General features: G+C 38.8%; 3 protein-coding genes across 3 annotated transcripts; 1 reads left to right on the forward strand and 2 right to left on the reverse strand.

Annotated features, from left to right (window-relative positions):
• Positions 1–352: 352 nt before the first annotated feature.
• CAPS2 (calcyphosine 2) lies at positions 353–34,593 on the reverse strand (the record flags this gene model as incomplete). Its single annotated transcript, XM_082014138.1, has 18 exons — positions 353–528; positions 1,812–1,908; positions 2,969–3,088; positions 3,595–3,749; positions 6,390–6,466; positions 9,426–9,541; positions 11,463–11,556; positions 11,662–11,757; positions 12,648–12,722; positions 13,780–13,899; positions 16,213–16,280; positions 19,920–20,042; positions 22,405–22,578; positions 24,631–24,672; positions 26,748–26,867; positions 27,000–27,045; positions 28,251–28,297; positions 34,516–34,593. The coding sequence occupies 18 exons, from the start codon at positions 34,591–34,593 to the stop codon at positions 353–355; spliced, it is 1,824 nt and encodes a 607-aa protein (XP_081870264.1).
• A 3,292-nt stretch (positions 34,594–37,885) lies between these two features.
• Positions 37,886–46,014, reverse strand: CCDC107 (coiled-coil domain containing 107; the record flags this gene model as incomplete). The annotated part of the gene is made up of 6 exons (XM_081997459.1): positions 37,886–38,236; positions 38,847–38,956; positions 40,050–40,140; positions 41,408–41,474; positions 42,687–42,892; positions 45,849–46,014. The coding sequence occupies 6 exons, from the start codon at positions 46,012–46,014 to the stop codon at positions 37,968–37,970; spliced, it is 909 nt and encodes a 302-aa protein (XP_081853585.1). The 3' UTR covers positions 37,886–37,967.
• Positions 46,015–46,238: 224 nt separating this feature from the next.
• On the forward strand, positions 46,239–50,830 carry LOC309404269 (glioma pathogenesis-related protein 1-like; the record flags this gene model as incomplete). Its single annotated transcript, XM_081998664.1, has 3 exons — positions 46,239–46,409; positions 48,016–48,261; positions 50,686–50,830. The coding sequence occupies 3 exons, from the start codon at positions 46,239–46,241 to the stop codon at positions 50,791–50,793; spliced, it is 525 nt and encodes a 174-aa protein (XP_081854790.1). The 3' UTR covers positions 50,794–50,830.
• Between the last annotated feature and the right edge of the window lie 13,895 nt (positions 50,831–64,725).

The following is a 64,725-nucleotide window of genomic DNA, read 5'->3' on the forward strand; positions in this document are numbered from 1 at the left end:
TCCTGCATATACTCCTTCATGCATTTTAGTATTCTAATTCCCTCTAATTTTAAAATAGGCCACTTCATTCTAATATCTAGTAAATGACACCTGTTGGTATGGGGAACAGCCTTTATTATTTCCAATGAAAAGGAATGAACAGCATTTATATTAAAAAAGTGGTTAGCATAGTTCAACAGACAATAAGAAATTTGCCATGTATTATTCTGAAAGCATCTAAAATTTTCAGTCCCTGAAATCAGTTTAAGACGCTAATTATGAAGTAATGCACATCAAGACTAAATCCTCCCTTATTTAATAGCTCACTCCTTGTTTAGAAAATGTCTCTTCTTCATTTTTGTCATCTTCCACTCTAAATTCCCCAAGAGTTCCTTAAGATATTAACAAAATCATCATCATCCATGATTCCAATACTTAATCCTTCATAGTAATCTTCGAACTCAGAATAGGACACTTCATTGGGGTTGCTGCAGGACTCTCCTAATGTTTCTAGAAATGATGATTTAATTTCTTCTTCTGTAGCTTTGCCTGTGAAAGTATATTTTCCATTAAATACATTTTCAAGAACATTGAATATATAGCATTTAATATAATGCAGGCAAGAAACTTTCAAATTTTAGCTAGCAAATTTTCTTTCTTGAAAAAATTAAATATTCTGATTTCAGAATGAAGTCATTGGCTCACTTAATACCACCTGCAGAAATCATTCTACTTTATTAGCAGATGATAGCATTAAATATCAATGGAAGGCACGGTCAATTCAATGAACTTTGAGATCAGGAAGATTTTTTTCTTCAAATGACTGAAAAAAATGAATAATGCATTCGTAAACTAAAATTGGGGTAATTCAGAAGTAATCTTGTAATAAAGCGTATGTTTAATGTAACACAAGTTCAAAGCTCTAGGAAAACCTTAAAATGCAAGTTTGCATTTGAAAAACGTTCTGCAATTGACATTGTGTTTTAGTGACTCAGGAAAGATTATACTCAAGATAATTTCATAGCATTGAGGAAAAAAAATGGAAAAAATACAGCATTATAGCATTGGGAAAAAAATTTCCATGTGTAACATCCCTGTACCACCATGCGTTACCATTAAAATCACTGGCAATACAAAAAACATCCTCTACTCTGCAGGTAAAACAGGAAGGGTTGGGATGCTAGGGAGACTTCACAATGACTAGTTTTGTACATGGAGATGTTATTTTAGAAACTGACATACAAATATTTAATTTCCTGTTTTTTCAATGTCAGAATTTAAACATTTTTGAGAATTCTGAAAAAATAATGAAGATACCAACACTTTCTCTGTAAAGGATGACAACCCTGTCCCAGAAATAAATGAATAATTTATTCAGAAGGAACTTCACGTGCTGAGTACATTCAGTGTCGGTTGGAAACCTTGCATATTTGATGGAAAACAGTAATATGAAAATTAGATCATCCTCCTAAGTGAAAATTACTAATATCATATATGTGACTGGTAACTTGCACACCAAAGCTGAGAACTAACTACTTCAATGTCGTCCTGCACAGGTAGGGAAAGGAACTGCTCTGCATATATGCAGTATTTGCAGCTTGATAAAAAGCAAGCATTAAAATTGCATATGTGAACTCCATTACTATTTATAGTCATGTTCCAGATAGGCACATTATAGGTCATAAGAGGAAATAAAGTTCTCCTTAACAGCTCAAGTCTAAGCCAGTATGAAAACAGTTTGTATTTGCAAGTAGTTTCTGGATTTGGTATCTCTACTAAGAAGATGAATTCAGTAGTTACAAATTCTGATTTTTTTTGTTCATGTGAATTACCTGCCAATACTAGAGGATGTTTCTTTGCACAGTAACATTTTGTGATGTCTACCATAGGCACACTCCCGGTTTTGTTGAAATCTAGTTTCATATAAGCCTATAAAGGGAAAAAAAAATCATATAAGTATATAAGGAAAAAAACCCAAAACAAGTGGAAAGAACATCAAATATACTTAACAACAATAGCACATATTTTTAGATCTCATGCAATAGATTATGGCAACTTACTTATTTTATGTAAGGCACCAGATACCACAAAATTTTTCTAGATTATGGAATTTCATTACTATTCTATCTCAACAGCTTTCAACATCAAATGTGGTCCCCTCACCAACTAAAAAAAATTTGCCTTGTCTCCGAAATTTCTAGCTCATCTTTAGAATCAGAAATTAAGCTGTTGCCTTCTGCCTCCTCCAATTACTAAGATTCCTGCATCATTCTTGACAGGCCATTCTTGACACAGCCTCTTCAGCACTGCCAACAGCAGCTTCATTTTCACGTCAGTTTACTCAAATACACATGCTCAATACATAATTCTAGGAGAGTCAGATCCTCCATGATTAGAAGTATGAATGTATGTGTCATTTTTCTTGATTTTGATATCCAGTGGCTACTCTATTGGCTGATTTGTAATCAGTGTTTCATACTGCAAACAGCTCCACATTGCATTATAGAAATATAACAAATGGCATTTCAAATATAAGAAATCTCACAGATATAATGACTCTAACTGTAGGTCTCAAAGGAGGCAAGTGTTACTGCCTCTATTCCAGACACTGAGGGGAAAAAAAAATATGCACACAGATACAGTGATCTGACAAAATAAGGAAACAGACTTCTGGAGGAGATAATTTCAGGGTGCTAGATGCTTTATACACTGGACTGAACTGTAAGAATAGCACACATGCACATAAACTCAAAATAATAAAGGAATTAATTCTAGACTTCAAAATTAACTAATTCAACAATGGAACAGCATGCAGTCATCTAATTTATATCTTTTTAATAAACTTTAATAAACTGATCTGAAAGTTTAAACAGTCAATTATGAGATGCACAGTTTAACAACAAAAAAAACAACCAGAACATGCCAAATAAGAAACTTCAAAGTTAGACTCCAAAATATCTACACATAGAATATCTGCAACAAAACTTACTTTTCTTACAAATGCTTTCCGATATTCATTCATTTCTCCAAATACAGCACGAGTAAATTCTCCACAGTCAACCTTATCACTCTTGCTGTCATCAAGAATAAGCCATAAGGATTCAAAGTCCTGCAATTTAAAAATATTTTGCCAAAGTTCTTCACTAGGTCCTAGAATGAAACAATTGCTATAATAGGAAATTACAGTATTCTCACAAAAAAACAACTTCCAAATCAAAACTGACTCAAAGATTCATCAAAATCGGTCACTGATTACCGTAATTCACATTATCTGCAGTTTTGATAGCTGTGGGCTGTATTTAAAACATAATATAAAAAATCAAGGAAAAAGATAAGTAAATAGCATCATATAAATTACTTTTAAAAGGCCAAAAAAAAAAAAAAAAGATTGCAATCCCACTTGCTTCTTCACCATGTAAAAAGATTGCACTTTTTTTTTTTTTTTTAATTTTTAAGAATTCCACATAGGACTGAATGGAGAAATGCCAATATACCACAAGGGGAAAAAAAACTTGCAAAAAAAATAGCTATTAAAACTATAGACTGAAGAAAAGGAAGTGATTCCATAAATTAAATTAAGATAATAACCATGACTACAGTTTCAGCTAGACTTACCCCTTCAGGTATTTCCAAATGGAATACTTTTAGAGCTTCTTTAAAGTCTGCCTGAGAGAGAAAACCATTTCTGTTCTTGTCTATGTGTCGGAAATACTTTCCTAAGCCTGTTATAACCCGAACTCCTCTTTTACTTAGTGTGTCTCCGAGTGTACCTAAGGATTTAGAGAAATAAAAGACACAATGTTTACCTGAAGTTGGCCACATGCTATGGAGCCAATATAAATGTAAACCACAACTACTTATGATACTGCTGGTGAAAATGACATATCCACACATCCAGGCTCCCTTATCTTTGATGAGCGAATGTCAGTTCAAAATGAAACTATCAGTTACTCAACATTTGAGTAGAAATCATATAAAGCAGCAGCCAACATCTAACAAAACATTTAAAGAGATCACAGAAGGAAGGAAAGAACAGCTATCACCCTTTACGTGCTCAGATTATAAAACTGTTTACTTCCGATAGAATTGATGACATACCACGATTCAACATACAACGCAATTTAGGAGCAGTACTTTGGTAATATAAACATTCCTTTATGGGACACACAGTTGCTCCTTCATTGTACAAACATGTTAAATACATGTGGAAACAAGAACAAATATAAGTAATTCTGCAAAATTGTTCCAAAACTATAGAGAGAGAACTATTTCTATGGTAAAAATGACAGCCCTATGTACTGGGTTTGTGTGGCAAGGTTTTGGTAATGGTGGGGGTTGCAGGGCTGGCTTCTGTGAGAAGTTGCCAGACCCGCTGCTGGCCAAGGCCGAGCCCATCAGCGATGGTGGTAGCACCACTAGTGTAACATAGTGAAGAAGGGGAAAAAAACCAGCACACAGCATTTGCAGCCGGAGAGAGGAGTGAGAATATGTGAGAGGAACAGCCCTGCAGACCCCCAGGTCAGAGCAGCAGGAGGGGCAGGAGGGGCTCCAGGTGCCGGAGCAGAGGTTCCCCGGCAGCCCCTGGGGAAGCCCGTGGTGAGGTCGGCTGTGCCCCTGCGGCCATGGAGCTCCACGGGGGAGCAGAGCTCCACCTGCAGCCCGGGGAGGACCCCATGCCAGAGCAGGTGGATGCCTGAAGGAGGCTGTGACCCCGTGGGAAGCCCACGCTGGAGCAGGGTCCTGGCAGGACCTGTGGACTCATGCAGAGAGAAGCCCAGGCTGGAGCAGGGTTGCTGGCAGGACTTGTGACCCTGCAGGGGACCCACGCTGGAGCAGTCTGTTCCTGAAGGTTGGCACCCCATGGAGCAGACCCAGGCTGGAGCAGTCTGTTCCTGAAGGTCGGCACCCCATGGAGCAGACCCAGGCTGGAGCAGTTCATGAAGAACTGCAGCCTGTGGGAAGGACTCACATGGGAGAAGTTCATGAAAGACTGTCTCCAGCAGGAGGGACCCCATGCTGGAGCAGGGGCAGAGTGTGAGGAGTCCTCCCCATGAGGAGGAATGAGCGGCTTTTGATTTTATTTCTCATTATCCAACACTGATTTGCTTCACAATAAATTAAATTAATTTCCCCAAGTCAAGTCTGTTTTGCCTGTGATGGTACTTGCTGAGTAATCTCTCCCTGTCCTTATCTCGACCCACGAGCCTTTCGTTATAGTTTCTCTCCCCTGCCCAGCTGAGGAGGGGAGTGATACAGAAGCTTTGGTGGGCATCCAGCCAGGGTCAAACCACTACACCCTATCAAAATCTCTAGGTAGCAGGTTTACTTTAGGGATGTCTGAGTTTCTCAGCACTCTCTGTTAACAGAAGTCATCTGCTATTATCATACTGTATCTTCAGATTACTTGTATTTACAATTATAAAGCAAAACAGGGGGGACAGTAAAAGAAGGAAGTTTTTTCCAGTAAAGTTCAAATTCATATGTATGTTAAAAGATGTCTTGAAGTATATACACATAACCTTCTTCCAAGCCAGACCAGAAAACCTTAAATGTAGTCAGATAATTGAAAAATCAGTGTGTCTATTATGCGAAGGAAAACATGGAATAACTAGAAAATTTAAAAATATCCCTAATTTATTATTCAAACAATTTTTCTAAAAGTAAACATCCAAGCAGATTTTAGTGACCAAAGAATGCCTATTTAAAACAGGTTCAGCTAATGGCAGTAAGTAATAGAGATTCTATGACCTGGAAGCTGTTCAGTTCAATGGTTTTCATTGACCACAGGTTACAAAGATAACACACAGCACTGCATAAACATCTTTCCATAATTTTAAACACAAAGCTATGCCTGTGTCCTAAAGACTGTAGGTAGGAACATGGTAAAATTTAATTACATATTCCAGAATATACTACTCAATTGTACTCATGTATTTTAATAATCATAATATTAAACACTATCAAAAAACAATGGTCAAAAGAACTATCTAGCAGAAGATTAACTGAAGAAGTGAGATTGTGTTTGTATGTTTTTCTAGTAACTTTTTTTAATGCCAGTTTAACATAGGATCAGCATTATGCTTCAGCATTTTTTCAGAGATTATGTCGACACAGAGATTAACATGTTATTCACAGATTCATACAATGGCTTGGGTTGGAGGGGACCTTTAAAGGTCATTGCTTGCATTCACAATTACTCTGTACTGTCTCCACGATCTTTAGCCAGCCTGTTTATTTAAAGAAAGAAAGTATTCTTATGATTGATTTATGGTGGCATCAAATTCTAAGAATATTCTGAAAAATATCTAGCTTTTGTTTAATTTCATTTATAATGTTACTATTGTTCTTTGCATTGAGCTGTAAAGGTAGATACAAAAATTAAAATTAAATGGGTTCTGGTACACACTAACCTTGAATCTTCTTGAAAACTTTGCTGTCATCAACCACTTGTTTGGAACACTCTTGCTTGAATTCCATAGAAGAAGCTCTAAAATAATAAAAATTAATCTTGATTGGTGAAATTACATGTACTATTACTAAATTTAAAACAGCAGCAGTAAAAAAAATTGAACTTCATATTCAATTCTTATACTACCTTTATAGGCATAGTATCCAACTGCTTGAGTTTGAGATGGCACGTACAATAACCTTTGCTGAACAGCTGCAGATACGCAGAAATTCCTTTCTGACAATATTCCATTAGCACTTACTCTACTAGTGCTTTAATCACAGATAATTCCTCCTGTGCATGAATTTATTTCAAGACAGTCCTAACCTTTAGATCAGGCCACTGGAAGAGTTTATTAAAGCAACTACATTCAGTTACCAATAGGAAAATAACATGAAGAAGTTACAAATCTCTCTTTAGAAGAGAAATAGCAAGGCTGTAGACCAAAAATCTGCATCAGCATATCTTATGTATGATCTAGGAATTATGGTTAAATTTTCTGTTTTTTCTGGTAAGTGATTCCCTTCTGAGAAAGGCTTCCCAGAAAACCCCATCAGAAATTATTACTGAGGTTGATAAAAAGGACTATGGAAGAACCTACTGGAAGGAAGAAAAAAAAAAAAAGAAAAAAAAAGTCGTCCAGTAATTCTTTTAATCAGAATAGGAAGGCAAATGCAAAAGCACTATTGACAACTTTGAGTTGCTTGCTCACAAGTGCTTTGCCATGGAGTACTCCTCCTTCTGCCTTCGGAGGCCAAAGACTTCTCAACTCCCCTTCGGGTATCTCCCATTATGAAGTCCCTAAAAGCTTTTCTATATCAAACCACCTAAACTGGAAAGTCAACAACCACCTCCACCTACTCTCTCTAAAACACATGTAAAACAAAAGATTTATGGCTTGTGACAGCACGGCATAGCTGCTCCTGAAAACCTGCAATAGAGTTTTTGGACTGTACTTGAGCAGGATTCTCCGAGTACAGTAATGGAGGTAAAAGGACTCAGTTCAAGAGTTTTGCACCAGAGAATACCGAGCTCAATAACACCCCCATTCAGAAGAAAAAGACAGACTTCACAGTCTGAAATTTAGTCACTAACGGAAAGAAAACAGAGAGAGAGTATAAAAAAGAAATTATCTGTTCCACCACAGGTAGCAGAAAATACAAAATTATAACTCAGTGAGCAGGTTTTTCTGGAGCCTTCAGAGATAACATTGGATCAACTCCAGATTTCACAGGTATAAGATTAGCAACAAATGAGAGAAAAAGCTGTTTACCTGAATGATAGGCTTCTGAGATGTAAAATGTCTTACATAAACTATCTGAAATTAAACTATGTGTTTTATTTCATGGAAACCTTGCAGAAAGGGAACAATTAGCACTAAACATCACACAACTGTATATTTCTATAATGAGTTACATTTGAATTTACTGGTTTATGTACTGTTAGCTCACTATAGTTCCTTTGCAAAGCTTTCAGTGTAAAGGGACTTTAATGTGAATATTACGGTAACTGAGAACAACCTGCATGTGTCTAAACACTTGCAAAAATAAAAATAATAGTCAGTTAAGTTGTGCTAACAAAAGTAGTCTTTAGATCATGAGTATATTTAATTGAGATTCTCTTACTGCTGTTCCAAGTCAAGAAGGGATTGAAGCATCTGATACATGAGGAGAGGCCAGGATTGCTGGAACTGTTTAGCCTGGAGAACAGAAGGCTTGAGGGATCTTACCAGTGTGTATAAATACGCAACAGAAGGGAGTAAAGAAGACTGAGACATGGTCCGCTCCGTGGAGCCCAGTGACACGACAAGAGGCTGTGGGCACAAACTGAAACACAGGAGGTTCCCCTGAACCTCAGGAAACACTTTTGTACTGTGAGGGTGATCGAACACTGGAATAGGTTGCCCGCAGAGGTGGCAGAGTCTCCATCCTTGGAGATATTAAAAAACCCAACTGGATGCAGCCCTCAGCAACCTGCTGTAGTAAAGCCTGCTCTGAGCAGGGAGGTTGGACTAGAGACCCTCTTGAGGTTCCTTTCTATGACTCCACGATTTTATGAAAAATTCTACCTTGTAACATCTGCTATCAGCTAACACTCCTCACCAAAACTTGAGTAATCACACTCTGACTAAATTTCCAATACTGATAAGTAACTTCCATGTTCAAGCAACACAGCAGTGCAATAGATTTTATACCAAGATTTTATTTGTGCTAAGAACCAGTATACTCACAATAAAAGCCAGAAATCCCAGAGAAAGATGCTTCATTCCCTAGACAGTTTACTTCTGTATAGATACTGAGATGAGACTATTATCTTCAAAAATAACACATATTCAAAGATTAACCACTCACCTTACCATTTGAAAAAGTTCTAAGAAATTCCCATCTTTCAAACTATGGAACAACATAATTTACTAAAACCTATTTTGAAAAAGTAAGTGCAGAAATCCTGTTCCAGTGCCTGAAATCTTCAACAGATGGCAATATCTGGAAGACTGAAGAATGAAGGGATAGGAAGAGGAAGGAAAAAGAAAATGGAAACGAAAAAGCAGAGAGAGAAACCTCCAATCCTTCCCCTGCCATGTTCAAACACTTGTGTTATCATGACTGATACAAGCTTTAACATCGCTTCAGAAAAGATTCAATAACAATAATGTTGATCACCAAAAAAAGCACTTTTCACCAAATACAGTGTTTTAGTTCATTACATAGAAAAGTTTTACTGTATGATTTGTATATAAAAACATCTGACTTCAAACAATGCAGACAGTTGCATAATTTAACTAATTCTTATTTTAAAATGATTCTTTATCATTCTAGAAAGTTACTGAATTACACTACATCCACTAACATCTATTACTAATTTCTCCTAACAACAGCCTAAATACAGGTATTTTTTTTTTAGCAGTATAAGGAGTAAGATGTTAAAACCTTTTATTAAAAAATCTTTTTTGCTTAAGGAAGGAAAGGTAATTTGAAAAACAGTTAGCTCCACTTACTTCAGAAAATCCATAGCTGCTTCATCAATACTTATCACACGAAGGGTGAGAACTGGGTTCTGCTTAACACTTTCTGGAAGGTTATGATCAGCGCTTTGGAAAGTTAGGTTAGCTCCCTGTTGGTAAAGCATACAATGATTTACAAATAGGTCGTTTACTTCAAAAGTAAAATACATTCTGCAAGACAATAAGTATGACTGTTAAAAGCCTTGGTATGAAATGATGAAAAGGTGTAGCTAAGGTCAGTTAACCTTCTTAACAGAGCCTTTCTAGTACTAAATAAAAACATCTGTGGACACATTATCCTCTGCATAGAGGTTTGTCTAGTAAGAGGGCCTATTCTTGCCTAATATACAGCTGAGAAACACGAGACTAGAGATTGTTGTTCCCTCAGCCAGGCTCTACTTTTCAATTTTCCTTCTCCATTCTCATGGAATCCAAAACTCACTGGACCACAGAAGAGAGTCACAGAAGATGCCACATTGATTCCATGAGAGAGGTTCTGTCAGACTAGAAGAAACCCTCCACAGTTATTTTCAATAGCCTAAAATTATACTTGAGATGAGCAAACAACTAAAAAGCAGCCTTTCCAAAGTTCAAATTATTCCTGCAATGTTTAACTATGAAGTTATTCTTTAAAATTGCTAGATTTCACTAAGAAATAGTGAATAAAATCATGTTATTAGTAACATAGAGTTCTAATAGTCAGAAGAGACTAAGAAGAGACTATACTGGGTAATACAAATTTCCCTTCACTCCAAGTTAGCGACACAGAGGACACACTTCACATATTCTCAAAAATTAAAGATGCTTTTTGGTTTGGGAGAAGAGGGAAGGGGAGAGAAAGAAAAGCAGCAAATTAAAAGCAAAGAATGCTGAGAAGAATCAAAAAAAGCAGTTGCTCTAACAGTTATAACCCAAGCCTGAGTGGATATTAAGCCTCCAAAACTCATAAATTAGGAAGGAGACAGAGACACTGTTATTGTGCAACCATTTAGACTTAGCAAGAGGTTTGTGTATCTTAATGTCAGCCCAGAAACTCAGTTTGCAGATACGCAAATTCACAGATACGACATCATTCCAGAGAGCTATCGAACTCGGTAGCAGTACATTTTCTGGACAGCTTTAAGACACACCTTTATTCAGAACACATTTCCATCTCCAGGTTGCAAAGACACATATGACAATAAAAACAAATTCTCTAAAAAGTAGTTTCAATGTCCATATCATAAAGAAAGTAATCTATTTCATCTTGGAAACTCTTATATCATAGCCTCAAGCAAACAATTAGGATTAGGCAGGTGTTTAGACAAAACACTCTAAAAACTAATGTTGTCTTCTTTTACTTTCAATACTTCATTCAAACACGGTTTTTGTTCTGAACTTAGTTTTGCAGGAGGATGTGAAGAATTCAGTGAACACACTATGTACTTCAAAAATTGCTCAAATATTTATAAACCAGGAACACTTAACCCACTACAGAAGTACAGCAGTACAGAAGATGCAACATGATTTGTAGGTGCTCATCAGATTAGCTGGTAGGCGAAGTTTACCATTGTTTCAGAAGCTCTCTCTAAACAGGGTGGTGAACATTTTCAAACTTTAGGTTAAAACCAATTAACTTGCAATTTCCTCACGTTTAAAAAAACATTCAATCATTGCTTCGTGTCAAAAATGCCAGCAGATCTAGCAAAGATTATTCATTTTTAACAAGTACTTTGGTCTACTTCATCTTCAGGACTCTCCTTCCGGAGTTGTTCATTCTGCCTACAAAAAGGTCTACACTGTCTGCAGTCTTGTGCCCTCTAGTGGGAAAATTAGAAACTACAGCTTAATCTGAAACCAAAAATTGACTCTCTAATACGTGGGACAGCAAAATCATCCAGGCTCCTGAAAACCTCTAATATGAAAACATTGCTGAAGCAAAAGACTTTTGGTCCTCCCTGAAAGCTAGATCATAATTTTCAACTCATGTATCTAAATATTACTTCCAAATCACCAACAAAACTGATTTATATTCAACCAAAGAGTACTTACAATATAGAAGTCACTAAGATTGTATGCTTTTCCCTTCTTTTGTCCACGTTGATGTTTATAAACTCCCTTCTGAATGAAAGGCAAGGCATTTTTTCTGTGAAATAATTTAAAACTAATATTAAAACAATTAAATGTATTTAAGTTTCTTACATACAGCAGAAGATTTTCTAAAATCTTTTTAAAAAGTAATTTATCCTACCTATTTTTTCCAAAGTGGCGAAATTCATACACAGTAAGGGATCTGTCACATGCAAAAAAAAATCCAATCAACTCTCTACAAGCATCGCGTCCATTTCTAGAAAGAAAATTGAAAAGCACCTTTATGTTTTTGCATCTATATAAATCCAATTCAACCCAAACGTAAATAACATTTCTATTTTGGAATATGCATTTTATTTCCAATGTTGCATATTGTACAATCTTTTGTTGAAAGAAGTATCTGACTTTTTTCTCTAAACCACCATGGAATTCAGCTTCTGGATTTGGACACATACCTTTATGAAGTATTGCATTCTCCATAATGTTGAGAACACCTTTCAAAGCTTCATGTTTTAGTGTACCAATGTAATTTTCACTCATTAACCAAAGGTTTACATACACCAGGACTACTGCATTCTTTATGGTATATGAAGCTATGGGACTGAATCTTCAGCTATGCCTAACAAGTATACAGCTCACCACTTCAGAAAAGCACTGCTTTCAGACATGAAGAATATGTTTATGTCACCGCTACTCAGTTCACAGCAGTTTCAAAGATGCCCTAAACCTACATGTTTAATACATAAGGAGCTACAAACCAGACACCAAGCTATCCTTTCCATCCACAGTGTTTGCCACATAGTAAGACAAGGCTAAAATAATTTTTAATCAGCTGAGGTGCAGCAGCTAAGAGCACTATTTTACACAGACCCTGTGCTAACTGTCCTGCACAGAGCTACAGGTATGATGGTAACGTAATGTTACGTATGCATCTTAACACTGTACAATGGGACTGTAAAGCCACTATCCATCAGCCATGTCAAAATTTGGATTATACATGTATGCATATATATATATCCAGACAGCACATACTTTTTTCTAAACATAGGGAGCAGAAAGGTTCAGTGCAGTTAATTATTTCAAGAGGGTAAAGACCATCATTCATAAATTCATAGACTTGAAAAGCTTCAAAAAACTTGTGATTACCTTGATATAATCCTACTATCAAAGCGTAGCTTGTTAGAGAGCATGTTTTCAGTTAATCCTGATTTGGTCCTTATTCTGTGAAAATAATGCAGCATGTTAATGATACCTATATGCTCACAGAGAAATGTTACATAAAAATCAACTGTTTCAAAACAGCAAAAAATGTGAAATACGGTATCCTTGGCAACTGGCTGAGGAGATGATCCCTCGTAGTTGAATTAGAAAGCAACTCAGAGTTGTAATGTGGAAGGTGTTCTGTAATTATACAATGGTACATTCACAGTAGGCATAGATATGAATGGGATATTTTGTTTACGTACACTTATATCAAGAATTAAAGCTCTACCACTCACCATACGTCCACCAATCAATGCATTTTCTTGCCAAAATACTAAGGTTGGTGCTTCTTTACACATCTAGATATTTTATATTGGCCATATTACTAGTTCCCAAAATGGATTTGTCCATGTGATGGGTGTAAGAGATTGAGACTGGTTTTGTTGCCCTTTTTTTTAAGAATATAAAGGTGACATTTGTTGAGAAAGATTAACAGAACAATACTCAGACCTGCAGATTCATTTAATTTTAAGGATCACAGTATTTTTTCAGGTTTTTTAAAGCCCTTGGAGTTACTATTTCAATACTCACAGGCCAGGAATGACACTTAAATGCCAATATAATTAATTATTCCAGCAGAAATCAAAACATGAAATAAAAGTATGATTATATGAAGATCTACATTAGCATTTACGGATGCATATTTATGCAATTTTATGCACCTCAGGATAAGAATCTCTAAAGGGATATGACAGGATTGCAAGCATTCAACAACTGAGAAAAGGCTGGCAAAACCCTGTGATGAACAACATCAATATAAGCTTAAGAATGTTCTCCCAGGTTTTATAAATTCTATGAATCAGTCATTATACACAGAGAATCCACATAAAAAGGTCCCACTAGGCAATTATAAGCATGAGGAAGCTACAAAAAAGGGCTCAGACAAAGCTGGTGGAGCCAAGACAGAAATAAAACATCTGAAAAGGCAAGTAGCCTTGACAGAGCCCAAAATAATAACAAAATACAGCAGAAAATTTATTTTTTAAAAAAATAAAGACTGCTAGAGAAAACTTACTTTGTTTCATGCAGCGTTCTTTTTCTAAAACGCATTGGTGCTGCACCAAGTCCCAGAAGTCCATGAGTTTCCTTGTAAACATCAGCACGTGTGGATTGCTCTGGGTCACTTATAACAGCTCTGACAAGAAAGAGCAGGGAAAAGCCCTCTGGCTATTATTAAGTTTGAATTTCAGCTCTTACATATTCTTACTCAGGAAGGAAAACACCCAAGAATAACACAGCAATAAAATCTTTGAATGATCCATTAAGCTTGCATAAATTTGTGGGCTTATTTTTTTGCTTTTAAAAATTTGATTACTCAAACTCATATATATGCAATAATATTCTGACAGTGCACTACTATGTAGTAACTTTACATGTATATACTTATTATTTCAACTATACTTTATACATGTATATATAAAATAAATCTTAGGATTACAAAGGGGTTTTTTTCTTCATTTCCACTATGTCTGTAAATAGTCCACCAGTGATATTCTTTACCGATGGCTCCCTCCAAAATCAGTGACAGCAGTTACTTGTACTGGCCAGTGACGCCACCCAGCAAAAACATTGTCACTTCCTCTCCCAAAGCACTGACTATACAGCCCACAGGATCTCGAAGTCCCATCAGGCAGACAAGAAACAGATGAACTGGTTTCTGAATATTTTGATATTCTCAGTTTAACAAGTAAACAAAAGAAGAGACCCTGTAAAAACACAATAGATTCTTTTTATGTTACTGAAATGGTTCATAATCAGAAGGAAAAAATAATTTTGCACGGCTAGTATAATTTTATAAACTTGCTCTCTGATCTGTGCAGATCCATCTTTGCACACATCAGTTACACTGCTTTAACTGTAAGATTGGCTCTACCAAAGAAAAAAAAAAAAAATCAAAACACCTTTGTGTTTCCTTTAATAGATTTTTTTCATGCAACAGTTTTGAACTAATCTTCCCCCATTAACATCCTGCTCTCTGATAGCCATTTGTTTGGTGGTACCGGCACAGTTATATTTGGAACATAAACAGAGAGATTTTTTAAATTAAATGTTCAATCTGATGCAGGTGCAGCACTACTGAATATTGTTTTGACATTGTCAACAGAAGAGTTCAAAGCAAGAGAGGAATACACGGCAAAAATAAGGCAAAGCAGCTGAAGGAGATTAAACACAGAATGAACGTCCGTGATCCAAGATGCACAAACCTGTATGTTTAATTCAACATCAGTAGGATTGAAACACTTCAACACAACCAGCGTATTTTTAAGATAATCTCTGTAGTCATCTCCTTTACCTAAATCTTTGTAGAGATATGACATGGGACAAGCAGTTCCTTGAAAACGGGAGATTCCCGCACTGAACACTTCTGTATTTTTAATCCTGCTACAATGATACTTGGAATTTGACGTTGTGTTTCAATACAATCTTGTTTGCTTCATGCAACTTTCTTTATAACTCAGCTTTTAAATAGTGTAAAAGCATTAACAGACTTTAAAACAATATAGATCATTTAAACTGCAGTTTAAAAAACTGAAACCAAGAAAAAATAAAATGGTGAGGTGCGACAATATTGCAAACGTAAAGATCTGATGGGCTATAATATCACTACAGATGACTACAGAGACTGTAAACTAAGCACAGAATGCAACATACTGTAGAGCTACCCACAGATAATTTTTAGCAAGTGTAAGGTAGCATGAAACTGTATTAAATTAGCTTGCAGCATCCTATATTGCCATAACGAGGCAATTTGCATAAATCCCTGAATTATTAAAGCATGCTTAAAAATGAGAACAAGTTTATGGGAATAATAATGAGGAAAGATGTTTTTACTATACTTATTTTACCTGTAAATAACTTTTTTTTCCCCCTTAACATACAAAGCGATCTTTCTACATAGAAGCAATGTTTTCTCAGAGCTAAAAGGATAGCAATGAAGCTAGCAGAGCCTTCCTGTACAACCTTGATCAACTTGATTCATCATTGTGCCTTTTTTCCTACCTGCCCAACATTGGTATAATACTTCTTTACTCCAGAGGGATGTTGTGTCAATATTAATAAGGGAATATTAATAAAACTAAGATTCTTAGAAAAGAAAATAAATACCGAAGAACTGTAATTTGTAACAGCAGGCATACATATATTTTGCTGAGGTGCAAGATGGTTATTTTTAATGCTATTGTAAAGCTCTTAAATTAGATCCAATATAAAATTAAAAATTATTTTCAGAAAAAAAAAATCTTACACATAGCACTTTAAGCTGATCCTTTAATTTAAATTAAAAAGATTTTTCATTTAAATATTTTTTGCAAATAACAATATGACATAAGACTGCATAAGACTTGGAACAACATGATCAAAACACCTCTTAAGCAAGGAAAGCCACACACTCACAGATCTAAATTCTTCTTCAGAGAAAACTGAAATTTTACGTTATAAATTCATTTACCTAGATAACTGATCCACCATCACTTGTTCTACCACAGACTGTTTTCTCCTCTCTGCAGCAACATCCTCCTGCAATGAAAAACTGACTGAGAGAAAATGAAATATATAACAGCGGACACTTTAAATAATAAATTACACTTTAAGAGGTCACAACATCACAATTCATCTTTTTGAATAGAGTTCTATTTGCATAACAAATGGACAAATAATAGTCTCTGCTACACACTCAAACTGTCTCTGTTGTCAGTAAATGTGAGAATTCTAGTATTTCTGTTGACAGACAGCATCCTTATCTCTGTGTTGTTTCCAATAAATTCTGTAAGTACAATAGAGCCTGAGGGAACTCACACTATTCCAGGTTTCATTGCTGACACAGATTCCAAGCCAGAGAATGAAACTTCACCTCCAGCAATATTTAATCAAAAAAAATATTTTAAGACTTAGTCTCAATGCACAGTTTTTATTTGCATGTCACAATAATTTTCTGCTGAGACAGGCCAACCTGAAAAACATTTCAGAAAGATCATCCTAAGGGGGAAGGGGATTTAACAAGATATTATTATTATTTTTATTAGAGTAACACCGAACCATAACCTTGTGTGTGCCATTCACTGTAACGTGCTCAGGCATTCATCACCTTTGTTTCACAGAATGAGAAACCAAAGCAGAAGAGGATGCCCCAGGACATCATGGAGGCTTACTGGCAACAACCAGCCCTCAGCACCTCCCTTCGTTTTACCTTCCAGATTTCTGAACTTTCTCCCTGCACTTAAATTTGCCTCCCCCCCGCAAAAAAATTTCTATATGAGAAAACACAGATTATTGTTGCTGAGGGGTTTATGAAACCTTTTTGACAACTCTGTAGGTGTTCTGAAACTGAAGAATTAAGAACTTTTTCTAATTGGTTATTTTTTCCACGTAATTTTTGTGTGGAATCACAATTTGTGAATCAAATTCTAGAGAGATCAAGCCTTCCCACAGCTGAAGAAGAACGAAAGTTGTTCCCAGATACCAGGTAACTATAAGGGATAATCCCTAATTTCATGGAGATGTTATGGGTATAATTCACAACCTTCAAGTAAATATTGATTGGCACTAGCCAAATAAAAAAAAACCCAAAAGCAAAAAAACACCAATCAAAAAACCCAAATAAACAATGTAGTATCAGACCAGTTGATGTTTATTCCAAACTAATTTTAAGCCTTAAAATCTTTCTGAATTATAGGAGATAGGGGACTTTTTAGTTTGCTTTCGTATTTCGTTTTTGCCCCTATCAGAACTACAGGTGCTTTTTTCCAAGTTACTGAATCTTTGCCCATTAACTGTCACAACAGAGGCATTAAAAAGCATTATGTAAAGGAGGACACAGTAATAATACAGAGCAGTGTTTGTTAAAACACAATATATTCCATGGATCCCATCTTACAGAGACAAACCAGCTAGCATACTGAAAAGAACCTGATTTTAAAAAAAGAAACCTCACACCTTGAATTTCAATTGAATACTAGGTCACTGAATGTACTCTTCCACGGAACATCTTCCATTCAGCCCTTAGACAAAAGCTCTACTATGAGTTTACAAAATTGCTGAGGAAAACACTGAACTTGCAGCAGCTCTCACTGTTTAAAAAGTAGTAACTCTTGTTCACAAAACATGATTATTCAGAGAAAAAACAAACTTATTCCAAAAAAACTTCGTTTTATTATATATAGCATCTATTGGCAATCACACATGTACTATAATCTGTCTTGAATAAGGGAATTTTCACCCCAAACTACAGAAAAATTAAGAAAAATTCTACTTCAACATTAGAGCTTTTGCTAATGATTACAGTAAAAAGCAATTTTAACATTGTCTATTCTTAAGCCAATTTTTAAAACACCTTAAAATCAAACGCGTACAATTGAGGCAACGTATACTCAATGGAATTAATATGTATGCAGTTACTACTTCAAATTTTTTCCATTATTCCTACCACTATCACAAGCTTGAACCTGAGAGAACCTAAGAGATATTCCTAGAAAGAGACAGTCAGCCTGTACAACCATGAGTGCTAATCAATAACAAAAGTGCTTCTAAAGGTCCCCATGACACCTTGCTCAGATGCCTGCTGGCTTCCTTTTAAAGCATAACAGCTGCAGTGTACCTGTTATTTTGTAGTCCTGCACTACCTCCTAACTCAGTGTTTTCAGCTTATTTGATTTAGCATTAAGCAGTTACTGTAATGATACTTCAAAATTTTTTCCATTATCTTCACCCTATAGCATAGATTTTTAAATTTATTCTAAAAATAACAGACAGGAAGTTCTTCAAGTTCTTCATAAAAGTACTTTCTGAAAAGATTTTCTTATCATGAAAATGAATAGTAACCTCAGTGGTACAACATCCACATTCACTTTGATGAGACTAGAAATCAAATAAATGTTTGCAATGATGCAAAATTCAGTGCATAATGATGAGCAAACAAAATAAATTAAAATTATTATCTACTTTCACAATCTCATAAAATTTCTCATGGCTTAGTATTCCATGAGAAAGTTAGAATGCTAACTCTGCTCAACAATGACTTCAAAAACCAGTTATGAAAGCCACCATTCTGAATTTGCAATTACTGAATCATGCACTATCAAATCTAACGGTTCTTCACCATTGTAAATTAACCTAAATTCAAGGCTTAGCTTTAGATGGGCAAGATTCCTATTGTTCAGTTCTAACAAGAGTAAAAATCATGTCTATGTAAGAAGTTAAAGAAACATATTGTGTGTGTCCATATAAGAAAAGTTTTAATTCCCCTCTAGGCATGCTAGTGAGGCCATACTTGTTTCCAGTTTTTGGGGCTCCCTCCTTCCTAAGATCAATAGGGATGAGAGGAATCTGTAAAAGATCTAACAGAGGATTGGAGCCAAAGCAACTGAGAGGAGAGGCCAAAGAAGCATGTGTTTCTTTAGTTTGCAGAAGCAGTGGCTATGAGGCATTCTGAAAACATCCTACAACCAAAGGGAAGCTACAAAGATGACAGAACTTTTTTTGACAGTGGCCAACAATATAACAGGAAACCAAGGCTACAAACTGAGCCCTGGAAGGTTTGGTATGGATAAAAGGAAGAACTTCTTCATGAGGAGAGTAGTGTATCACAGGAAGATGTTGCCTAGAGATGTTGTAGAAGCTCCATCCTTGGAGTCTTCAAGACAGCCAAAGCCATGGCTGACCTGATGTAATACCTGCAGCAGAACCCACACAGCTTATAAAGCCAGTTCTCATCACATACCCCATTTCAGGAGTTAATAAGGGAAAACAGTCTGTATACTCTAGAAACAAGTCAAAGAGCTGATGGAATCATGGATCATGGAATACAGTCTCAGGTAGAAGCTAGAGACCAGAGGAAATATAAGACTATACTCAGGTTCACAAAAGCCACCCAGTTAATCTTAGTTGTATGTATATATTTGTATTTATTATTCATAATTTGCATTCTCATTTATATATATTACTGCATAAAATACAAGCATTGGAGATAACATTTAAAAAACGTTCACTGGATTGTTCAGTTCAGCTATCCTTAAAACAAATATTTAAACTTCCATGACTTCAATGAGTGCAATTACATACTAGGACCAAATCATCAAAGGCCTAATTTCTGCTGAACATCTGGGAAGTCATTCTACAAGTCTAGACAGTTAAGAGCGTAACATCAGCCCAAATACTTACAGCTTCCGATTTCCTTATACTGTGCCACGTGTTATAGGGCTTGCTTGTGTAGCATTGTTGCAGGAGAGCTTTCTCATCAAGAGGTGTAAAATCATCATTATGTCCATCTGCAAGCTGTGTATCCTATACAAAGATACATTCTTTCAATAAATAAAATTTAATTGTAAGAAAAATAAACAAAAAACCCCACACGTAACACATTTTGTTCAAAAATTTATTCAGACGTAATTTTCTTTCTTATTTTTTAAAGTGTCCACTTTTTCCACCTCATGCTAATTAGAAAAAGTAAAGAATTTTTTAAGCCTAACTTTCCACAGAAACGGAACTTACAAATCTTGCTCCTTAGTCTTTCCTTATAGTTTTTAAATACTTACCAGCTTTAAACCATATTGAAATTAAAAAAATCTCAAAAATGCCGCATTCCTACAAGCTTTGTGAAATATCAGCAGCAAGTCAGGGAAGGCAAACTGTTAGTACCTCTCTGAAGAAGACAAGAGCTCCTCCTTTCTCTGTTCTGCTCCAGAACGCAAAGGGAAAGCAGCAGATTTGCCATTAGGCATATTGCTCAAAGTTCACCATTGCAGAGATGATGCTTTTTGACAGCAAAGAAGATAAATACAGTCTAGACAGGGAAAAGCCAAGGCATACTCCTGAACTGGGTCTAACAGACTTGTAAGTCAGTCTGAGGGTATTGCGGAAATATCTCCTACATGGAGGACATGAAGAAAATGGACAAAGGAGACTATGTTTACAGAAGTGAGGAAAGAAGGAACATGGGAAAGAAATCAAAAGAGTAGGTTTTGTTAGCTATGCTTCTCTAGGAGCAGCTTCTTTTCATAAAAGAAAAGTTATTACAAGTTCCACTAATCAGATAAAATAATAAGTATCTTGACATCTAAAGAGGTTTTGATTTATTAATTTAATCAGGTAGCGATAATATCTAACACAGAAGATTGTTCTGCTAGACATTGTATTAAAATCTGTCATAATAACTGACACACATGGCTTCTAGTGCTTAACAAGTATATTTCTGGAACCCGAAATTATCAGAATAAACCAGTCCTGCTTTTTCTCTTCCAGTATACACTTGCCACTTATTTCTTCAGTTTCAGATTAACTTGGTTGCTCCTGTAAAATACCCTTTTGATGGGCTTGCAGTACAGCATATAAAGGAGTCACTTCTTGGAAAACATATGACATGATGATGTCAGACTGGTATATGAGTGGAATCATTTAAAAAAAAAAAAGTAATACTACAACAAATCCCCAGAACTGACAATCTTAACTGCCAGAAAGCATAAAACTAAACTTAGCAAAATAACAGAATTGGGTTTTTTTCACTCAACTCTTTTACTCACAGAATGTTTACTTATCGATACTTGAAGGTTCTCCAAGTTTTATCTGAACACTAGAAGTGTGACTATAAGAGGAGAGAGACCCTGTAAAACTATCAACAATATGTGTAAAACAACAACAACAATACATGAAACATAATCTCTGTCTTATGTAAGACCTTCCCTTTTCATTCTACTGAACATCAAGCAAGTAAAATCAGTAAACTCATTGTTATTCATCACAAAGCTTTTCTCGTAAAAGCAATGAGCACAACAAGGTCCCTCAACATCTGCATACTTAACTTTCATTAAGATTCTTAAATGGCCATCTACCCTCAGCACAGTCTAGCATTCAACCAGTCCTCACAGCTGTTGCTTACTGTTGTTTCCTGTTTCCTTACACCTACAGTGATGTATCTTGCTCTCTGCAACTACCATTCTCCACTATCTCCTCCAGAAGAAGAGGAAAGTTGGGGTTTTTTTCAGCCCCTTGTTTTCCGGTTTCTTTCCACTGATCTTCCCTTGTTTGCACCTTATTTTTCATTTAAAAACACAATAGAAACCTGGAGGAATTAATACAGCTTGCAGTCCAACTACTGGATCTTATACAACATCAAACCAAAAAGTACAGATAGTATCTTTCATTATTTTATCCCCATGTTCCCTTCCATTTTCAGCGTTAATAGTTCTCTAAGCTACAGATTACATCTTTCATTTATCCTTTTTTAAGTCCTATATACAGTCATAATTGAATATAATAAACATTAATGTACTTCTATATTTAAAAAATAAAAAAGCTTGAATGCATTTCTATATATGGACACTGTCTCCCATCTTCTTAGGCTGCTAACTCTTCCTTATCAATCATGCTAATTGCATGCTCAAGCTAGAGGTGCACTATGAGGGCAAATGTTACATTTCTCACCAGAGAATACAAGGATACTCAGATTCTCAGAGCACCTCACTTTCTCGCTCTGGAACAACTGAAACAAGCTTCCTACATTTTATTTCCTACTCAACATTAGATGCTTTTATTTCTTTACGATAAAAACATGGAAGAAATTAATTACAAGCACCTGCAGACCTCTCCTGTAACGAAATACCAGCATACATTTGCTATTTAAAAATGCAATTACTTCTTTGCCAGCTACCTTTATTGAAGCTTCTGGACACTGGGGGTGGTCTTTGTCCTTTTTGGCAATTCTTTGAGAATACTGCTTATATTCTTCCTTCATATCTGCTTCATACTGACGATATTTCAGTTTATATTTGTCTGTTGGGGATGGCAGATTTTCTGGTATTGTCTTCTGCTCCAAAACAGAATGCTAAAGTAAAGAGCAATCAATATAAAAGCCTCTGGTTGATCTACTGAATGACAACAGCATTATTATAATTCCCATCCAGTATAACTTCTGAAACTTCTTGACACTATGCTTCACATTAAGAAAAAAATGCAAATATGACTACATATTCAGGCTTAATTTTCATTAAGTTCTTCATATTCTGCCATTTTTTAATCTAAAAAGTACACAGCCAAATGGTTTTACATCACTTTTAAAGAGAGAAGCCAAGGTTCCGTCCTACAAGATAATGTTACAGATCACTAAAATGGGAATTCTGACATTTTGCATGGCTGAAAATGGGCTGATGGATTTTTTCAATCAGAAGTTCTAATATTCTTGGATGGCAGAGTATTAATACTGGGACTTCCTCCTCTAGAACAACATCAGCTGAAAAGACTGAGAAGCCAGCTAAGCACCTTCCTGACTTTACATCCATTTCAGTGCTATACACAATGGAGGCTGGATCAGTAGAAACAGCAGCAATGACAGAAGGCCAAGACTCCATTCTTATGAACAACTCCCTGAACAACTAAGGGATCCACATCCCTTCACTGGTTAATTCCTGAATGGTAAGACTATATTTCTTCCAAAAGTGACCTATTTTGGGAAGACTTACTTACACAGTCTGTTATTGAAGAAGCTGGAATGTAGCTTGCTAAAGGAATGCTCAGTCAGGGCCCCAGAAGCAAGCAGTGCAGAAATAAAAGCCACTCAGAGGAATACATTAATATATTTTAGAACTGCTTGAAAATCTTCTCCACAAAAAAAAAGGGGGGGGGGATGTAAGTCAGGCAAAAGGAGAGAGAGGGAGAGGGAGAGGGAGAGCAAAAGGGGGTAAGTGAACAGTAGATACATTCCTGCACATTCAGCACTTCAGTACTTAAGACATAATGAAAGCAGAAAGGAAGCAACAAGAGGTAAATGAAAGGAGAGAAGAAAAGGAGAAAGATTCTGAGAAACAGACAAAGCCATACCAACCTTCCATTAGCCTTCCTGCAGCTAGACAGAATTATATGTATGAACTTGACTTTTTTTTTTTTTAAAGGGTAAAGCAAGTGGTGAAATTATAAGCATCCAGACCTAAAAAAAGAGTATAGCAACTCAAGTGTGTTTGTACTGCACTTACAATGCAGCACAGAGGAAAATAACCTATCTGTAGTTACATGTTTACAGTTACATCTTAAGAGATGCATAAATACCTATGGTACACATAGATATTCTGAGAACCATTACATTCTTAGTCCATAATTTAAAAAAAAAAGAACAAACAAACAAATCAGAAAAACCATCACCATTTCAGTTTTTATTTAAATGCAATTTCTTTCCCAAGTTGAGAAACCATTTGGTTATATAGGGAAACATAAAAAATGGTGATCTCAGCAGATTCACCTTGAGCTCCAGCCAATTTGCAATCCTGCCATACAAGTCGCTATATTATTTGTTTCAAGGGGCATAGGTAACACACAAATTAAATAATAATTGTTCTTCCCTCTAGCTATACTTCTGTTTTAAACACACTCAGACTATTTCTTAGTTTTACATAAGTTAAATATTTTTGAAATAATGGATTTTTAAACAATGTATTTTTCATTTCTTCCAATAAGAGATAACATTGATAGTTGGGGTATTTCCTTACCCTAACCAAATAAAAACATACTACTAGTAGGAAGATTTTTACCACGATTACGTATGGTGCACAATTATCACAGAAAGTAACCATGTAGGTAGCATTCTTGAATTACTTTAAAGCGCTAGATATCTAATCTCTATCTAATAGATATCTAATATATAGGGACTACAAACAGAAGACCACTGTTTACAGTACTTCAGCATTTTCCCCTTAATTATGACTTTTGAAATGCTCAAAATAATGATGAAATGACAGCAGAATAAAAATATTCTCCCCAGTAAGCTAGTTCCTGTCACATAAAAGAAGTTAAAACATATTACATTTTCAGATCATATACTGAAAAATACTAGTACTCTAGTACTGAATTGTTTTTTTGTCAGCATATATTTTTTCAGCTACTTTACCTCTACTTTCTTCTGACAAGGTTTTCTAGACACCTGTTTAAACTAAAGGAAAAGAGAAATTAAATACTTATCATGATCAAATGAAAAATTGTCACATTGATTTGTTCAAATTTAATTCAGATACAGGAGTTTAAAGGAAAACTCTCCTTGCATTCAGGGAACCGTAATAACTGAGTAATTAAATTAATTCTTAAAATTTTTATAGTGGGTATTGATACTGAACAGTGTTGCACTGTACTATAAACCAGAATGTTAGCATCTGGACTACTGACTCCCCTTATAAGGCATCTAAGATTAGTGGTGATTAGGTTTCCTAGTCATCCAGGGAAAAAAAATGCTGATAAGTGATCAGGAAATTTTAACAATAAAAGTGCTCTGGAAAATTGAACATAATTTCAAATTTAAGGTCACAGATCTGTTTTAAAGACAAGAGACTGAAGAAAAACTCTACAAAATGGCTGCACATAAACCAAAAGTTTCCTTTTCACGGAAAGTAACTAGTCTTCCATAGAAATAATACTTACTGTTTGTAAACTTGGGGTTTATCTTCAATCACACACTTATTTACTACTACCGATCTTATCTTTATTATTTTTCTAAGTTCCACTTTGTTTAGAAAGATAAACCAAAGTTACATGCTACCTCAGAAGCATTACATTTTTCAGATGCTTTGACAAATTGTTAATAAAGCTAGCTATTAATATATCTCTTCAAAAAAAGGTACAATAAAAAGGATGAGTGTATCAACCAACACAGAAGAGCTAACGTAGATAAGAAAATAGGATTTTTTAAATATTCTAGAGGCTTCCCAGTAAAAAAGTCTAATGGGTTGACCCTGGCTGGATACCAGGTGCCTACTAAAGCCACTCTATCACTTCCCTCCTCAGCTAGGCAGGGGAGAGAAAATATAACGAAAGGCTCATGGGTTGAGATAAGGACAGGGAGAGATCACTCAGCAAGTACCGCCACAGGCAAAACAGACTCAACTTGGGGAAATCAGTTTATTACCAATCAAAACAGAGTAGGATAATGAGAAAATAATAAAAAAAAAAAAAGTCTTAAAACAGCTTCCCTGCACCCCTCCCTTCTTCTCAGGCTTAACTTCACTCCCAATTTCTCTACCTTCTCACCCCGAGCGGCACAGGGGGACAGGGAATGGGGGTTGTGGTCAGTTCATCACACCTTGTCTCTGCCGCTCCCTCCTCCTCAGGGGAAGGACTCCTACACTCTGCCCTTGCTCCAGAGTGTGGTCCCTCCCATAGGAGACAGTCCTCCACCAACTTCTCCCACGTGAGTTCTTCCCACGAGCTACAGTTCTTCACGAACTGCTCCAGCCTGGGTCCACTCTGTGGGGTGCCATCCTTCAGGAACAGACTGCTCCAGCGGGGGTACCCCCCAGGGCCACAAGTCCTGCCAGCAAACCTCCTCCAGCATGGGCTACTCTCCCTCCGTGGGTCCACAAGTCCTGCCAGGAGCCTGCTCCAGTGTGGGCTTCCCATGGGGTCACAGCCTCCTTCAGGCATCCCCCTGCTCTGGCATGGGGTCCTCCATGGGCTGCAGGTGGAGATCTGCTCCACTGTGGACCTCCATGGGCTGCAGGGGCACAGCTGGCCTCACCATGATGTTCACTATGGGCTGCACGGGAATCTCTGCTCTGGCACCTGGAGCACCTCCTGCCCCTCCTTCACTGATCTGGGTGTCTGCAGAGTTGTTTCCCTCACATATTCTCACTCCTCTCTCCACTGCTGTTGCTCTGCTACAGGGTTTCCCCCCCACCTTCTTAACTCTGTTCCCCCAGAGGAGCTACCACCATCACTCATGGGCTTGGCCTTGGCCAGCGGCGGGCCCATCTTGGAGCTGGTTGGCATTGACTCTATCTGACATGGAGGAAGCTTCTAGCAGCTTCTCACAGGAGCCACCCCTGTAGCCCCCCACTACCGAAACCTTGCCACACAAAGCCAGTACAAAAGTACTTTGCCAGAAATATTTTTGACCAATAGCACTTGGAGATATGAGTTTAACCAAAAGAAAAGAACTTGTATAATGAAGCTAAGTATGCTTTTCTAAATCAATGCTAAAGGGGCATATTTTAAAGATATTTGTAGTGAGACACTGACCTGTTGAGCCTGATGATGCTGTGCATATGGTGTTTTTAATGACGTTCTCCAATATGAAGATGAATCTAGAGGGCATGTATGATGAGAACTTCCACTGTATGGTATGTAAGAGTCCCCATCCTAAAATTACAGGGCAGCGGAGGGCAAAGGACAAGCAATCATAATTGTTTTATATTCGGAGTGATATTTTTGTAAACTCCTGCAACACATGAATTCTAAAAACTATTCAGAACAGAATGAATTTATAATTACCTCTTCATCAGAATCTCCCAGGCTCCCTAGATCTAGGCATGGCACCCTGCAGGAAGTTAAAACAATTTTAATAGCAATGCATTCTCTTATTTTTCAATTACAGCAAAAGCAAATTCCCTATTAGTTGTTTTTATTAGCTCCTTCACAAAAAATTCCCTGCTATGAACATTTTCACTACAACTGGAGACAGCCTACTTGGGAAATCCCTATTAGTCCCTCTTCCTTCAGCTCAGGAACTAGCCAGAGGGCTTGTCCTCTTCCCCACTTGCAAAGTACACTCTCAGCATGGCCATCCTGACTTCTCTTCATTCCCCAATAGGAGCTGCTGCAACAAGATCATAAATCAGGGATTACTTATTCCTGTCTTCCACAGCAGATCTGTGTCAACATCCCTTGATAATCAGGCACCAGAGAGGCAAAAGGGAAGCAACAGCTCCTCGGCATGCAAACATTCCAAACGTTTTGCAAGACATTAAGCAGAATGAAATACTGAAGTATAGTTGGCTGCCACTGTGCTAAAGAAATTGAAACATCTCCCAATTCATCAAAGCATCTCTGTGTCTTCTGCCTTTACTCCAGGTATACTCTGCTATAACAAGATTACTTCCTGGAATAAGAGAGCTCCTTAATTTCCAGTCTTTTTTTTTATTAGTGAATGACTGACAGTAGACAGAAATTGAAGTTCTTTGACTTCAATGTGAACAATCCAAGGCCACGGTCACACATATTTGTAAAATAATGTAAAGAGATACATTGGCTGTAAGGCATTTCAGTAAAAAAACAAACGTAAACTATCAGATATGATCCTTGGAATAGCAGATGTTACTTATCTGCTGAAGTCACTATAAGGCTTTAAATTTTATAGGCACTGTACAAAATTTCCTGTTTCTTGTAAAAACCCTTCACCACAGTTTCTCTGCAATTTTTACTGTAAATCCTGCAAAGAAGGCCAATAGTTAAAAAAAGTTTTTCTCTTTTTGCAGACTATTATATTAAAATTATTCAAGAAAGACTAGATATAAATATGAAACCTCTGAGTACCACTCTACCGTTAAGCTCAACCAAATGTAAATCAACTTAATTTCAATGTAAATAATGCATCAAATATTCTACTCTAAATATAAATCATAGAAAACAAACCTCTGATGATAAATTTCATGGAGCACTGAGTTGCACATCAATACAAATGCAAAGGCATTGTGTTAATAACACACAATTAAACAAACTGATCAGAAATAGAAGCAGACTTACTCTGGTGGGCGAATACCATGAGTAGCCCGTGTATCCGGTCTCCAGCCCTAGAAGAATGACACATTATTACATATCTACAGGGATCAGTATAAAATCCATAGTATTCTCTTCCAACTTCCCCTGGAATATTTAAGATCAATACGTCAAAATATCTGACATATTTGAGATGCTACTAACAAAAGGAAAAACCAAAAGCTTTTCATTGAAAGTTGATTCTTACAGATCATGAGACTAAAAGATTGAATATTCATCACGACAGAAAGCTTCCACCCATTACGAATTCAGAATCCAGATAGTATCCATATCAGCTATTAATAATGCATTGAAAATAATCCATGTTTCTGAGACTGTAGAATCACTGCTTAAAAGGTTTTAGGTCACATTGCCCTTGTTGGTTTGGGAACAAACCCCCTCAGGCAACCCTTAAACCAAAACCATAATAGCAACAGCCAGCTGGACCACATGGAGCTAGCTCAGATCCCAAAGCAGCCCTGATATTTGCTGCAACTGTATCATCTCAGCTTTAGTATAGCAGCATGTGATGATGACTGGGCAGCTTGTGAAACCACACTATTTTGCACAGCCGTGTACCACACAGCTCAAACTCCAAACTCACCACTCCAAACTCACCTGAGCAAGAACACAGCCAGAAGACTTGAGCCAAAGCTCCATACACCTATGGCTTTCTGAAAACAGCCAACAGCAAATCCCTAGGGAAGACTGTACAACTGGGGCAAGCAAATAGTAAGTTTCCCCAACTGGGCTCCCAGTTTGAAAAAAATGTGGATGCTCTGAACCAGGGCCATCTTTGTTTTCACACTTTTCAACTTAGAGATCTCAGCATCACAGTCTGAGTTGAGCAGACATCCTATTTCTAGCAGTGGCCTAACACCTTTCATGATTTCCAGCCTCCCCTTTCTAAAATAGGCAGGAGGGAATGGGAATATGGGGAAGGAAAAGTGGGAGGGGTATCTTTGTTAGAGGCCCACCACAGACAGACTGCACAAACTGCAAGAAAATGGAGGCATCCTGCTAGTTTCAGACTCATCTTCTAGAGCCACACCCTACCATCCCTGAGGCAAACACAGCAGATGGAGGCTCCACGAGAAGCAGAGGATACCCTTCCCTCTTGCCGCTGGGCAAAAGGAGAGGACCTAAGAGATGAGGGAGAATGGAAACAGGTCACTGCTCAGAGAGGCAGGCAAATCCCCTCCTGGCCTCCCTCACCGTCCCAGCTGCCCTTACAACAGATATGGGGCTCTGGAATTTGAGGGCCAGGCAAAGCAGAGTACAGATGAAAGTCCATCCAGGGGGTTGCCTAGGGTGAGTCAGCCAGCCCCATGCATTAAGACTGCCTCTGTTAAGAAAAAAAGGAGAGTAATTGTCATAGGTGACTCCCTTCAGAGGGGTACAGCACACCCAATATGCCGACCAGACCCAACCCACAGGGAAGTCTGCTGCCTCCCTGGGGCCCGGGTGAGAGATGTCACCAGGAAACTCCCTGGTCTGGTACAGCCCACCGATTACTACCCACTGTTGGTCATGCAGGTTGGCAGTGACAAGGTTGCGCTAAGAAGTCTAAAAGCGATTAAAAGGGACTTCAGAGCGCTGGGGCGACTGGGTGATGGGGCGGGAGCACAGGTAGTGTTTTCGTCAATCCCTTCACTGGCAAGGAGGAATGCTGAAAGGAACAGCAAAGCACACCTGGTTAACACATGGCTCAGGGGCTGGTGTCACTGGCAGAATTTGGGGTTTTATTACCATAGGGCAGTTTATGAGGCTGCCAGCAGATGGAGTGCAACTGTCTCCATGGGGGAAAAGGATTCTTCCTTATTTGTTGGTGGGCCTCATCGAGAAGGCTTTAAACTAGATTTGAAGGGGGAAGGGGATAAAACCAGGCTCACTAGAGATGAGCCTAGGGGTGGAATGCCGATGTTGGAGGCAAAATCGATAGCCCGGCTCAAGTGCATCTACAACAATGGACACAGCACGGGCAGCAAACAGGAGGAGCTGGAAGGCATTGTGCAGCAGGACAGCTATGACTTAGTCGCCATCACAGAAACATGGTGGGATGCTTCTCATGACTGGAGTGCTGCAATGGATGGCTATAAGCTCTTCAGAAGGGATAGGCATGGAAGGAGAGGCAGTGGGGTGGCTCTGTATGGTAGGGAGTGTTTTGATTGTATAAGAGCTCAATGATTGTGATGACAAAGTCAAGTGTTTGTGGGTAAGGATGAGGGGAGAAGTAAACAAGGCAGATACCCTACTGGGAGTCTGTTATAGACCACCCAGCCAGGACAAAGAGGCAGACGAAGCATTCTACAAGCAACTGGCAGAAGTCTCACAATCAAGCCCTTGTTTTTGTGGGGGACTTCTACTTACCGGACATCTGCTGGAAGTGTAACACAGCAGAAAGGAAACAGTCTAGGAGGTTCCTGGAGTGTGTGGAGGATAACTTCCTGACACAGCTGGTAAGTGAGCCCACCAGCGGAGGTGCCCCGCTTGACCTGCTGTTTACGAACAGAGAAGGACTGGTGGGAGATGTGGTGGTTGGAGGCCGTCTTGGGCTTGGCAACCATGAAATGATAGAATGCTCAATTCTTGGTGAAGTAAGGAGGGAGATCAGCAAAATCACTACCATGGACTTCAGGAGGGCAGACTTTGGCCTGTTCAGGCCACTGGTCAAGAGAGTCCCTTGGGAGACAGTCCTGAAGGACAAAGGGGTCCAGGAAGGCTGGACATTCTTCAAGAAGGAAATCTTAAAGGCACAGGAGCAGGCGGTCCCCATGTGCTGTAAGAAGAGCTGGTGGGGAAGACAATCAGCCTGGCTGAACAGGGAGATTTTGCTGGGACTCAGGGAAAAAGGAGAGTTTATCACCTCTGGAAGAAGGGGCAGGCAACTCAAGAAGAGTACAAGGATCTCGTTAGGTCATGTAGAGACAAAATTAGAAAGGCAAAAGCCCAGCTAGAACTCAATCTGGTCACAAGGGATACCAAAAATGTTTTTACAAATACATTAACAAGAAAAAGAGAGTCAAGGAGAATCTCCATCCTTTACTGGATGTGGAGGGGAACATTGTCACCAAAGACGAGGAAAAGGCTGAGGTACTTAATGCCTTCTTTGCCTCAGTCTTTAATAGCCAGTCCAGGTATCCACAGGGTATTCATCTCCCTGAGCTGGAAGACAGGGATGGAGAGCACAATAAACTCCTCAATATCCAGCAGGAAACAGTTAAGGACCTGTTACACTACCTGGATACCCATAAGTCTATGGGCCCTGATGAGATCCACCCGAGAGTACTGAGAGAGCTGTCGGAGGAGCTTGCCAAGCCACTCCCCATCATTTATCAGCAATCCTGGTTAACAGGGGAGGTCCCAGAAGACTGGAGGCTTACTAATGTGACATCTATCTACAAGAAGGAAGGGCCAGAAGGAGGATCCTGAGAACTACAGGCCCGTCAGTCTGACCTCAGTACCGGGGAAGATTATGGAGCGGTTCATCTTGAGGGCACTCACAGGGCATGTGCAGGACAACCAAGGGATCAGGCCCAGCCAGCACAGGCTCATGAAAGGCATGTCCTGCTTGACCAACCTTATCTCCTTCTATGACCAGGTGGCTCACCTAGTGGATGAGGGAAAGGCTGAGGATGTTGCCTACCTGGACTTTAGTAAAGCCTTTGACAGCGTCTCCCACAGCATTCTCCTGGAGAAACTGGCGGCTCGTGGCTTAGACAGGTGCACTCTTAGCTGGGTAAAGAACTGGCTGGACGGCCAAGCCCAGAGAGTTGTGGTGACTGGGTAAATCCAATTGGCAGCCAGTCACAAGTGGTGATTCCCGGCACTACGTACTGGGGCTGGTCTTGTTCAATATCTTTACCAATGATCTGAATGAGGGGATCAAGTGCCCTCAGGAATTTTGCAGATGACACCAAGTTGGGAGTGTTGATCTGCTAGGAAGGGTCTGCAGAGGGATCTGGACAGAGAGGCTGGATCGATGGGCTGAGGTCAATTGTATGAGGTTTAATAAGGTCAAGTGCTGGGTCCTGCACTTGGGTCACAACAACCCCATGCAACACTACAGGCTTGGGGAATAGTGGCTAGAAAGCTGCCTGGCAGAAAAGGACCTGGGGGTGCTGGCTGACAGCTGGCTGAATATGAGCCAGCAGTGTGCCCAGGTGGCCAAGAAGGCCAACAGCATCCTGGCCTGTATCAGAAATAGTGTGGCCAGCAGGACTAGGGAAGTAATCGTGACCCTGTACTCAGCGCTGGTGAGGCCACGCCTTGAATACTGTGTTCAGTTTGGGGCCCCTCACTACAAGAAGGACATTCAGTTGCTGGAGCACGACCAGAGAAGGGCAACGAAGCTGGTGAGGGGTCTGGAGCACAAGTCTTATGAGGAGTGTCTAAGGGAACTGGGGTTGCTTAGTCTGGAGTAGCGAAGGCTGAGGGGAGACCTTATCGCTCTCTGCAACTACCTGAAAGGGGATTGTGGTGACAAGGGTGTTGGTCTCTTCTCCCAAGTAACTAGCGATAGAATGAGAGCAAATGGCCTCAAGTTGCACCAGGGGAAGTTTAGACTGGATATTAGGAAAAATTTCTTTACTGAGAGGGTGGTCAAACATTGGAACAGGCTGCCCAGGGAGGTGGTGGAGTCACCATCACTGGAAGTGTTCAAAAGACGTGTAGATGTGGCACTTCAGGACATGGTTTGGTGGGCTTGGTGGTGTTGGGTTGACTTGATGATCTTAGAGGTCTTTTCCAACCTTAATGATTCTGTGATTCTATGTAGGAGAAAGCAACCATTTTAAGTCAGGAAACACTTAACCACCATGTTCCAGTATTTAAAGGGTTGCTACAAAGAAGATAGAGACTCTCTTTTTTGTGAGGAGTCACAATGAAGAGACAAGAGCTAATGGGTACCAGTTACTCCAGGGGAGATTCCAATTGGACACAAAAGGAATATTCTTCATAATGAGAACAATCAGCCATTGGAATAATCTCCCCAGGGAAGTGGTGGATTCCCCAACATTTGACACTTTTCAGATTCAGCTGGACAGGGTGCTGGGACATCTTTTCTGGACTGTACTTTTGCCAAGAAAGGTTGGACGAGATGATCCCTGAGGTCCCTTCCAACCTGGTATTCTATGATTCTGTGATTCAAGAGCAGCCACAAAACTGTAGCTCCTTTCCTGCCACACACCCCTGTAGCCTGCTTCTGAAAAAGAAGTTCACAGTTCAGCAACACTACCCTCTTGTGTCTTCAAAAAAGGGTGTTCAGGTTTAAAAACAGAAAAAAAAGTTTCTCTTCAGGAAGGTCACACATAATAAACACCACCACCTTGTGGTCAAATATGTAAAAAAACAGTAAGAGATCTAACATCTAATTTAGTCTTACTATTAAAACAAAATGCAATGCACTAAATCACAATTGTATAATTTTTCTGTACCATTTCAACTTTGGTAAGGTAAAGAACATACCACAGTCTCAATGTAATGCCTTTTCCAGAAGTCATTGAATCAGGAAGAAAGCAAACAAAAATTATCATGAAGACTGTCCCCATTTACAGGGTGAAGCACACAGTTTCAACTTAATTTTAACCTATGCAAGCCAACAAGAATCAGATGGACTAGGAAGCCTAAATTTGAAAACTGAGGGGCACAAGAAAGAGAAGAAGACAAGACGTAAGAGATTAAAGAAAAATGGGCATTTTTTTTCTTTTACAACCTACACCAAGTGCCCCAAAAGCTATTGTACAGAGGTATATCATTCTCAAAAGTCTGGTTAAAAGGTAACATTACAAAATTGATGTGCTATGATACACAAAAGGCCCTTTTTCATTCCAAATCAAACAAAAAAGGAAAACAGCAACTTGGCAGTCAAATTCCAAGAATTCCTAATGTGGTCATCCAACAAACAAGGAAGTTAAATGCATGCTTGAGGCTGGGGGGAAATTACCAATTAACTTTACTTCATGGGCATAAAGTCCACAGTATCTGTGAGAAAAAATCAACTGTTAACATATTAATATTTACCTTAGGTATAATAAAAACAATGGCGCTCAGAATCCAAGATTATATTTGTACTAATCAGGCTTTCAAAAGTTAGCCTGAAAGTTTCTGCTACAGTGATCTTGTGAGGGTTTCACACCTGACAACTCAAAATGTAGAAATGTAAAATGTAAAAACCTTCTGCAGTATGATTAAAATATTTCTTAAAATGATAAAGGATGGAAGGAAAACAACCACAAGCCTTCTGTTAACATACCTGACATTTCCTCCCCCTTGATGACAGCTGAGTCTGCCTTCGAGGGGATGCAGCAACTCCTTTAACTTCCAAATCCATGCAAATTCAATGACAGCCTTGAGAATAAACTGAAAAAACAGAAAAGGCTATTGAGAAAATCATGTATTTTTTATATAAGTACTTCCGCAAATGAACATTATTGTATTAGAAAGAATGTTTCTATCATGAATAATTTGGGTATTGTCTTCAGCAAGCTATGAAAAGTTGCTGGCTTCCCTTTTTCATCACCTCTTAATTTCAGTCTTTCTGAAATTTTCAGTCTCTTTCTTACTGATGCTTAACCAGATTCCTGTTCATACTTAAGTCTTTGCCTTAAATTTAACTTTTTCCCTTACACTTCTTAATACCTTCTCAAACCAGCATTTGCTGATTTGCTACCCCTTGACAACATCAAACTTTCTTTACTCTTCACTTACAGCTGGCTCTCAATGGCACCATGCCCTGGGACCAGGTATTTTCAGGAAGACGTGAGAGTCATCCTGCCACACAGCTGGATTCTGAGAGCTCCACAGCGACATTTTATCTGTACGCCGCCTCCAGCCCTGCTGGTTTCTCCTTCCACCTAGCCAGTTTTGAGCCAAAATTCTGTCATTTATTTCCCAGAAATCAGACGTTCTATTTTCAAATCACCATCCACGAAACCTGACACCCATTTGTACCTACTGAGCAGGCTTTAACTCCCAAGTATCCTTTCCTTTCCCAAGCAGAAGCACCGCTGCAGGGCCTACTCAGGGATGGCCACGCAGCTGCTCGCCAAGCAGCCAGTCTTCCAGCCATACCCCCTTCCCCGGAGCACCGAACGCGAAGAGCCACTGTCTCACACGGCCTCAAGGCTCTTACTGAAATGTAGCATCCTCCCAATCGAAGGCACGGGGGGGAAAAGAACCTTGTTGCATTTAACGGTTACCACCCTGAAATAACGCGACTGCAAAGAGCAATGCTGTAAGAGGCGAAACAAACATTATGGGCTCAGACAGCTCCACGGAAACGATGCATTCTCCCGGGAGCGCAGTGGGGCAAGCCCCAGGAGAGGCCCGGGGCCCCAGGAGAGGCCCGGGGCCCCGGGGCCCCAGGAGGGCAGGGCCGAGTCGCGGCGGGGTCTCACCGGAGGGGGTCTCACCGCCGGGGTGCGACGGGCCGCTTACGGCTAACGGCAAGGGCCCGCCCCCGTGCGACTCCATGGTAACCGCACCCCGCCACCGCCCCCGTTGTCACGGCTGCAGCAGCCCCCTCCCGCCACCGCCGCCGCCTGAGGGGCAGGCCCGCCGCCTCCGCCCGCCTCGGGGCCTTGCCCGATACAGCAGCGCGGGAGGGCCAATCCGAACCAGGCTTCGCGCGGAAGTTTCGCAAGACGCCGCCTCAAGCGAGCGGGGAGGGCGAGTTCCCGATGCCGCGCGGGGAAGCAGCCGATCAGGGGTACGGCTGCGTGCCGGTACAGGACTCCCTGCGCGCGCCGCAGCCACCTGCGAGGAAAACTGTGCGCTCGCGCCTTGCACACACGCATGTTCTCAGCAAACCCACGCAGCTGAAGTCAGAGACTTTAAAACAGCAGCAAAAGGGCTGCTGTGGGTGTTTGTGGCCCTGGGTCAGAAATACACCAATCACCCCAAAATAGCTCGAAGCCTTATGGACAAAGGCTTCAAGTAGCAGCAGCATCCAAAGGCTAGCGAAGGTGAAAGCCACAGCCCTGGGGATTCAAACGCTGCCCCATGCGGTGACATGCTGCGGGTAAGGAGGACACCAGCGGCAGCACCTGGAAGGCAGCAGTGCTGACCCGCACCCACACCAGCCCTCACAGCAGAGAGCGATGGAGCCACCAACAGTGGAGGCCGTGGCAGCAGGGCATGCTTGGTTCCCCTTCCTTCGTTCTCTCTGATCAAAGGCTTTGAAAAAATACTTTAATTAGCCGTATTAGTCATATTAGAGGTTATTTATGCAATTTATGCAATTGCCATTTCTTTAAACAGTTGCAGTTGTCCCAAATGACCACACCTACATCAGTTATTCTTAAAAATGAAATTGTCTCCAACCTCCAGTTCTGATTCATCTGTTCCATCTTGCGGAAAAATCTCTCACCTCTTGAGAAAACCTGGCTTTTTGGTCAATCAGTTTTCCAAAGTTAGGCAAAATCTCACTTACTGCAAAACTACTAATACACTGAGGCTAAGGATGCATTTCTGGATGCTGCTACTTCCCAGCCCGTGTGATCCCTTTTTAGAACCAAAGTTCTACACAAGAATGAACAATTCATTCCGTTTCAGTGAGTGACACAGTAATAATTTTGGTCCCTTTAACTACAGTACATTTCCTCCATAAAAACAAGTCCACATGTTATTTTCCTGTAAGAATAAAGATGGCAAAAGAGTTCAGGCATTATAACTGGCCTACTTAAAAGCTATGCAATTATAAAACAGAAAATTTAACAGCATTGCATGGTCAGACCTACCTCTAACATAATTTCTGTCATTAAAGGGTGGCAGTTCCATAGGCATGTGTGTTAAGGGAACAAAAAAATAGTAGAAAATAAAGGCATGGACAAAAATTATTCTGGCAAAGGAAAAAAATGCTTAACACTGACCTAAAAAAAGCCACTATCAATTTGGCATAACGTACCAAAAAAAGAAACCCCCAAGCCCCACAGTATTATCTGTGAATAACCAATGTAAATGTATTACAATGAATCAAAAGGCCAGATTCTACTGTGTTAAAAAAATATGAAACAGGGATATAATACTAAATGGTATCAATCAATTATTAGGCAGCTGCTGAGTTTAACCAGTGATGGGGAAGCAATTAAGTGATCCAGTGTAATGCATTAAGGTTTAAATCGACATACAAAACTATACTCATTCCTGAAGAGACAAACTCAGACATTAATTATTTTAAAATAGTGTCTGTGGCTAAATTTCTCTCTCCAAACAAAGAAACTTGACTATGAATGCATCTCTAAGACTTAACCCATACTGCTTTTCATCACCCGTAGATAAAAGTTTTGCACAGAGCTGAATTCATCAGTGCATGCTCTTTAATGAACTTGAGAAAGTCACAGTTCAAGTGGCACCATGCTTTCTAGTTACAAAACATTTATGAAACATCTATTCTTTACAGTCTCAATTACAAGATATTCTACTATTTTAGTGAAACACCAGATATAATTACAGTGCATTATATACAGAGTACAGAAATATTTTTGTAGGAAAGAATAAATAGGAAAAAATATGTAAACATCCTGAGTGAAATTCTGCTGCCACTGAAGTCAGTTGCAGAACCATCATAGATATGAACACAGGCAGTATTTCACCCCTCTTTTTAAAGCATATAGCAGTGCACGTAATTTCATTCAAAACAGTTTAAAGTGCATACAACATGAAAAAAAATTCATTAAGCTTTTGAAAATTTTACATATGCAGATTTCATTCATATCTATTACGTCTCCTCAATCCCATCTCTTCTGATTCATTTTTGGTTATCATTTCTTGGTCTTCTACCACATCTGGCTCAAACTGATGTGCTTCACATTCATCATACAATACATGCTCTTCTATTTTGTAATCGTTATCAACATCCTCAAGCAAATCTTCATTACTGTCATCTTCTCTGTCATCTATTTCTCTCTCTTGAGAATGTTCAGCAAATGACTGAATGAGATCTTCAAGTTTCTCATTACACATGTGGCTCCCATCTTATAATTCACCAAAAAAAAAAAAAAAAAAGGAAGTTTAAATTACTAGAAAGGCTCCAAATTTCAGGGTCAGTTTAGAAGTAGAATATTTATTTTTTTATTTGTTTTCTCTCTTGTATTATGGCTCAAGTAATGCAAAAATTCCCCAAATTTCTAGTTTCTTAGTATTTAGGATTTCTCTTGGACAACTATGCAGCTCTTTAAAGTCTCCAGCTGAAACTAATATACAATTTGCTGTTTAGTACAATTATGCACGCATTACCCATGGCCTCAGAGGTCCCCATCTGTGAATTCTCAGACTAAAGTTAGTCCAATACTAACAGACTGCTCAGGAACTCACATTCAAGAACCCTGTTTTAACAAAGCAGAAGGGGACTGTGTGGCCTATCCTAGTTCAATGTCTTTTAGCATCCATTCTTAAAAAAACATGGTGTATCAAAAATTTGAAATCAGATAAACCTCAAACAGGAAGAATGGTACTCCTCCAGAACAAAATTAATTCCACATACATTACCTAAGGTGCAGGTGCTGAACATTATTATAGTAAGATCTGTTTATTCTTTTAAAATATAAACTACTTAGTTATCTACCCTGCTGGAAATCAAAGTACCTTTCAACTTGCTTTCCGATTTATCCAATCCACTTTCTTTCATCAGTCGTCTAATTGATTGGAGCTGTGTCATTATTTCATCTTTCTGCTCACAAGCTAAAGCATTAACACTAGAAAAAAAAAAGAGATATGTCAACAGCTGAAAGATTACCTTGGAAGTGAGTGCTCGATAATAATGCACAAGATTGCAGTATTTCCTTCCGTGGATAAATACCATCGTTAAGTTAGCAACATGTTTAGGCCAAGCTTTTCTTTAAGAACTGTCTCTTGAGAAGTGGGGAGCCCATCACATACATCTATTGAATAATCTAGTCACTGTATTCTAACATCGGAGCCCCAATGGCCAAGGTTGAGTAACAACTACTGAAACAAACAATTACCCAAAGTAATTTTATTTTTAGTACAACAATGCCTAACACAGAACTTTACAGTTTAGAGGCTTTTCTCATTTATTTCAGTTTGTTTACTCTCTCTCCTCCCCATCACTACTGAAAATGTTAGGCAAATTATTAAGTTCAGAAGCACACTAAAGGAACAATCATGAAATTCTGCATGTTTTAAACTAGGCTTCATCAAAGATGTCAAGTCTACACAAAATAGACTGCATAGATGTCTTCATTTGCTGTAGATGGGTAAGGTCCTAACTTCTTAAGAATATCTCTAAAACCACACAGAGGTTATATTACTTATTCCCTTGTTATACTACAACAGAGAAGTTTTATTTCCCCCAAAAACACACAGTCACCTAACAGGTTCATTTCAAAACACAAAAACAAGTGCTACATCTTGATAACTAGTTTTGTCTTCTAATTATATCAAAAGGAAGAAACTCTTTCTGCTACCAGAAATTTGATTCCCACAAATGCTTTCAAATGCTACTGAGCCCAAGTATTTTTTCAGTATTAGTCTCCTCAGTCAATACTGAAGCTTAACTTGTTAAGCCACAGTAACACGATCGTAAGCCTGAGCTTTTGCATTTAGGTTTGGTGAACAAGAGACGGGAGGTGTCTGTGGAAAAGATCGCAAATTGCAGAAGAGGTATGACCTGCAAAAGGCTACAGAAACAGTAAGTAATTAAAGAGGGTTCCTAAACATTGTTCCCTACCTATATATAGGGAACATTTTAAGAACTCTTTATTAACATTTTGGATAATTTCAATTTATAGAAAACAATACTAACTGAGATGTTTTAGAAACACTCACCAGTTTGACAGTGGATCCAACTGAGTCAATAAAGAATTCAACATTTTCTCTGTCTGTGCTAAATGCTGCTCCAGTTCTAAAAGCTGATGCTCTAACAAAAAACAAAAGCAAAAAGAAAAGAGGGAGGCAGAGGTAGGAGGAGAAAGGGGGAGAAGGGGAGGGCAGGAGAAAAATAATATTGTAAGAAATGCATTTACAATACCAAAAAGATATTAAGCTATACTTTTGGTTCGCCAGATTCAAAAGCAAGCAGGTTTTTTTCCTCTATAAAATTCTAGAATACGAAAAGAAAGTGGTCAGGGTAAGAATAGAAGCCTTACTATATGTGACCAGAAATCCTCCACATCCAATAACCTGTCTCCACTAGTGCCCAAACAGAGGACTCCTTGGCAGAAACTGAGTGAGAATGTGGCACTCGCCTTTCCAGCCTCAAAAACTATGCAGTTCCAAGACTTCCTGAAGTAGTGTATTTATACTTAATATACTGTCATGAATTTGCCCACTCACACCTCACAAATATGTTCAACACAAATGCACTACAATTGAGACAAGTAACTCCTCCTAAAATACTATTAAACTTTGAAGAAAGAAATATGCAACGTGCAAGGATGGTAAGTAGGCAGCGTAGCAAATAATTGCTGAACCTGATTACAGATATGGTGTACGGGGACACCAAAAGCATCTGCTAGTTTAACTAAAAATGTGTCTATACAAGGGGCAAAAAAATTATGAAAAGCGCTCAACTTTGATGTGCCATAACTTTTTCTCCAAAGGAAAGCCCACTTCTTGGCACGTGCAGAGTAGACTGAATCAGCCAGCCAAGAGTACTCTGCATCATGAAGAAAAAGATGGTATCATTTATTCTGCCTCTTCTATAAACACTTAATATTTTTGATAGGTCTCTAATTTGGCCCAGAAATTCGACAGTCTCTACAATTGTTCATCCATACTGTTCCATTATCAATACAATTCAATTCTAAAGCAGATCATTATGTCCTTTTAAAATATCCTATTAATTCTCAAGATTATTATATCCTATTTAAACATCCTATCCTACTGGAGAAAACTGAGCTGGTCTTCAGTGAGAAAAACATCAGACATTGAAAGGTAGAGAATCATACTACATTACTATCGCTGTTTTAAAGAGTATTACCATCTGGAGTTTTCAAACAAACCTCTAACAAGTGATTCAAATATATAGAATAACAAGGTGGGTTTTTGTAGGTTCCTAACTGCACTTAAGTAACTTCAAAGATTGTTCTCCTTTAGCTAGACTGCATCAATGAAAATAGGTAGCTTTGTTACAGCAGCAAATACGCATTTTTGGTGAACACACACATTCTGAATGGGTATCTTACCTGTTTCCTTTGCCTTGTCTTCTGTATTTTTTTCCTTTTTGGAGAGACTTTCTTCATGTGACTTTATCTTTAATAAATACAAGCACATTAAAACATTTAATCACTATTTATATATTAAAAATAAAACTGCATTTATAAATTTAATGGAAGTAAACACCAACCACAAAAAACATGCTCCATTAATGAAGCTTTTTTTCTGCAATGCCTTCTTCCTGTCTTAAACTAACACTTCTGATTTTAAGCAACAACAACATGACTGACAAAAGTTGTAAAAGAAAGCAGTTGCTATTTCAACTCCAGTTTTCAAAAATGAACAGAAGAAACCTTCCAGGTTACTGGATCCAGTCTCCTACCATTAACTAGAAGGTAAAAATTCCTAAAGTAATAAAGATGCTATTACAAAAATATTTACATTTCAATCCCACATGTGCAAGTGTAAAGAGTTGTAACACCCAAAATATTGTTCTTACGATGTTTAAATCTTATTTACAACCTAATTAAATTTCTTTTTAAAAGCAAACTGGTCAGCCTCTATGTTCATCTTGCTAAGCTGTTTTATCTTCTTACATAGGAGATTATATAAAACTGACTATGGAAATGAAGATGCTGTCTCCGGTCCTGTTCAGGTTTAAGTTTTTTTTCCCTGAAGGCATGCAACAATATTCCAGGTGCATTCTCAGCACTGCAAGTGCTGTAGTACCTCTTACTATAAATAATACATAACAAGACAGATATTTAAAGAAGAAAAAAAAAAAAAAATCTGATCATGTGTTCTCCTTTCTTAATTTACTAATGGTAGAAAAGGTATCACATTTCATGGATAAAAGTCTATGTTGCAGCTGCATGACCAAATGAGAAGTCCTAACAAAAGGTCTAGACTACTCGCTATTCTACCCAATTGCTAACCTAAGACTACTACTCTGCAGGAATTGTCCATCTCCTTCCCTCTGAAGGATGGAAAGGAAGCGAAATACTGATGAGGCTTATGTTACAGCCTTAGGTAGCAGCACTGTTTAGGTTCTCAGATTCTTATTTGAGGTCAGGGCATGGTAACAGTCTCACTTCTTTAAGTGTCTAAAAACAGGTAAGTCAGAAGCCTTCATAAGGAAGAATCAGATATGCTGTAATTTTAACTTTGGAGCTCACATTCAAAGTCAAACCGAGCAAGAAATGGCTTTTGGACAACTGTATTCATGGGCTCAGAATTGGGGGATGGGAGTAAAACAACAGTTACATTTCCTTCTAATTTCAGTAATTTAATGCTTTTCTTATGTCTTACCTTAAGAAATTTGTATGCTGCAAACACTCCTACTCCAAGAGCATACAACGGCATGAGGGTGAATGCTAAATCTCTACCATTTCCTCTTGTTCTCTCACGCTTTATCTCTTTTTCCATTGCACTTCTCATCTGCTGAATGCTCTGATAGGTATTACTGTCAGAACTTCCTGGATTCAGGTGAGCCTGACGAACTGTCTGAGGACTACCTTAAAAAATTAAATTGAGAAAAAGACGACAAAATAAGAAAAGAAATTAAAAGTGCAATTAGTTTCACAACTGGAACTAAACTGTTTTCTTCTTGTGTGACCATCTTTGTTCATCACTCTTCTAAGATAGTGTGATCAGCCCTGCATCCAAATTAAAAAAAAAAAAAACACCACGAAAAAAAATCACTATTTCATGAACAGGATGCAAAGTTAAATCTAGGTAGTAAAGACTCTCAAATTAAGTTTCTATGTTTCTTTAAGATACAAGTTTTAAGTGTCTTCCTTCACAGCAACGTTGGCAAGCCTACGGGAAACCACAGAAAGGTAGACGTAACAAAAAACAACTTAAATCTTAAAATGAAAGCATACTCAGAGAAACTATTGAAAATGCTGAGAACAATTACAAATTAATATTTTTCCTCTGAAACAAAGGAGTTAAATAGAAACGGAATTGTCTAGTCCCGGGGGAAAAAAAGTTTTGTTGAAATACACATGCTGTGTTGCTGCTTTCATTATTTTCACAGTAAATTCAGTATTATGTGAATAATCCCACAGGCTTAGAAGTGCTGTACCTCTGCAAATCAAATATTTAGCAGGAAAAATCAGGTAACAGCAAAGAGATGCAACCTTGGAAGTCTGAAGCATTTTTGCATCTAATTTGCCTGCCAAAACAGGAAGCAGATGAAGGAACAGCCAGTGTCATTGCTTGACTTAGGAATTAGGTTATTTGGTAGTTAAATCTGGGGTTCGTGGGACATGCACATGAGAAACAGTGCCGTCAGCTAAAGAATGCAGGTGCTTGCAGAGACAGACAGCAGGTGATCTGGGGAGTGGTGAAATTTTACACTGATATCTCAACTGATTGCTTAGACATACTTTCAAATCCCTTCAAACATTTAGTTCATCATAATTGAATTAATCAGAACTGAGTATGTGTAAAACAAGATTCACATTCTAGAAAAACTTGCAAAGAGAAGACCATTATGCAAATCACTCCCTGTCAATTAATACTAAAACAGTGGCATTTCAAGAATTTACAGTAACATAACTCGAGTGTGCAAGAGACAGCCACAATCAGATAGAAGAAAAAAACATAAGCTACAATTCCCAGTGAAAGAACTGTTTGGCTACAGCTTCTTCCAAATACCAGAGAAAAAAGAATCTAATTCTGCTAACCTAAGCTGGTTCTTTGTGATAAAGGGATCTTGAAAAGTGTTTTACAATTATCTATACCAAGTTAGCCATAGAAGTTTTTCAGACTTCCAGGGATGACCCTGACTGTAGCAACGTTTACTATCAGCTCTGCAGTCAAGTCATGTCAGGCATTACTGCAAATTCTTCCACATGTAATTGCTCAGTTTGCAACATGCACACTTGGAAGTAGGCCTTTTATCTGCATGTTTGCTCATTGGAACAGAACTGGACAGTTACACAAAAAAATTAAACACCCTAGCTGATACAGGCAGAACTCAAGTTACCTTAATCATTTAACGCAAGTTAAGGTAGACATTCTCCTTTCAACACAAGCAGGTTTAGACTTACTAAAACTGCACTAATCTGAAAATCTCATTTTACCTCAAATATAGTCTTCCTCCTTTCAGAACGTTTCCCATTGATTACTAGTTTTAAGTTTGCACCCACTCTTTTTTCCTTACTTTTGGTTTTGTTTGTTTTAATATAAATGAGGAGATTTACTAAAATTAAGAGCACAGATTAAAAAATTGCCACAGATCATACAAATAAGAATGTGGTCAACGGGAACAGCATCTTCCTGGCACAGAGGAGGGATGTCGAAGCCCAATGGGGTCCAGTGTCCTGCACCAAGTTTATCCCACTGAAGAAACAGCAAAGCGAGTTACTGGCCAAACAGGAGAAAAGAAAAACCCAGGCAGGCAAGAACAGCACATTTGCCTGCAATTTATTTTACACAGTGCTGGGCCAATACAACAGTAGAATCAGAAGCATGTGAAGTGTTGCTTTTTTAAAGGTTTGGTTTTAAAAGAATTTGACCTATAGGAAGTGGCAGCTACCGTATAAATTAAAAGTAATCAAGGAAAACAGGCCACGCTAGAACTTATGAAGCACAGTGAATTCGACATCAGCTGGGAAGAACATAGTAGCAGCTCAAGCCCCATTTTTTCTACCTTAGAAAGGTACTCCCAGGAAAAGCACAGACGCATAATTTGAAGGATTACAACAACTATCTCCCTCTTGGTTTACAATGCCTTGGAAGGCATCATCAATGAACCACAGAGCTACCTCAAGAAAGCAGGCTTTTTGTTATTTTGCAAAATGAAAGTGGACGTTTGGACCTTGAGCTAAATCTTCAGCTCATGTACACTGACATAGCTTAACATACATTTGTATCACTCAAGCTTTAACAGGGAGTAAGCTCTCTGGCCCATTCAGTAGTATCTTGGACTTTCCAATACTCTACCTGACAAATCTCATACAGTTCTGTACTAATGTTTACTAACGCTTGGCTTCCTTACTGCAACTCTAACATGCTCAGTGAATTTTTCCCTGACACCTCACAGCTAATCATCTGTTAAAGTAACTAACTGTGCCCCTGCAGGCATTATTCGTTAAACTGCCACAGCAAGATACGTTTCCAATAACAGGGTGTTACCTGCATTTAACAGTTATTTTCTTAAGACAACACAGACAAAAAACAAAACCGTAATGAACTAGAAAAGCAGAACATAAAAGAGGGGTGGGAGGCGTGGGGGAAAGTTAAGGCGAGGATGAGGGAGCACAGACGCCAGCTCGGAGCCGCCTGACTGGGCCTCCCCCTTCACGGGCCGCGTCTAACACCCAGGGCCTCTCGTCAGAGGAAGGCGAGCCGAAGCAGAGCCCTCTCCGCTCCCGGGGGCTCCCCTCAAGCCCGCCCGAGGCAGGGGCCGACTCCGAGCAGCTCCCACCGCACCGCGGCCTCGGGCACCGCCACGGCTCCTACCTCCGCGGTGCTGGCGGGGATCGTAATGGCCGGGAGCCGCTTTGCCGCCCCGTAGGGAACGGCCGGCCCGCCCGCCTCCTCCCCCGAACATCCTGGGCATGACGACGAAGACGCAGAGCACCAGCACCACCGAGACCACCACCTGCTGCAGCGCCGACAGCACCATGGCCGCCGCCGGCCCCACAGCCCTCCTGCCAACGAGCCGCCGCCCAGCGCGAAGGAGAGGCGCCCGCGCGGCTGCCACTCCCCTCCCGACGACACAGCGCCCCCGGACGGGCTCCTCGCTCTACGCCGCTCCAAGGCTCGTCGGGCGGTTCCCTGGCGGAGAAGGTTCTGGAAGAGGCCAGGGTGAGCGGGGGCCCTTCACGCGAGGCCGCGGCAGTTGGGGCCATGAAGCCGTGGGCGGCGGTGCTGGCCTTGTGGCTGGTGTTGAGGGCTGTAGCCGGGCAGTTGCCTGCCTTACCGAGCATCACGAATAAGACCTTCATTGAGGACTGTGTGCGTGTGCACAACAACCTCCGCACTAACGTCCAGCCAGCCGCCAGCAACATGCGGTACATGGTAGGGCCAGGCCTGTGGGTGCAGGGGTGGCTCGAGAGCCCTGCTGGGGTGGGGTGGGACAGTGGGCCAGACCTCTCGTGGTGATCCCTGGGTGAGGTGACCAGGATGGCGTTCGCTGGTATGTGTTCAAATATCATCAAGTTTACTTGATAGGAAATCTTGTGGTGAGTTGAGTCAGTTGTAGACAGGTGAGTCTAGAAGCACCAGGCAATGCAGTGACTCAGGCCAGCTGAAGATGTTCACATTTCACCCTAAGGAATTTCTCCTTAGGAAGAAGCAATGGTCCAGCAGGAGGACTGATCCAGAAGAGGTAAAGTCTCCATCAAAAGCAAGTATACAAACTGCAATACCACACCTGGAGGGGATTTCTGGTGGCAAGGAAGAGTCTTTTCTTGTCATAACCAGAACAAATTGCACTTGAAAATTTTTGCTGGAAGGGGTTAAACAAAACTGAAGAAGGTGCAGAAGAAGTGGGTGTTTGTTGTTTAGTTCACTTTGTACCTCGAGGAAAATGTTGCAATGAGCAGCTAAAGGAAGACTGACAAGGGCTTGGGAACACAGACATACTCGGATACTGATGGCAAAGAATGCCGTTTGCTTGAGTGGGTGGTTTTGAAGCCAAAATGGCAGATAAGGGGGTATAACCTTGGAAATGAAGAAGCTTGTGAAAGACACCACACCCAGCTTTAGTACACAGGAATAGGAAAACCAGTAAAAATTATGGATGAAGGTATGCATGTAGAAGTATGGTTAGAAAAAACTAAAGGCCTTAGGGAGAAAATGGTATCGGCACCCAGTGGATTTATTGTAAGATCCACATAGAGAGACTAGGAGTGAACTGAAATGTACAAACACCAATAAACCTAGGCAATAAAACACAGGATCTTTTACATAAGACATGAAACAAGGTACTTCAACGGTAGAAGAAACTTGCTGAAAAACAGTCGTGACTGGAAGATAAATACTAAAAATCGTTCATGTTCAGGAATCAGAAGTTTTGTTAATGGTGTCAGACTGCAAAAAAGTAAGAGGTAGCAGACTGAGTTACTGGTCAAACATTGGCATGTTTACCTCATGAACCTGTGTTTGTGAAATGCTCCAATGTGTATTTAAAGCTTTACCATAGGAGGACTAATTATTTGTTTCCAGGGACTTAAAAATACTTAAAATAGTTAAACATCTGAATCTACAGTAGCTGTGCATTTTTACTTTGAATTAATTTTTATGTACCGAATAGAAGTCCTTTGTGACCTGTTCAATGACAACAACAGGAAGTTTCATGATTAATTAATGTGACAGTAATTTCTTATCTGAAGATAAAAGTGCATTTCATTTTTCAGTTGCTAGCAAGTGCTCTTACAAAGTTAATTTTCAACGGTGAAGGGGGGAAAAACTTGTCTAATGAAATTAGTTCGTATTTCTGTGCTGCAACAGGAAAAGTCAATGAAAATAAAACATGGGTACTTGCCTAAATAGGGAAAGTATTTCTGTATGGAACTCCATCATATGATACCTGTACTTTATTGCCTGACTGGTCTTACCTAATCGTTTAAGATCTGGTTGTAACTTAAGGTTGCACAACTATTTCGCCTTTCATGTTTTGCAGACTTGGGATGCAGCTTTGGCAAGGACTGCAAGGGCATGGGCAAATAAATGCGTTTTTGAACATAACCAATACTTAAGTAAGAAACATCAGTGCCATCCTAATTTCACATCTGTTGGAGAGAATATTTGGGTTGGAAGTCATCAAGCATTCTATGTTGGCGATGCCATTAAAACGTGGTATGATGAGGTCAGATTCTATAGTTTTGCAGTACAGAGATGTACTAAGGTTTGCGGTCATTACATTCAGGTAAGAGTTCTCTTCGGTAAAATATCCTGTATAGTGCCTACCAGATGAATCAGTAGGGGCTGTAAATAATGCAGAGTTGTATATATGGTTTGCAGTGACTGACAGTTTACTATCTTTTGTAACCAGCTGTTACTGCCGGTTACCCCTGCACTGATTCACCTCTTTGTCTCATATAATAATCCATTCTTCTCGTCCACAATATTGGCCTCACTGAAAGCCTTGCTGCTTGTTTCGTTGTATCAGTACTACATGAACTTTATAAAAATTCTAAAACAATCATTTCAAGTTTTCTAGCTGCAAAGCCACGCAGTTCTGAATTCTGTAAGTTTGGAGATGCTGTTTGAATTCATCGCAGTAATTGCAGAACATCTGTGGGTACTCCTTAGTAGAAATGTTAACAGGAGAAAGTCCAGCCCAAGTAAATTGTATTCTTTACAAATCTTGTAAAAAAGGGGGGGAAAAAGAGCATCAACAACAAAAGAGGCATTTTTTATGATATATTTCTGATTTCTCAGTGGTAATTCTGACAAACTTAATTCTGCTGAGAAAGTAAAGCTTTTCTTTGAACACTTAATATTTTAAATGGTTTTATTCATTCCCATGTTTAAAAAAATAAGCTTTGCAGTAGAATTAGTTTCACTTATGAGCAAGCACATAATATTTCACTGATCCAAAACAGATGATAATTTTATGTCAAGTAGATCTTGTCTAGTAAAAGTGACTCTTTACTTCCTGATCTCAGTATTCAAAGATGCTTAGGCTGCTCTCTGTGAAAATTACAGATGAAGATACTATGCAGTATACTTAGAGTGAAACTGTTACCGGACACAAAGGTAGCTGCGAGGTTCTTTTTGAGTAGACTTTGGATTGTGAAATGAAAATACTTGAAGTTACCAGAATAATTTTCAGAATATTTTCTGTTTGGGTCTTTTTGCACCTCTTTTTCTGTCCTTTTTCACTTATTTCCCCTCAAGTGTTAATTCTTGTTTCCTGCCCCTGGTTTTGCCTGTAACAAACTCTAAAGCAAGGCTAGTGGATTTAAGTATTACTGTTTATTGGGCAGTAAATCTTTAGAAGATTAGAAGTGGAAAGTATCTTGGGAAAGTATTTTTCATTTTTTTCTCTGTTACAATAAATTATAAAAAGTTACATAGCAAGGTAGTTCCTAGCATTTTAAAATTATTTGTTCAACCTGTCTACATAGAATTCTGGAGGTGTTTGCACATTTTTCTTGGAGTGAGCTTTCTTTCCCCCGAGTAATATTGCTATCTCCTTTCTTGTTACACATAGTTAAGTTATATGAAAATGTTCATGCATTTCAGACAGTATTTCAGGCAGAATTACAAAGGAGACTAATGTCCAGAGAAAAACAAGCAGAGTACCCCAGTTAAACACCAACAAATGTGTAAAAGTACATAATGTGATCAAAATTGATAATCAAAGACCATGCATGATCCAGGAGCCATGACAGTCTTGAAAGCTCAGACACAAAATTGAAAATGGGTAAAACTTAGAAATCATAAATGGATAGGCTGGGTAGACCTACTAAGAGAACCACGACAGAGAAATCTCAAAAAAATACATGAAGTTGTTTACATAAAGACCCCTGAAATGCTTAGTACTTAATCCAGGATTCAGGTAACATGTTGACATAACCGCTTCTTGCAATTATAATTGACAAGATGGAACTTTTGGGAATGTTCAAATCAGTTATCAGTCCGAGGCCTGTACTCTTCATACTGGGGAGATACGGAGAGTAATCCACCATGTCTTTTAAGTTTTCCAGAAGTGGAATGTATGACCATTGAGATGTTCTAGGTATGTAGTGCAACATTTTTATCTGAATTCAGTGCAGTTCAGTTAGTCATGTGCAGAAGGTATAGGAAGAATCTCCCAAGAAAAAGCAGATGCCCAAACTGTAAGTGGTAGTAAACCATATTCTCTTAAGTGTGGCAGATAACACTCATTAGTCTGAAAATGTGCCATGCTAAGGCTTTCAAACTTAAGCGTGCAGTAATAATCAGCCAGACCACTTCTAGCACACAGCAGAAGCCCTTCTTGCAGACCTGAGTTATGAATGTTGAAATTCATTAAAGGAATTGTTGGGTAGTTGCCACTAATTTCCCTTTTGTTCCACGGAATCTACCCCTGGATCATAAAGTCAGTGAGTCTTAATGAAATTGTTCTGTAGAAGATTCTGGAAACTTATAGCATAGATCACTTCATCTTGAGGGGTGAATATTTGTAAGTTCATCTTAAAAGGCTTGCTTACCAGTTATTTTTAAAATGCGTGAAAAGATCAGATTTGCAAAATGAAAATAATATGTAGGATCTCTGAAAATAATGGAGACTTTCTAGATATTAGACTAGGTTACTTTGAGTGTAGTTTTTAATTTATTTTAAAACCTCTTTTTTTTTTTTTAGGTTGTTTGGGACTATTCATATAAAGTAGGCTGTGCTGTTACTCTGTGTAAGGAAGTTGCAGGAATACGAAATGCAGCAAATTTTGTTTGCAACTATTCACCAAGGTAAGTTGCTGATTTAAATGTTAAAAGAAAAAAAAAAGGCAAGCAATTGTAATGACATTTAGCTGAAAGGAGATTGGGTTATTTATTTATTGGTAGTCCTGTAAATGCAATCGGAGAAAACAGTGGTTGCCCAGTTCAGTTATCAAGAGAGCCATGAGCATTTGAACATGTGCTTAGTTTTTTAATCAGTTAACTTTACTGATAAATCTCATTTTGGGCCAGTCTTAAGCAAACTAATCCCAAACGTAGCTCATGGTCCACTTCATTGATTTCTTTTTCATATGAAACAGAAGAAATGAGAAACTTGCTGCAGGCAGCTGCTGCCAGAGCTGGAATTACGTCTTGCAGTTTTATACATTTTTTTAATTGCACTTCAGCTTTTTACACTATTTTTTTTTTCCTGAGTTATGTTAGAAATAATAGCAGAGTTGTTAGATCAGTTGCTTTTCCTTTCTGCGTAACTGAGTAAAATAAAATTACATTATCATTTCTTGTCTATTTAATAGCTGTGATTATACCAAATGTTATTTAAGCATTAGAAAACTGTAAATGATCAATGCAAGAAAAAGCTAACTGCAACATGTGACTTTACATTTGAATTGATGCTCTGAAAAAACATAGGCCACAGCCAGTGCTGTTCCTAAAGCAGGAGGAATTTGAAATCAGAGAGACAGATGGATTTAAAATAATGTATTTTGTCTCATAATAATGCACAGTCTGTCATCAAGGACATGCACATTCGGTCTGTTTGTCATTTTAAAAACATACATAACTTGTGAGTTTGCATGACAACTGTTTCTTCTTTTTCTTCCAGCAAACTTGGGCCAGTATTGGGGAGTTCAATTAGCCTGAACTAAAAACCCCATTGAGCCCTGCCCATCTCTCTTCCTGTACCACAAAACTGGACTTGTACTTGAATTGTTATTTTGAAACTTGCTGGGGTATGGAACTTTGTTGTTTTCTTTTATAAAATCTGAACTACAATGTTTCCAGTTGCCAGTGCAGAATAATGACTAATTGACATCAACAATGGTCTGTAAAGCCTTGTCCCTTGAGACTTTTCTAATCTGTAACAACATACCTTGTTGGTTTGCTGTGCTGTTCCGCACATCCTGGAGAACTGATAGCTAAGCTGAATAGCTGTCTAAGATGAGGTCTGTGTTCTTCTGTCCACTGCTTGATACCAAGAATGCCGATTTTCTATGTCACCACAGAAACAAGTGGCATTAGAGCAGACAGACCATGTCCTAACAGCCTTTTCCCTTCCCTTAGGAAGGGAATTTAAGGTAAATTAGGTAGGTTTTTGGAATTTACCTATTTTTTTTTATTCCATAGTACTTTGGAATCAACCCTGTCCTGTTACCATACTCACACTCAAATTTAGCTGTCACATCCTTGCTACCAGGCTCTGTTTGCCATGCTGTTCTCATCTCTTCTACCTACCACCTTCTTGGCAGGTGAATCTTCATATATTATGTCCAAGAAACCTTTAGCTCTAAGAGGAGTCTCAAGATGTTTGAAGGGTAGCAGAATCTTAGAAATTCCCTTGAAAGGGTCTTGTAGGATGTCACATAGCTTACTGGACATTCTTAACCATCCTAGAGAGCTTTCCCAACTAGTCATTTTCTTTCACCTACTTGTTTTCATTTACCTAATTTCTTTTTCTATTTTAGCTATTCACTTTATGCATCATAGGCAAAAAGTCCAAACTAGAAAAACTGAATGCTTTCTCACATCTCACTCTCATTTCTGATAATAGTGGTTAAAGACAAGAAGTGTAAACAACCTGGTGAATCCTGAAGGCAAAACTAGATAGGTACTGTGGTGGTTTATCACTTTAAGAGATACTGTATCAGTTGCAACTACCAAATTACGAAGTGTTGTATGCATTATGTGAATACAGGGTGCTGTGACATTTACATCATGTTAGAAAACTCCTGATATCTGATAGTTTCTGGAGTCTTCGTGGCACTGGTGGGTGAAGCCAAGCTATCAATCTGAACTGGATTCAGTGGATCCAGTGAATCGCTGGTGTCTCAGGTTGAATGCTAGCGTTGTTTTTTAGGTAGCAGTTAGAGTTTGCACTCACCAGCCCCATGGAGACATACCAGAAGACCTGTGTTTGAGAATTTCAGCTTGTTCCAAAATTAATCAATATTCAAATATTTATGATGCTCAAATCATTTTGAAATCACGTAGTTTCCACTCTATACCATGAAGGAAATCTGCGTTGAGACACTTAGAAATGCCTTCTTAGACATTAGAATGTGGCAGCTCTGCTTCCTATCCCAAACCCTTTTCTAATTATTTTTTTTTCATGTTTTAAGTTTGTTCGTTTCATCTGTCTTTCACAGGAGCAGACAGTGATTAATCAGACATCAACTTCTAGGGAAGCTAGTTTAATGCATGCAAATCAGATATCCCAGCTGAAAGTTTTCATCTTCATGCTCAATTTTCTCTCACACCTTTGGAAATTGTGTATCAAAATTACCAGGATGACTATATTACAAGGTGTTTAGAAATACCAAATACTGTCACAGATAGATGGACTGTAGATGTCATTGAAAAGATTTATTCAGTTCAGTTTATAATGTTGCTCTGATTTGTGCTTCTGTGTTACTGCTCTTTAGGAACCTTTATCTTAAGTCTACTTAAGCAGGAAAGGAAACCTGTCCTGGTTTTGGAACTCTAAGTTACCACTTATTTTAGAGCAAAGGACTTTATAACTGCTTTCTGTTGTGAGTTGATGGGAACACATTCAGATCTTGTAGAATTAGAACAGCTGTATTTACAGTTTCAGAGTAGGATTTGTTGTGGTTGAGGTTATCCCAACAGTGTTAAAAACAATAAGATGCCTTTTAACAGCAGGATACCTTCTTTCATATTCCTATCAATCTGTCTCACAGGTAGTACCTGTATTTTGTGAGTTTTAAGTGCTGTCAATCCAAATACTGTCTATTCACTTTTTCACATCAAAAGAGGATTCATTGAGCTCCTGGGTATTAGCAGGGAGAGGGCATCCCTATTTTCCTGTTGGGTAGATGATGGCATCCTCAGAACAAGATACGTGCCATGGCTTTGAACAGATGGAAGAACTACCTCCTTGTCCCAACTTCACTTGATGCCTTTCAGTTCTTCTGTTTTAAGAAAAAATGATAATCCATGATACTTCTATGGTTCTGGGAATACAACTAACATCTCATTACCTTTTTGTTTCTGTACCTTTCCATGAATATGACCTTCCAGGTCTTCACCACCTATTTAGAAAGATAAGTGACATCCAGTCCCCGGTAAGTGGCTGTATCTGCCATTCTTAGGACTAAATTTCTCCTGAAGAAGCGGTGGGAGTTACAATGTTAGAGGACCTCAATGGCTAGTCAGTAAAGTAGTAAATGAAAATCACTGTAAGTAAATATGAAGTGATACACATGAGGAAAAAGGTGGTCACCTATATAACCATGGAAAATGTCATCTCAATACTCAGTAGCTGTCAGAAGCAAATGAAACAGTAGTAATGGTTAATTAAATTAAATGGTCTTAAAGAGCAAAACATAAAACACAATAATGTCACTTTTTATTGAGACAGCCTTTTAGTTTTTGTGGTTTAAACCAGCAAGGCAAGTGAAGCTAAAGCCCATGTGATAGTCTCTGATATATTTTATTTCATTTAAGTAGAATGGTCTTCAGAAGCCACCTGAAGTTCCTTGTGAGAGGAAGGGTTTTTTCTCTCCAGAAGTTAGTATGTGCCTTTTTTCCCCATTCTTTACACCTCAATGAGACAGCACTCTACAACCTAGGTGTTAAGCAATCTTGTAGATTGGATAGATAGATGGATAGATTTACTTATTTGTAATGACAAGATAGGGCTTCTTGGAGAAAAAGTAACTCCTTTCATCTCTTTGGATCTGTGGCTGAGAATTCTATCGGTCTTCTCAAAGAAGATTTCACAGTGGATTATGAACCGTGTGAAGTAGTAGTGTAATTATTACTTACGGCGGAAGCCTTTGATACCAAGGAAAACTTGCTGAATTGCAGCTCAGGCAACATCTGTAGCTTCTTTGTATTGCATTCCTGCAATTGGAATGTCACCAAGTGGGTCTGCTTTCACACCCTTATGAGGCATTATGCTCTTGCCAGAGCTCTAGAAGCAATGCTTTGTCCTTCAGATTTCTTATTCTGGATTCTGAGGCACTTCTTCAGATAACTGTATGGGCTGCTGTTTGGAATCACTGATGCTGTGAATGTATATATGGATGATCACCCAAAAGATACATTACTTAACCTGTAACTTTTTATTTTTGAGATATTTATATGTACATATATATATAAAAACAACTCTCTTTCCTGCTCTTGGGAAGAGCATGTTCAAGACAAGTTCAAAACCTATGTTTGATTCTTGAGATCAGATTCAATTTTATTACTGCCTGGACTGCATGTCAGGGCATGTGATTGCAATATGCCACTGTAGATGATCCTGGGATAAAACTCAGGTAATCTTTTGGGGTGTTCTTCTCCCTCCATCTTGTACAACAACATTATACCAACCCTTACATCTGTATGTCTGGTAGGTAGGTCTTGTTTATAAATAGAGAGGATGTAGGGTATAAATACAGACTTAGAATCCTGAAAAAATTATCCAGATCTTGGTGCAAATTATCTCCTTTGAGGAGTGGACACTATGGAGGTGAGTAGAGTGACAAACCAACCTGACTATAATAGTCCACAGTCCTTTGAGGGGACTAAATCTGCTCCTGTGTTCCCAGGATTAGGCTGTGAAACATAGCCTTGCTTCATCTTTTTGAATGGGTGCAGCATAGACTGGCTACTTTGTTTCCCATTATCTAGTAGCGTAGTATGGGCAGCCAGGATGATGGTATCATCTGCATTATCATTGTCCTGGTTTTGTCTGGGATAGAGTTAATTTTCTTCCTGATAGCTGGTATAGTGCTGTGGTTTGGATTTAATATGAGAATCATATGGGTAACACACTCATGTTTTTAGCTGTTCCTAAGTAGTTGCAGTGCTTACACTCAGTCAAGGAGCTTTCAGCTTCCCATGCTCTGCCAGCGGGGAGATGCACAAGAAGCTGAGAGGGGGCACAGCCGGGACAGCTGACCCAGGCTGGCCACAGGAATATTCCATACCATATCATGTCATGCTCAGTATATAGAGCTGGGGAGAGTTGGATGGAGGTACCACAGCTAGGGTGGGCATCGGTCAGCAGATGGTGAGCAACTGTATTGTACGTTAATTTGGATATTCTTCTGTGATGATGATGATTATTTTCCCTTGCTGTCCTATTAAACTGTCTTTATCTCAACCCACAAGTTTTACCTTTTTTTTTTCTTTTTTTAAACTCTTCTCCCAATCCCATTGGCATGTAAGGATCCCAGTGTCTTCGCTAAGGCTGCATACTTACTCGGGCATTTGTGTTTTGTGGAATGAAGCCCACAAGATTTCTTTTTTTGCTAAATAGTTTTTTTTTAAACTATTTGGGAGTGTGTCAGCTTTAAAATTTCACACTCTAAAATCCTCATTTTACCTCAGTTAAAACAAAGCTCCATCCAGAACATTCTGGTTTAGTAGTTTATATACCAATGTAAAACTTGAATAAAAAGCCTGAATATTTTTCTGTAAGAAAAATAATAGCTTTTTAAGATTCTTTTCTTTCACAGGGACAGAACAATGAAAATGAAAAGAAGGAAAATTATTCTGAGGTTTCTAATGAATTGTCAGCAATATTTATATTTACTTTGGCAAATTATTTAAGATACTTAACAAATAATGTAAAATTACAGATGAAACTTTTTCCTTTGTAGTAGTAGTTTTACAAGAAGACCGTATATAGAAGGAAGATCATGCAGTAATTGTGCAAAAGGGGACACCTGTGAAAATAAACTGTGTAGTAAGTAAAAGCAAATGTAAAATGCAGTATGTAAAAGGGAAAAAATACAACAACCTACTTGCTAAAGAATGTTGCAAGCTTTGTTTCATTCCTTGATGATCGTCCCTCAGGTCCAATTCACAAGTGAGTTAAAACTATTCTTAAGGCCATTTACATTCAGGAAACAAATAGTTCATATTTTACTGAATCAGGGCCTCAGTGATCATTCCATGTGATTTTAGACAGTTATAATTCATTATTGTAGTTAAATGTATTATTGTTTCTATTACACACTGATATTCTGCGGACTTCATAATCATACAAAAGAAATCAGCATCTAGCTACGTATTTTTCAAAGTAGCATTTAGCAGTGTCTCTTGAGTAGTCTCATAGACCTTCAGAAACTGCAAGCTACTAATGAGTTGTATTTAGACTAAAATATTTAAATAGCAATTACTGTGTGTTGCGACTTTTGCCACAGCAAAATTGCATTTGAGCATCAGTATAGCTGTTGCTTATATACTCTATAAGCAGTCACAGTAACTGTGGCAAAGTCATTCTGGGTCTTTAATTCGTGCTAGAGTTGTAAAAAATTATTCACAGAGGTACATTGTCTTTCTCACCTGATTATGTCTGTGGGAAAAGGGACTGCATACTGATTTAATTCTCTAGCTATAAAGCATTTTCCCCATGGCAAATAGGATTCATTCCTTAAGCTGGGTAATTCTTTTAGCTCTATTCTTGTCAAGAAAATGAATTAGAGTCGTGAATTGCTTGAGAAAGTTCTAGACCTGACAGCTTCTACCTGCTGGGAAGTCACAAGCTAGAAGTTTCCTGTGGCTAAAGTTAGGACACACGTTTTTAAGTTTAATTTCGTAAACTGGGAGTAAGGCTTGTGATTTCTGTTTAACAGTTAGTTATTATATTTGTTCAATATATATGTTAGTATAGGTTTAAAAACATTCAGCAGTTCTGTAGGTCTTAATTTTTAGGCAGCAGACACCTCTGAAAAACAGATACAAGGAATACCAGGTTATATCCTGGTTGATCCCAGAATTAGGCCCCATTTAGGAAACAGTCTGTCTCCCATTGTATTTAGTATTTACTAGCTCATGTATATATTCTGAATATTAAAGAGTATTTATTATCTGGAGAAAGACAATGGAGAGACAGTTCAAACTGAAAATAAAGGGGCTGTATAATATGTCCCTCTCCCCCATCCATGTGATTGTTATAAACAATAATAGCTTTATGGAGACATTAATATTATGAAGTATTGTTTTTAGTTTTATCAAAACATCTGAGGTTTTGTGTTATTTTTAATGTTTATAACCGGGGATTCTCAGAGTTTTTCAAGTTGTATTGATTGTAAATCTGATGAGTTTGTTTTAGCTAGCAAGTAAAGACCTAAGGAGACAGAAATAATGGCTGGCTGGTAAAACTGTGCATTTTTCCCCTTTTCCCAGGAAATCCAGAACGTGATAAAATTATCTGTACGTATTACATTTTTACACTGCTACCTATATTCCTCCTTTCCTATACTTTAAATATATGTACTCCTAATAAATCTTAAATTAATATGCTTATTTACAGATTACTCAAGATGGCACCCCCACTGGGAGTTCAGCGTTGTATGCAATGAGGCGTGTATCGCTCTTGTAGTTTTGAGAGTATTGCTGATGTTTCTTGCTTTTGTAGCTGTTTATTTTATCAAAAAACACTTCACGAACATGCATATGTCCACCTAACTGGATTTGAAACACCAACTATCTTCTGAAGATACTCACTAATGAATTAAGCAAAAAAGCCATACTGACATGACTTTAAAGACAACTTTGACAATAATTTTGTTGCTACTATTTTATGCTCCTTAGAGAAAGCTAATATGCCAAAAAAAGTGAAATTATATGTGGATGAAACCCATACTGGGAAAGTATTAAGCTAAAAATGATACCTGGTAAGGTTTGGAGCCTTATTTTTAAATACGACATTTCCCAAAACTGCGACATACTCTATTCTTGCAAGTCAAGGAGGAACGTATGTTTCAGCTAAACAACTGTACAGTTCATACTAAGCCACTATTTGATATCACAACTGCTTAATTTAGATGCTTAGAGAAAGCTAGCATCGTATTATGTACTCAGTCCTGTTTCCTAGAGTGGCAGAATGTTCTGTATAAAATGTATAAAGTAAGATTTTATAGAAAGATGGTTCTTTAGAAGTCTTGATGTTTGTGAAGTTAGTACAACTTGATACTTACAAGGTAATGCATTTATTGCTCCTCATACAAAGTGTGATGCTTTAGATATATTATTAAGTGTTTTGTTCCTAACTCCCTCTAAACCTTGTGATTAGTTTTAATTTTTTTTATTCCTTGTTTTAACATTACTTATTCATAGCATATTTCCTGTTTTGTAAGTGTTCTGAAGTTTTAATAATGAATTTTCCTTATTTCAATATCTTGAAACTAGCTCAAGTCCATTTAATCAACATAGATTTTACTCTTTTACATCCAAGATTTGAAGCCTTTCATTAATATGCTTTAATTTCACTTTCTCCAAACACAGATGAAATTTATTGAAGAATCTGAAACTATTTTTTTTACCAGTATAGCAAACTAGATTTTTTTTCATGGTTGTATTTTAGTCTTGTCTAGTGAGTGCAAATATGGCTGTATGAAAGTTCATTATTATTAGGTAATTTTTCACCATTATTGTAAAAGGAACAAATAAAAAAATCCACAAAGTCAAATTGCACTATTTTCTTAATGGTCAGAACTCAAATCGAGCTTAAAGGAAGCTTCCATGAGTTCCACTTTAGGAACAGTCTCAAAGAAAATAAAATAGACTCTTATTGTAGATTAATTTAAAATTAGGCTTGTGTTAGCTATTTTTTCTGTAAGTTTTCTATTCTAAAATTACTAAAATACAGAACAGACTTTTCAAATACAAGTTTTATTATTTAAAACTTGGATTACATTCTCAAATCTAGAAGCCTAATTACTATATACTTAAAACCATAAATAGGTGTCTCCTACATAGAAAATTGTGCAGTATGAAAGTTCCTGACCAGCAGCTATTACCATGGGTTTATCTGGAAGTTGCTCATATTCACCATCTCTGAAGATAAAAACATTGCTTAGATGCTGTATTAGGGTTGAAAAGCTTACTTCAGAGCTAAATTTCAGATGTCTGTAAGGAAAAAAGTTTCCTTAGTACCTGAAATACAAAATCTGGTATTACAATAAAGGTCTTTCAAGATTTAAGGTGTTAATATTGCATAGTTTTAGGATGCTGCTTTTTTACAAACAACCCCCCACCATTTACATTCAGTTATTAAAACATAAGTTTTCCTCCTTGTAGCTGTGACGTAGCCTGGAAGAAATTAACATTAACATGGTAATTCCTATCCCTGAGAATAATTGTCCTTTGTCATTTAGTAACTCCATTACAGTTAGGACTGTGACAATCAGAGTATGCCTTGGAGAGAAGGCAAAGTTAAAGAGCTCTGCAGTCTCCCAAAGCTTTAGAAAAAGCTTGGTTCCTACTGGCCATATTTATGCCAGGCTGATAGTAGGCCTTTCTTCTGAGACACAGGTTTAGTGTTTTTCCTGAGCTAAGCAGCGTGGAATTTGCAACACTGAATCATGTGCAGATAGTGATGCCATCAGATCATGTTTCAATAAACAAAGCAGTTTTCCATCCATGAAAATATTTTTTCATTCTTCTTTCCTGAGCTTGTGATACTGGGTTTCTGTCCTCAGTGCTGGCTTTTGTGGTGTCCACACAAAATACATATAGTTTTCACCTTTCCCCAGTCTGGTGTCTTTGGGAGGAAATCTATGAACGGCTGAGAGGATGGTTCATTCAAAGAACCCCTTTTTAAAAACAGCATGGATGTGGAGTGTAATGGCTTGCTATATCTTCTCTCAGGAGATTCCTGAGTAGTATTCCGTAACATTCCAATAGTATTGTAGTGCTTCTTGAACTTTCACACTTCCATACTGCTGCCATGCTCCAACCATTTCTGGTGTTACCCTGTGAAAAGAAGCTTAAGGTGGACAGCAGAAAAGCTTTCTCATTTTTCAGACGCCTTGAATTTAAAGAGAAACAAATGTGAGAAAGTAAATTAAGTTCAAGAAATTTAAATCATGAATGAAGGGCAGGGAAGATAACCAGAGATACTGTCCAGCTAGTCATATCCTTCTCTATAACAAGCTTCCTGTATCTATGTTGTTGAGATCATGCTAATTCCTTCATCCTGCACAACCTGCTGAAGCTTTGGCTCCATCAAGGAATCACAAAATCACAGAATGGTTGAGGTCAGAAGGGACCTCTGGAGGTCATAGAATCATAGAATTTTTGGGTTGGAGGGGACCTTTAAAGGCCATCTAGTCCAACTCCCCTGCAGTTAGCAGGGACATCTTTCACTAGATCAGGTTGCTCAGAGCCCCGTCCAACCTGACCTGGAATGTTTCCAGGGATGGGGCATCTACAACCTCTCTGGGCAGCCTGTGCCAGTGCCTCACCACCCTCATTGTGAAAAATTTCTTCCATAGATCTAGTCTAAACCTGCCCTTTTTTATTTTAAAACCATTACCCCTTGTCCTATCACTACAAGCCCTGCTAAAAAGTCTGTCCCCATTTTTCTTATAAGCCCCCTTGAAGTACTGGAAGGCTGCAATAAGGTCTTCCCAGAGCCTTCTCTTCCCCAGGCTGAACAACCCCAACTCTCTCAGCCTGTCCTCACAGGAGGGGTGTTCCATCCCTCTGATTATTTTTGTGGCCCTCCTCTGGACCCAATCCAACAGGTCCATGTCTTTCCTGTGTTGTCATCTGGTCTAACACCGCTGCTCAAGCAGGGACACTTAGACTTGGTTGCACAGGACCATCTTCAAACAACATCTGAATTCTCTCCAAGGATGGAGACTCCGCAACCTCTCTGGGCAGCCTGTGCCAGTGCTTGGTCACCCTCGCAGTGAAGAAGTGTTTCCTGATGTTCAGAGGGAACCTCCCCTGTTCCAGTTTGTGCCCATGGCCTCTTGCCATGTCACTGGGCACCACTGAAGAGCCTGGCTCTTGTCTTCTGTACACCCTCCCTGCAGGTATTTATATGGTTCAAGAGACCACTGTCTTCCACAGCACTACCACTGCCTATCGATCTTCCCTTCACAATCTTCAGCAGAGCTATCACCGAAGGGAGGAGCCAGCCTTCGGTGAGTCCTTCGCATTTCCCTTATCCCTTGGTTGAGGGAAGGGAGTGAAACAGGCTGTCCTTGAGGGGCTAGGCAGGTGTGATGAAGAGCCATCTTGGCTGGCAGGAGATGGGCACCACAGGGGAAAGAACACCTACCAACCTCTTGTGTCTGTATGACATCCCGGTACTTTGCTGAGAGAACGCTGCAAGCGTTCAAATACAGCGTGATTTTGCTCAGTTAGGCTAAGGGGCATAGTTGCAGTGAGCAGCACTGTACAAATTCTCCTAACCAAAATTACAGTAAAACTACCTGCAGTCCAACCACATACTGATGGTCTCCTTTGTCAATGGTGAGGCTATTTACAGCCTCATTATCACAAAATAATTGCAAGATTTTTTTATTTTTTAATAAATGCAAAATAGTTTATTACAAAATAATTGTTGTGGAAATCCAGTACCACCACCATCCTTTCATTTAATCTGTTTTCTGCCCTGAGGTGAGATTGTGTGATAGAAGTAGCAATATTAGTTTATTCACAGGTTTGGAAGGCCAAGTGATCTTGCAGGTACCTAATCCTGAGGACAGAACACGAAAACCCAGGAGATCCACCCCTATTTGTTGAGCTGAACCTAGTAAGTCACAGACAAACAGATTCCCCCACACAAGTAACAATACTCTGTGGGGAAGTTGATGATTTGAGAACAAAATGAAATTTTACAGATTCCCAGGCATCTTGGATGTTGCGATAGCCTGTAATCCACCAGCCTTTAGTCCTCTGAGTCATACATTAGGGAAAAACTAAGAATCTGAGGTCTTACTTTTCCAGCCATTTTAAACTGAAAGCAGGTGAGAAGTGAGAAAGGGGGATGTAAACATGGGGGTTTTTTCAAAATCATTGGGCTGTACAGCTTCCTGCCTGTACCCAGCTCATTGTGCGAAATTTCACTTGAGCTCTGTGCAGGGACAGACAATGCTTGTATTGTCCAGACAAATATAATGTGATAACCAAATCCCAAGGCTTAGTTTTCATCTGGTTTACAAGTTCCACTGATTAATGCTGGCAAGGGATTATAACTTTTTATGAAAACATAATTTACAGATGCTTGAGGGCAGGCTGGATGTCTGCATTAATTATAGATAGAATCACTAGATGGAGCCAGAGCCATCTCTTCAGGAAAGCATCTCGTAACCTGGACTATCCTGGATATGTCAAAATTTCCTATTTCAAAAAGATCTCAGTTCAGTTTCCAAGCACAGAATTTCAGCTGCATGTATATGTAACTGCAGGATCACTGCATTGCTAAATTAATGGTGCAGTTTTAGTGTGATGATAATTTTTGTGCAAATTGCATGTAGTTGTAATATTAGCATGGTTTTACATTAAGTCTAGCTGACCAAAGGCTTTAGGTTCTCATAGATTGCAAGGACATTATTAGAAAAGAAAGAGAAAATATTCTTACTTTTAGTTTCAAGGTAATACTCAGCTGAAAAAAGAATAACTGGCAGTAAACTGAACTCCGTTGGCCCTGGTATAGAAAAGAGGCAAGATGACTTTCAAAGGAACAAAGGAGTGAACAGGACTTCTATGTTCAGTTTAGAAGCAGGGGAGAGGGCCTTTCGTAGTGATCTAAACTGTTGTAGATTGATCTGAGCATCTCTCCATTACCTGGTGCTCCACGTGCACACCATACTGCCAGCGACACCTGGATGGCACCTTGTGGGCTTCAGGAGTGCTCATGGTGGATTGGAGGGTCTTTGTAGCCCAGAAACAAGCAGCTGACAGGAGAGACCAACGTCTGTCCTCTGGTGGGAGGAGGACAGGAAGAAACCTCCCTCCCAAGATCCCCTTCACCATCGCAGCCTGATCAGCAGTCACCAATGCCAGCAAGAGGCCATCCTCCCGTACATTTTAAAAAGTCCCACCACAGCTGAGGGCCTTATCACCTTTGCCAATGCCCAAACACAGTTTCTGGGATAGAGCATGACAGCAGAAGAGAACAGAAACTATATCCGCTAGACAAGGGACCTTGGCACTGTTGGTGGTACAGCAAGAGGCAGAGTCAGCAGGTGGATCTAGTAAAAGTAGGTGATGTCATGACCATCGCATACATGTTCTGGAGGCAGATGGAGCCACATCCAACCACCAATAGAGGAACAGGTAAAGCAATTAGAGCTAAAAGCCAATGGCTGGGCTGCAAGCGTGACTACTGCCTTGGACTGGGGTTGTGTCAGGGTGAGTGCTTCACCTCCTCCTTTCCTTTACCTGCCAAGGGAGGTGAGAGTTTGAGATTGTTGGTAGTGCTTCATGCATCTTTTCATCAAGGACATGACAGGACCAAAAGCGTCTTGCACCCAGCTTGATGTGCTCATGGAGAAAGAGAAAGTGGCCAGTCTCCTTCCACTGACCACTTTGGTTTGGTCTTTTTTAAACAATTTATTAGAGAAAAAAATGGTGATCTTACTGGGAGAGTTTCAAAACACAGGAAACTACTGTAAAAGAAAAGAGGAAGAAAAGAAAACTTGTTCAGTTCCCTCTCTGTCCACATCTCCTGTGCCTCTGAGGGCTATTTATTAGTCTGTGTTAAGCCTGTCCAATAAGAATAATTGGAGGCCCCTCTTTTGTTTCTTCCCCAAAAGATCCAAAACACCAGAAGCTCCCCGTCCCTTTTTTTGCCTCCTACAGCTGCCCCTACCTTCATGAAATTGGTCAATAAATCATGGCAGGGCTAAGAGGAGGGTGTGGAGAGTTAGTAATGCATGGACATCCATAAACACATGCACACAGAGAAATAGTTAATTATATGCCTCCTGTTAATAACCTAAATAGGTATAGTTGTGACAGTGCTGGAGGGCTA

This window comes from Phaethon aethereus, assembly GCF_964289735.1.
Source record: "Phaethon aethereus genome assembly, chromosome: 1".
NCBI classification, from domain to species: domain Eukaryota; kingdom Metazoa; phylum Chordata; class Aves; order Phaethontiformes; family Phaethontidae; genus Phaethon; species Phaethon aethereus.